At 32.1% G+C, this 72,089-nt stretch overlaps 3 protein-coding genes and 1 long non-coding RNA gene across 4 annotated transcripts in view; 3 read left to right on the top strand and 1 right to left on the bottom strand.

The window, feature by feature from the left end:
* Positions 1 to 2,363, top strand: part of LOC131847878 (uncharacterized) — a 6,272-nt gene extending 3,909 nt beyond the window's left edge. Inside the window, exon 3 of the long non-coding RNA XR_009357738.1 lies at positions 1,935 to 2,363. This is a non-coding gene — a long non-coding RNA (uncharacterized LOC131847878). The remainder of the gene's footprint in view (positions 1 to 1,934) is intronic.
* Positions 2,364 to 22,924: 20,561 nt separating this feature from the next.
* Positions 22,925 to 25,385, top strand: LOC131847960 (uncharacterized). Its single transcript, XM_059197691.1, has 3 exons — positions 22,925 to 23,872; positions 24,587 to 24,874; positions 25,164 to 25,385. The coding sequence occupies exons 1-3, from the start codon at positions 22,925 to 22,927 to the stop codon at positions 25,383 to 25,385; spliced, it is 1,458 nt and encodes a 485-aa protein (XP_059053674.1).
* Positions 25,386 to 31,151: 5,766 nt separating this feature from the next.
* Positions 31,152 to 44,946, top strand: LOC131847815 (protein wings apart-like). Its single transcript, XM_059197470.1, has 14 exons — positions 31,152 to 31,727; positions 31,970 to 33,849; positions 34,201 to 34,389; positions 34,887 to 34,991; positions 35,769 to 35,912; positions 36,051 to 36,172; positions 36,646 to 36,772; positions 37,819 to 38,043; positions 38,443 to 38,638; positions 39,426 to 39,544; positions 39,741 to 39,904; positions 40,009 to 40,115; positions 40,878 to 41,062; positions 42,535 to 44,946. Exons 1-14 carry the CDS (start codon positions 31,568 to 31,570, stop codon positions 42,802 to 42,804), a joined length of 3,993 nt encoding a protein of 1,330 aa, XP_059053453.1. The 5' UTR covers positions 31,152 to 31,567; the 3' UTR covers positions 42,805 to 44,946.
* A 32-nt stretch (positions 44,947 to 44,978) lies between these two features.
* LOC131847816 (IQ and ubiquitin-like domain-containing protein) lies at positions 44,979 to 50,364 on the bottom strand. The gene is made up of 5 exons (XM_059197471.1): positions 49,330 to 50,364; positions 49,124 to 49,236; positions 47,807 to 48,015; positions 46,591 to 46,720; positions 44,979 to 46,512 (listed from the first exon to the last, which is right to left on the bottom strand). The coding sequence occupies exons 1-5, from the start codon at positions 50,252 to 50,254 to the stop codon at positions 45,382 to 45,384; spliced, it is 2,508 nt and encodes an 835-aa protein (XP_059053454.1). The 5' UTR covers positions 50,255 to 50,364; the 3' UTR covers positions 44,979 to 45,381.
* Positions 50,365 to 72,089: the final 21,725 nt, after the last annotated feature.

Raw genomic sequence — 72,089 nt, 5'->3', positions numbered from 1 at the left:
GTTTCTTTCTCATTCTTTTTGTGATGAGTCTGCGTTCCAAAACGAGTTGCAGAATAAAAAAATATAGTCTTATTTTTTTTATTCTACCACTCTCTTCGGTAATAAACTTAATATTGCTTATATTAAGTTTATTCTCGAAGTTTTAAATTGGAATTTGCTAGCAATTTATATAAAAAAAATATATCAAATACATGACATTTATTTTATAAGTAGTCATGTGCATCAATCTCGCCGACTTTAACTGTCTTGTTATGAAAAAAGTACTATAACATACAGCTGTTCTCGCGATACAACCTCTCGTCATATCAAAATTCATTAACATCCGTGTAGTTATAATAGTTTAGAGGTGAGAAAGTGACAAATTAAAATGAATCGTTTAGATAGGTATATAAAATATCGCATATGGCAATACAAGTAGATCCTCGCGTCTATAAATGCTCTCTAGTTTTAGCTAGAATAGCCCTACCTGAAAAATGATATTTTTATTTGATTCATGTTAAAAACATACTTATGTTATCTACATATTAATAATTTATTTATCTACATATTAATAGGTGCTTATTTACAGTGTGGGTTTATAAATAAGCGAATAAGTATCGTTCAATTTTATTTTCATATAACACAATAAACAGTACAATCAAGAAAATTTATGGAAAAACAGTTAATGGTATTACCCCCCTACCACATACAGGGAAATTGATTAAAAACGTGCCCAAGCATTTCAATAAAGGAGAGTGGATATACCTTCATTGGGGTGTTACAGTGGGGTCTTTGATCCGTTAACAATTTACAGGGCCTGCAATTGCTTTGCCTATGTGATTGTTATTTTGTGTTAATATTATGTATCTATATATACAAAGACTCTAAAACAGGTTTATGATGTGGTTTGTTGTAAGTCTATCTTATTTTGGCTATAGGTGAGTAAAATAAATAAACTTAGGTACTGTATATAAGTTACTATGAGAAGAAAAAGCACCTAATATACATTAGGTTACTTTTGACATATTTGTTTATTATTCACTTATATTAATAAGTATGAAGCAAGGCCAGTGGTAAATATCTAGATATTATAAAATCCACATTGGTTAAAATACATTTGATTAGAATACAAAGGCGTCTGAATAAACAATTAGTCTATCTTATCTATTTACGCTCTAAAATAGTAATAATACAATCTCTACTGTTTATACAATTTTTATATAAAATTACATATCTATACGATATTACAAAAATAAAAGGTTTTGTAGACATAAAGATTTAAACATTACTTATGCAGTAAAACATTTTTTCCGAAATATTAAACTCCCCATAAATTTAGCAAGCAGTAAATTAAAATCTTATGTAGTAGGTACTTTAAGAGTAGTGGCCATACACCCCTCTAATGCGATCAAATAACGAAAAGTAACGACGCCAATAACGAGACCAATAAACTTTGTGTCAACTCGACTTGCTGGAAATCACACTTGAGTGATTTTTACCGCGGAGTGTTTATTACTGATAAACTATTATTTTCATCATGAACTTGTATTAACGATATTTAAAATAAGTAAATCACTTTAAAAAATTACTAACTTTCGGCAGAATCTACCTACTATATGTAATCCGTACGAGTCGATACGTAGTACGTAATGTGAACATCTCCTAATTTTCCATTTTTATAATAACTATTAATATTAAATATTTTTAAAGTATTTATAAATAATATTAATAGTTACATAAAAATCTGTCCTAGAAATCTCACGGTATAGATATAAGTACCAACTTGTCGTTTACTAAATTAAACTTATTAGCATAAGCATTTGCAAATCTACATACATTTACAATGAATAATACTCATTTAGGTAACTTTCCATGCAACACAGAACGAGTTGGAGTATCTATTTGGTTAAATGAATTCTATAATATCTTATTAATATTTTTTATTCTCTTTTCAGGTTTCATTGACCTCGACAGTCGATATAACGACGGAATTGTCAACTCAGCTCCTAACTAAAGCAGAATGGCTTTCCCTATTCTTTGTCCTTATTTCACATTCACCCAACACAATTCCTGCCTTCCACATCACGCGCAATATTACCTCTCTTTCATACTAGTAAAAATACATTTTCTATTCCGCTCCCCCGGTCGTAAATATGGATGCTGCGTAGGGAATGCGGGATCGCAGGGGCGAAAGGATGGGGACGCCGCGTGTTTCCGGAGGGTGAAATGGGGTGCTTAGTAAGTTTAAATTGTGCGGAAGTTTTGGTAAATTTCAGGAGGATCGATATACAGAGTATTAACTTTTGCTTTTAAATTAAACAACCGAAAAGTTGAAGATTAGTTTTAATTATGTAGACAGATGTCCTTACTACCATTACTTTATTACCCATTTATATGAATTTAATATTTAATGAATCACCGCGGCATAAGATAGTAGATACAGGTTATATATTTTATACTAAACTGACATTGTTTGACTGCATTTAGAGGTTTTTAATTTTTTCTATTGTTGATAATGTCCCTAATATTTGTTATGTATAATGAAGATGATACATGAGCAATAACCTTACCTATGTGTTGTATAGGTAATGGAAAAACTCCAAATAACAATGTCGGTACAGAAAACAGAAAACTTGAAGTATGTAGTTGTTGAATTACGAATCCTTATAAAGTAATATATAAAATAGAGAGTGGACTGCATTTATTGAAAAGAAAATAATTAATGGAAAAGGAAGTAGATATACGATTTCGACCTGGAAGAACATCTTCCTCACTCCGAACACACCAAAGTAAGCAATGTAACACCAAATTTACTCACCTTCGCTCAGAAACGTCCCGATGTGTAGTACTGTTTAGTGGCCACGCACTCTAGAGTGTATATTTTCATAAAAAACAATTATATCATATTAAATAAGTCATTAATTATCTTGTTTTATATAGTTAAAAATACGAAGAGTCCTTTTTATTCCAGTTCTTATTTTCAATTGTTTTTTTTTATTCTAAATTAGAAATTTAAGTGCCCACATGTATTTATTTGTGGCCAGTATTACCAAGCGTCCTTTGCTTCAGTAAGCAAGCCAGTGATACACAACCTGCTTAGATTAATGAGGTTCTGAATACAGAATAATAGTGCTCATGAGTTCAGGTCCATGACGCTGTGAGTTAGACAAAATTCCATTACAATATTTCGGTATCGTGATAATCTATCCCTTCAAGTAAATTAGGCTTTATTAAGATTTACCTAGTGTAAAAAAAGAGAAAACAGTTAAAAACATTTGTGGTTATACATATCTATATTGATTACTAATATATGGGCTATGTTTATACAATTTTATAATAAATATAATATCTATATATATACATTGTGTAATATATTTATTTAAAAAAACAATGAAGTCTCTATTATTCTATTTTCCTAGGACACCATCCTATACGTACATCTCTATTCTAGTATTCGGGAGGTATCTACAGAATCCTTTAATTTTATAGTGGGAGCACACAGAGGCCCGCATTTCCTCTGCCATTACGGCTTGATTAGCGACCGCCGGGGGATTTAATGATTACTTTCAGCTAGTAATTATACCGACCACTCCACGCCCAAGTTATGGGCTCAGTAATAGGTAACCCGTAATGAGTCTTGAGCTGCTGTTTGTTTATGGTCCAACAACGAACGAAGTAAGTAGAATAGATTGTAGGTACAATACACTAGTCTTTATTAAACTATCCGACTAAGTTTGTAATGTATACATTTATAATAAAAACCAGTAGTTATTTGTTAGTTTATACTTCCGTCTCATCTATTATACTGGCAACTTGCTTATAAGATGTTTTGATTTAAATATCAGTGACATAAATGATTAATGAAATCAACGAAATTCGATTAATAATATTTTAGTAATTTAACAAGTCAACATATAAACATTAAAAAAAATATATAGTTTTTTAGTTCAATAGTATAAAAATATTATTCTTAATATTAACAAAAAAATTATAAGTATTTGTTTGAAGTAGGTTCATTCATAGATTCTTATTATTAGGTGTCAAATAGGTATAACTATTGGTATAGATTGTATACTTGCATCTGTTTGAAAGGTGAAAATATCATAATGTCTTGGTAAAGTACCTACCAAGTATTACGAAACAAATAACTAGTTCTTAATTTGATTGAAATAGTTCCATAAATGATTGATAACTTTACCAAATTTTGAACTGGTTTTGGTCCATTTAAATAGTTTTCTTCTATATAAAACCTGATGGTAAATGGTAACTTACGTATAGAGTATAAGACGATTACCGAGCAGATCTTATTTTCATCATGTGATACCAATTTGTTATTCTTCTCATCACACACACATTTTACGATGCAAGTTGCCTGGCTTCTAAAGTAGATAATACAGAAAATTCTTAAAATTCAACAGTAGTATCTAGTACCGATAACATAATATTGCATAGTAATAGTATGTAATATACATAATATTACATACTATTACTATGCAATATTGTATATAATCTGTGGTAATAGGTATATCAATAGTAGACGTCTGTATAAATGCCTAACTATATCTATCTACTTAAGTTAGGTACCCAATTTCTTATTTAAATGAGATTTGTCTTAATGGGGTTCTAAAATTGATGCACCCTCACCCTTCCGGTGACCATAACTTGACCCGCTATTTCTGTGCGCAAGCAAATGGGGAAGTGGGCCCCCTTTGATACTGTGCAAGGACCGGAAATCACGTTCTATGCACCCCCGTGATTTATTTTAAGGGTACGTTATCGCGTACGTTCCCATATTAAATTAAGTACAAACTGTATTTGTCTGATAAGCAAAATAATGTGTATGCAAATACACATTATTTTGCTAATCTGACAAATGTTAGTGTGTATGTATCCGTATACATTAGGAATAAATGCCTGAAGTGATGCTGATTATACTGTAATTAAATATTTTATATATATATATCTACCTACTCGTCAATTAGTTATAATGCAGTTATTTATTGAACTGAATTGCATTATTGTTCAGAAAGTATTCGTCTATTATTACTATGCCCGTATGAAAGTCTGTCCCTAGAATAGTTTTGAAATATCAATTAGTATGCGGCGACTACTTTCAAGGACTAGGTAGGTACCTACTGTCTATTTTATAATATAGATAAAAGAATTAAGCATTGATTTATCAATATAATTGTAAAGGCAAATATTCTGATGCTTCATCTCATATACTTGGCATAGGTGCCTTCCGATAGTACCTACCTACTAAGTGCCAACCACCGCAAATGAACAGCAATTATGTTATCACGTAACTCCTCATTCTAGAAGATTAAGTGTTCCGTGCACTAATTTCACTGACATAGGTAGATATGTATATATATACCTACCTCACTCTACAGCCAAAGACTCTTGATGGCAAAAAAGGATGCTGTAGCCCATATACCCACGCAGAGAACTTTGTACAAACTTTGCGTAGGTAAAAATATTATTGTTACCTAAATACTGCTGTTAATAACTACTTAGGTACCCAACTAGACGTCGAGTTGTTATAAAAAAATGAGAATTATAGTAAATACCTACTTGATATAATATTGATAACTGTACCTACTAATTATGGTTATTTTATGTTTATTTATTTCCCTTAAAGGTTTGCTGCTATGTAATTATGTCTCTAACTCAAATAAATATCTATATAATATCTAAAGGTCTTTTTTATAATGCCAATAATTAATATCGTCTAAATACATTAGGTACGCTACAAACTAAATGCTTTAGTTATTCTTCTTACGTCGGATCTGAGCAAGGAAACCAAAAGGAGTGCATCAATAAAAGTATGTAGGTAGGTAGACATATATAACAGGATGTAGGGATCACTTGATGACACTTATTTTGGGACCTGCCTGCTTACTTACCTATTTTAAAAATACTTATATTACATCCTCTTACCATATTTTAATGAAAATAAAAATTAAGACATGCTAATAATGTTTGCCATAAAATAGCTTCTAATATTTTAGGAACCTACATTAATAAAATCTCATATTAATTGATACTTGCCAAATAAATAAATATAATAAAAATACTGATAAATTACTGGCAAGGAGGGATAGCAAAACTATGTAACACAAATAAATAAACAGATTGGTTGGTATACCTATACGTAAATCAGTTAACAAATAAATATATTCATTTGACTGCATATCTAATTTTTTTTTTTTCGGACTACACTATTACTGTTGGCCGCAGCTGGCCTTTACAGCTTCACCGGACGTTGTGCATATGTAATGTGTGTGGTATATTATATACTATTCACCACAAGGGTATATTATTAAAATGGACAAAGCGCCATCTGTTACAAAACTAATGAACAAATACAAAAACTCTTCGAAATAAAGCAAGCTAAAAGATACAAAGGTCAAGCACATACTTCTCTAACAAAAGCAATCAAACAAATAAATTTCTGATTTCATTCCTGCTTTTTATTATTTTAAAATGGGAAAGCGAACCCAAAATAAGTAACTTAAGTGCATGTTTCCAATACTTGTTTATTACATATGTACAACGGGAGCAATTATTACGGAGGAAACATTCGTAGAATATTTTAGTTTATTTATCTGTTAGTTTATCGCTTAAAATAAAGTAATACATAAATGAAACCTATAACATCTTTAAGATGTAAAGAATATATGCCACCAAAATCTTATCTTATTACAATGATCAAGATTAGAGGATCAAAATATTTATGAAAACAACATTTAAAAATCAAAATGTATTTCGGATTTAACTATGCCATTTTCTTTTATTTCTGGCAATAAAATTAAATAATTGGGCAATATTAATATTGTATAATTTGTTTATAGAGACATCTGTATTCTAAGTTCTACACTTTTAAATTAATTTTTAGAGCAAGGAAAATTTTCTTTAATGACTATTATCTATATAGTAAATAACATCAAGCGCACAATATATTAATTACAATCAGTTTTATTATAAATAATAATACTGTATAAATAATAATATATACCTTAAAGAAAAATATTTGAGATACTAATCAGTGTCTAGTAGTAACGCCATCTAGTGGATATTAGATTCCATCTACAAACGCCACTGCTTTCATTGCTGTGAACACGAGTTTTGCCTTTAGCATAGAGCTCGTTATTAAAGCATAGCAATGTAATTACCAATTTATTGCTCTACATTCCGTTCATTTTGGGTTATTTAAAAAGCAATCAACCATTTATAGTATATCCACTTGATTTAAGTTAGTGTAATGTATATTATTGAAACATAATTGAACAGGCATTATTTTGTATTAATTACAATGTGCACAAATATATAATAGTAGCATTAAATATTACGAAAATTTTTCTTTAATAGTACAAATTTTATGTTCAGATCATTTCATCATTTTCACCTAGTATATGTTATATAATATATTAGATTTAAAAATGTAACATCACGCGATTGAAAATATTTCCAACCCGTAGTCACACAAATGAGAAGGGAATTGTTAGTAGTGGGAACTAGTAACACCCATTGCTAGCAATGTACCCACCATGTTAGGTCGACCTCCACGTGATTCCCCCGGAAACCATCGTGACAAATTCACCAAGAATTTATAACGATGGTTTCCAGGGGGAACTGAGCTGACCTCATGCTCATCTTATCATCCTCCACTGGTGCCCGCCAGCGTAAACCGTTAATGCAGGCGTGTGCACCAATCCGTTATCATACACAAAAAAAAAGACTCTCTCCGCCAGCCTAAACCCCTTAACGTGTGACGTAGTTTTTGTTATAAAAGTAAGAGCTACATTTGTAACAAAATCTATAGTGTAGTCTATACTACAGTGTGATAGTGAACTGTAGGTATACCTACACTGTTATGCTATAAACGTAATAATAACTACTATTCTTTATATAATATATATCTATTTATATTACCTGTGCTTGTAATTCATCTTTTTAACAATTTTCATTAGTTTTTATTTTACTCTCATTGGTATGCACCAAAGGTGTGTCCAAACCAAGTCTTTTATGCCTAAATAATTTTATTTGTATCATAAATTAAAATAACAAAGAGATTCCGATTATGGTTTCAATTGTTTGTATGTTAGGAGACTCTTATTGATTGTGTTCAATGGTATAGAAGCCAAAAGGGTTACACAAAAAAATGTAACAGGGACGGTTTCAGTCAGGTAATTTACTCAATAAAGAAGTAAGAATTTGATGTTATTATAAATTGTAAGAAAACTGTCTACCTATTAGATATCTATCTGCTAAGAGTAACTAAGTACCTAAGCTTTTATAACAATTATACAGTGTATCTATTTTTTTATTGAATATTTTAGTCTACAAACCTTTGTCAAATGTTTAGAATTTTAATTAAAATTGAAAAATATAATTCAATGATGTATATTTTTCATTTGATGAATTATCGCAACACACAATAAGCGATAATGTTAATTTAATTTTTAATTATTTACTAATTATTCTATAATATTTGTTTTTTTTTTATTTATCCAAGAGAGAACCGTAAAATATTACAAACATGAAGTAATAAAATCCTAAGAACCCATGGTTCTTACTAGAAAATGTAGTAATTATTTATATAAATTCTAAGTACGATCCTGTTCATCACAACTGTTTTTTTTATTCTTAACTGGATGTAATAAAACCTTAGGCATGATTCTGGTTTTATTTACTATCTTACTTTACCCAAATGTATGCTATTCTTTAAATTTGCACATTCATGAAAAATGAACTGCAATTCAGTTACTACTTAGACACGATGCCGTGATGTGTAATAAACGTGCGTAATATTTCTATTTGGACGTATTCAATTAATTCTCTGTATAATAATAATTTATATAAGTGATATTTTCCAATTGTATAAATGTGTAGGTACATAACATGCTATATAGATATTAAAAAGTCTTGCAATTCACTTCTAAAATACTCTCTTAGTGGATACTGCGTGATAGGTTGCGTATTTAAGACCACGAAATGTTTAAAACAGGTATGTATAAATTTTCCTAAATTCTTCAGTATAGGTACGGTTATATTTAGGTACTACCATGGTTTCTTAAAAATATACTTTATCAAGTAGATAATAGATATCATCGGCTTTTTCGAGATTAAAGATAGCCTGATAAGATGTTTTTCCTCGAAATGTATCTAATGTACCTATCTTCAAACTTCATTCAGATCCGTTCAGCTTTTTAATCGTGAAAAGGTGAAATACACAGACAGATACACTTTCGAATTCAATATAAGTAAATGGTATTGATCACATCGTAATAATACTTATATTTGATAAGCAAGGTAGAGTCACATACTCTACTTGTATATTATAGTCGTGAATCCTATACATATTTTATTACTTTAGTTTTACTGTGTACCTACAATGTAGATATCTTTTCTTTAGAATTATATATCTTTTCTTTTTTCTTTAGGATTTATTCGATCCTTTTTATAATTTTCACAAGATATTGTTTTTGTTATTAGGGACAGTAGTAGAGCGCATTTACTGTGATGTACTTCAGACTGGAATTATTTTCTTCTTTCACATTAATTACATTTCATTCTTTATAATGAAACCTAGTCACACCTAAATTGATAAAATATTTTTATTATCTATTATATTTTGGGAATTCACTTTAATTCAAACAATAATTATACTCACCTATAAACTTGATCTATCTACAACCGGTATCAATTTATACCATGAAGTTCTATCAATGTCGTGTAGTTTCATCGTTCCACAATTCAGGTTTAAAATAGGAATACTATTTTTAAAATAATATATTTCCAACCAATCAGATATAAACATATATGAAACTGTCGCTGAGAATAGCTTACGAATCTTTAAAAATTGGTCAGCCATTTTGAATAAAACTTTCCACAGTGGCGCATGTGCTCTCACAGCCGCAGATAAAAGAAAGCGCGTGGATATCTGGCCAATCAGAAGAGAGTGCGTGAGCTACCATTGTAGTATAGGCGGGACCAAATGTCACAGCAATCCGTTAGAAATTCGTATCGATTACATGATGGGTTCGTCGCTATATGGGGATACTATTAGAAACATGCTTGCGTCAGAGTCATGACTATATACATCTGTAAATAACATTTAACAAACTATATCCAAACAATTGTTTATATGTATTAATTTTGATGATTCTGGTCTTATTTCCAAGTCCGCCTTACTTATAATAAAATATTTTTTATGAATATTTGTGTAAAAGGTTATATTTATTAATGCCTATGACTCTACCTTGTATATCACTATAGTCATGAATATATTTATTATTTTATTTATACTAGGTAGGTACCTAGTAGTATATGGTACCGATAGATATTTTATCATAGTATTCAATACAGCGACAAATTAATTTTCTTTTTCAAATAAATAGCCTTTTAGTGGTTACATAAAATGTAACCATTTATTATTACATAGAGTTCCATTATTTTTGAAGAAATTTATGTAAGTAGGTATATGTTATATCAACTCGATCTGTTTTATAGTTTCCACTAGATATTATTTCCGTTATTAGGTGCTGTAGTAGGTAGATCAGATAGGCCGTGATTTATGTACTTCAGACCTGAGATTTTTATACTTAGATTTTGTTTTATTTTCATTCTCATAAGAGAAGTGCCAACTCTTACCCATAAAACATTGTATTGTCAATAACTAGATCTATGAGTCTTATAAAGTATGGTTAAATTTGAGATTTAGTTTTAAGTATGGATTACTATAATCTCATCATATATATCATAACCAATACTTACGAACCATTCTCTCTCCGTATCTCTTGTATTAGGTAGGTACAGATATATAATAAACCTAAATACAAATAAGTAAGTATCTACCTACTAAGTAATAAGTTTGTTCAAATATTCATCAACAGTAAATCTCATAGAAGGAGAGTTCCAGTAGATAGTAGGTACAAGAGGTAGAGAACGCAATTAATAACTTGCCTAATTTCTCTTAATAGATTTCTCGAAACATCACATTGATCTCTTTTTCTAGAAGGTATGTTCTATATATCTACAATTTAAGCTTACTTAATATTTAATACCTACAATTCTTTTACCAATTGTAATTATATTAGATTTATTATTAGAGTACTTCCTTCATAAATATTAGAAGTAATAAGTAATGGTAGATATATTTTTTCCATTTTCAATCATCTCGAAAACTCTGTATATTTTTTTCATACAGTAAATGAAGTCAGCAAAATAAATAAACATATTTTTAATCTTAGTTAATATAGTTAACAATTTATAAAAGAGGTGAAACCCTTCCATCTCTACCTCCGCCTTGGCCAAGAAGCGAGTTGCCTTTCTTGAAGGCACTAGGTATAGAAAATACATAAAAAAATATTACTTATCGTTACTAGACGGTAATCATAGAGGTAATCATTTCTTTTCCTTATTTAGTAATAAAGAGTAGACATACACTCTATGTGCAAGCATATCACTAAATTATAAGTATAGTAGTTACTTATGTTACTAATATTATAAACGCGGAAGTTTGTGAGTGTGGTTGATTACATGGATGGATGCATGGATATTTGTTTGTTGATTAATGTATTTTCGGCGGAAAACAACTCAACGAATTTTGATATTTTATACATTCGTAGTTTACTAAGAAGGAATGAAAAATGGTATTTTTTTTATATTATGCATAAATAATATATTACTTAAATGAATAAAGTAATAATTTCTTCTTTGTGCCGTTAACAAGCAATAAGTAGGTATACCTATATTGACACGTGAAAGAAATCTTTGACAATAGAACCTTAATAATGTTCAAGCTTATTAAGCTTCAAATGAATCGTGGATGAATTTCGAACACTGGGCGACCACTTGTAGGTATCTATAATTAAATGCATTGTGTTTTAGCGGTTCAGCGTTACTTTAATCTAATTAATTATATAATACAGAAAAATAATATAGTACGAACTGTAGCTACTCTATTACATATAAGCTAATTCAATGTCTGTCTTCTTATTTGTCGTAGAGAATTTCAAACTGAAAATAATGATGTCAATTTGTTGTTGTCCCTCTCTTGTCAGTTATAATAGCTAATAAATGTGTAATACCTACTTTTACATTATTATATACAATAAGTAATCTACTAAGAACTAAATAGTTACCTACTACCTCTTAGTTCCTGCTGAACTATTTTTGAGTCTAATCTCAATATCGACTTAAAACCAATCTATTTTTATATTATTCTTTTGAAACAGTAATCAAATTTAAACCAATTTATTACTTATTTATTATTATAATTTGGAAGAGCGTCTGTGAGACCTTCAGCCCTATTAGATAAAAATATCATCAGCTAGTTTACCGTTCCAGTTACCTATATAATATGTTATTTACCTCTTATTTTAACAATGGAAGTACTTCAGTATTTCTTATAGAATAGAATAGAATAGGAATAAATACCCAAGAATAGCACAGTATTAATTATTTTATTTGCTGATATATATGTTAAATATAAATATATATTATATATAAGATATCCAATAATTTTTTATTGACTATATAGTATATATATCTACCTAATTGTTTAAAAATATAACGTTTTTTTCCAATGCAGAAATTTATTATACAGTTTAATTTTAAGTTACCCTTACTTTATCTACTAATATCTAAATGGATAGGCTTATAATTACTATCTATGTAGGTATAATGAACTCATTATATCTTTAATAGTATTTGGTAATAAATAAAATAACATGAACACGAAGAAGTAGGTAGATAGGTACTTGGATATTTTATGTGCATGGGCGTTCTTTTTATCGCGGTCGCTCGTATTACTTTTTTATTTTTATGGCAAACGTGGCCCGACCGCTACCGTCTACAACTTCAATTTATTTATATGTAGGTACACCATAAAACCGGACAATATCCTCTCTGACATACCTAAGTATATAGTAGTGAATAATCCTAATCCGTTTTTTTTTATATAATTGAAATGAAAAACAAGCTACCTACCCGATATACATACCTACATATGTATTAACAGAACCATAACATCACGTTATCCTGTGATGCACGCGATCATGATATCCCTTTTACGTTGCCCATACGGGGGAATATATTCCCTACTACCAAAATCACTCTTTTTACAGTGTAATTGGAGAATTACAGGATGACAATTAAACCAATAAGTCTGATAATCTATCGTGGTTAAATCTCCAGACATTCATCAATATGGTTTCTATATAGTACTCTATCTTTTAGTAATCAGTAATAATAATTTAAATCGATTCAAGTTTTTCTTTTATCATTCAGAGAGGAGAAAAATTTCAGATGCTTAGGTATTGCGTTAACATATGGGCATGAATACCTCTACCACTCATACCCAGCAAACTACCTAGACAAATAGTTAATATTAATTAATTTTTTAAAACCTATTTTGTGACTAATATTTACCTATTTTAAGTTACCTATTGTTCCTATACTATGCATAGAAAAATTACAATTAATACTGAACATACACACAAAAACACTACACCATACACATTCATCTCCTTAATTTCTAGAAGATAATACCTAAGTACCTATAATAAAAATATACTGCACCTAAGTACCTATAATAAAAATATAATTTATTTTGCATATTGTGTTCACCTATAAGTAATTGTAGGTATATAGGTACATTCAGACAATAAACCACTCACATGTAAATTCATAAAATAAATTTGTATTTATATAATAGTTGTTGGTAATCCTAAATAAAATAAAAAATCATTTATACACAAATAAAATAATGCTGACGTATTTCTTAGTCTAGCTAGCTTCATTTCATAGTGTAATGTCTTATTATTATTTAATATTATAAATGCGAAAGTTTGTACCTAAGTATGGTTTTGTTACTTTTACACGCAAAAACTACTGAACTGATTTCGATGAAATTTTACAGTATTATATTTTATATATTTTAGTAGCTTATACATCAGAATAACACAGGCTATATTTTTAATTGAAATTTAACGCGGGTGAAACAGTGGACACAGCTAGTAGGTATATAATATGTTAGCAGACTAATCAAATCAAATCATCATCAAATCAAGACAAATCAAATGGACTTAATTGGGCACTATGGTGCGGTATAGTATTCCCTAGTATTTTTAAAAATGTTAGCTGCCTTTACATTACACATTCTTTCACGCGCGATCAGGAGCGCGTGCATTTTAGTGTGGGAAAACCAACGCACGTAATCGTGAGGATTGCATTTAATTTTTTTTTTTTGTTCTCTCTTTAGCACATGTTTATACTTATGATATATGCATTAATATGCATATCATTTCACTGTCTTTTAAAATTTCATTATTTATTTCTTATATTTAATTTTCCAGGGTCCTGTTTAATATTTATAAATTATAATATACGAACTCTATAATTATGTTTTTGCTCCATTGTTAGATGTAGGTACGCCATTTTGCATTAATAATTAAAAAAAAACGTGCTAAAGCATGGGCGAGCTGGGGACGTGAACGGTCTTTGTCGTTCTCCTTACCTAAATTTATACGCCCCTTCTTTCCTGCCTGAAAACCTGTTCTGTGCGTGAAAGGCAGCTTTGTTAAACATCTCTGTAGCATCTATTTTAGCCTCCGAAAAGTTTGCTTGCTTAATCTGTGTTCTGGTCTGAACGCTAAGATATGGTAGTGAAATTAGAGTGTACCTACAGACAAATGACATCTGAGTGCATGAGAACTAAGATCTCCTGGCATTGCCTAAGATAGGTATGTAGAAACCTACCTCATACAAGTCTGGTAACGTATGATGGGTACCGTATTACCTACATCCTAATGTGAGGACGTGATGTAAGATGCCTATCTATAGGCGTGGTTCATCTAGGGGCACGTCAGTTAGTTTACCATCCTTTGCAGTTACATAAAATAATGAAACTACATGTTTAACATTTACAATTTAAAATAACGTCCAGTGTTTAATTTAAGTATATGTATAATTTAGTCAATAGGTAGAATGACATCTTCCATTACTATCAGACCAACTCAATTGCATTATTACAGAATAGGATATCAGCAAATAGTTACAAATAAATGTTAAATTTAAAAAAATATACCTAATTGTTTTTAATGCGTCGTCTGCGTAGTCGTCTGGTAAAAAGTCGTCTGTTTGATTGAAGACTTTAGTTAACTATCACGGATATTACATGATAACGTGATGTCCTTGTTTCTGTTTACATTTATAGGCGACGGTTATCACTTACCATCAAACGAACCAAAATCATGTTTATTATTTCAATTAAATAAAAAAACAATTAAAATTCTAACCAGACCATCATACTAATTTACCTACTCACCTTCACATAACTAAAGGTTTTGTACAGAAAAAATTGTTGCATTGACAAATGCAGTAGTTTATATACACTTGGGACGCTCTTGTATTAGATAATGCAATATTCCATTATCCCACCCCATTTCTCATCTAAAAATTTATTATCCGCACATACCTACAAATGTACATAAAAACAACGAGGGGTGTTCGCGAGATGGGAAAATATCGATCTACACAACTGATTAGTTCTGGTTTACGCTATATGCCGTAAAAGGAGAGTAAAACCCTAATTTGAGATTTACGATAATCGTAAATCAAGATTGTTTGATCTCAATGGGACAATCTACCTTCTTGTACTTTACGTAGATATAGATTGACAAAAGCTGATGTTAGTTACAATGACTTTTTAGTTTAACATTCATAATAATAGGTAGGCATTTAGCTAACTCCAACTCTGACAATGAAAACAGGAGTAGTCAATATATAAACAGTACTTTTCATCCTACATAGATACCTATTGTTTGAGAGCATCGAATCTAGTACTATGTTACTCGACTTACAAGTGTACATCAGCTAAAATCTAGGCGCTATCAAAAAACTTATATTAATTAGTATTTCTAACTGACTCGTTAAAAGAAATACCGATATCAAAACAGAAATTAGTCCGAGTCTACCGCTCGCCCCTTATCAATTTGGATTCAAAGATAACCAGCAAAATATGGGCATATCAGGTGTTGTATTCACCATGATGCCGACAGTTAATAATGGTGTTATGACTACTCAGAGACTGTCCCATCTGGGATAAAATTCATAACGCTATATTTTTATTATTTTCATCCTCCGGACATCATCAGAGTGTCAACTAAATCGAAACGATTAAAAAATAAAATGTTCCTGCCTGTATCCCCGCCTGATGCTACAGTACATTGGGAGTTTAACAATGGGGAGTGTATCTCTATTGATAGCGTTTGCGAAATTACCATAATCACGTCTATCACTCTCTCCTCCTCATCGGGGTTAATTCCAAGTGAATATTACCTGAATTCATGGTCATCCATATCATCCTAAACTGATTCTCCGTCTGGATGAATAGCATTACTGACGTTACAAAATGCATAAACTATTACGCTCAGTTTGATGATCTCAAAACCCAGATTTTTATTGATGATATGATCTTAAATGTAATCATCTACGTAAAAAAAGATATAGGTACCTATTAGATATACTTACATGAAGCTAAATTAGATATCTTTTTATAGGCAGAAAACTACCTACACAGAAGAGAAACATCTCATAATTTTAATAATATTATAAACGCGAAAGTTTGTAATAGATGTTTGTTATTTTAATACGCAAAAACTACTGAACGGATTTTGATGAAACTTTACAGTAAAATGGCTTATGCATCAGAATAACATATAGGCTACATTTTTTATTAAAATTTAACGCCGGTGAAACCGCGGGTAACAGGTGTTTTTTATAAATATTGTTATATTATTTGATACCACTTTTTTTATGTCTGTCACATTACTTTTCTGTGAATCCTCTTGGGAATTATACACACGTAATATAATACAATAATTACCGATTTTTAATAAACAGTAGTTATGTTCCTGTTCCAGTCACACCAACTATTATATAAAAATCTTGGTACCTTGGTATATTTTCATATTTAGGTAAGAAAGTAAATTTTAAAAGTGCAAAGAAATAAAATGAATGTCATAGAGTTCTTGCTCATTGTACAAAATCAGTTGTTTTCTGTACAATAAATTCCGTATATAGCACGAGGTTCGTAAACTTCCATCTTTTATTTATAGTCATAAATAATTCCAACAAATAAAAACACATTTCGGCTTAGCGTAAAATTTACGACCACAGGCTACACCGTAGGCACGGTACATTGCGGCATTATGCAAGCCATGCAATTTTCTTCCCAAACTTTATGATCTTTTTATGTCCGTCTACTTGAGTAATGAAAAACTATTAAAGTAGTCGTGTGGGGATAAGCCGGGGGTCGTTGGGACCTTCCGCCAGTTTTATTGCGGCTCTGCGAATGGCGCATCGCTATTTTTACAACCCCGCCAATTTCATGAGCCAGGCTAAAAGATGGCAGATAGCGTCGAATAAATGAACATAGGTAATACCTACATCAGATACTCGTTCAATTTCACATATTAAAGATATGTCTCGTAAACACAATAATTGGACAATCTGCCTTATTGATACAAACACATTTTTAATTCAGAATATTTCTCTACAATTATAATTATTTATAGGTATAGGACTTTTTATAACCTAACGCTTGATCATTCTTCAAATTTTTCAACTAGATATTTTCATAAGAAAAAAGGACTTGCATAAATCCCTAAATTGTTGGGCATATTGTTATGTTTTACGTAAAAAAAGCCACTGTTCCTATATATAAAACGTCAGCCAGCTAGATTGTAACTATTCATTAAACTGATCAATTCTTATAATTCTGTGCTTTTCTGCGCCGTTTTTCAATGACTTTCTATCAGTTACAAAAGTACGTAACTAATTTGATTTTGGCAATCAGTTAAAAATTAGTATAGATATAAGTGGACATAGTTTAAGTAACATACTTAGGTATAGAAAATAAATTGAACTATGGCTGGCAAATAAACCCTGCTACTTGTTTATTTGCTAGCCACAGTTCAATTTATATTATATATGTTACTATACCAATTTTTAACTGATTGCCAAATCAAAGTACCTAGTTATTTTTGTAACGGATAAAGTAGCTGCTTCGTTTTTGGGTACAATATTAATTAAACTAACATTTTGGAACAATAACTAAATATATATATATACATATATATTACTATGTTCTCGGAAGACATTGTTAGAAAAAGTATTTTATTAAATTTAATAGTTATATATATCAGTAAAATATATTCGGTTAATAATTAGCCTTATTCGGATTAATCCATGGCAAATATTTGATTGAACATTATTTATTGTAACTATGTAATAATAGATTATACAGTAGCTAACTTTCCTATAACATATAGTACAGTATACAGAATTGAAATCGTCGATTAATATTAGTTTTTCAATTACTTTTCCAAAGCTTAACGTCATCGTCTAAAAATACTAAATTGGTGTAGAAACGTAAAAGCACAGATATGTCAGTATTGCCTACATAGTAAATGTAAAACCCTGTAAATTAACTCAGCTTCGCAATAAAAATAGCACATCGCTTTACTTCCGTTGGTCTCAAGTTCGATTTCTCTCACGATACAAATATAATTATTTGTAGATATAGGTCTGAGTCTTTTTTGTGTATATCTACTGTTGAATTAGGAATCCGTACATAGAATAAATAAAAATAGAGAGTGGACTGTATTTATTGAAAAGAAAATATATTGGAAAAGGAAGTTCAAATACCTTCTTTAGTCTTCCACACTCTAAAGTAAGCAATGTAGGTAACACCAAACTTATTCCCCTTGGCCAGGAACGTCTCTATGTGTAGTATGTACAGTTTAATGGCCACACACTATAGAGTGTATATTTTAATAAAAAGAATTATATTAACTAAATCAATAATTTTCTTTTTTTTAAATAATTAAAATACCGAGCGTCCGTTTTCTTCCAGTTCTTATTTTCAATTCACTTTTTATTCTATATCTATTCGAAATATAAGTGGCCACGTGTTTTTATTTATGGCCAGTATTTCCAAGTGCATTTTTCTCCAGTAAGCAAGCCAGTGATACCTACAACCTGCTTAGACTAAGGAAGTTCGGAATACAAACATATCCTCGGACGAAACCGTATTGACGGTTTCATGATAGTTAAAATAAAAAAAAATATTAGAACAGAAAGTAATATATAAGGAACTGTATAATATAATATATTTAATAGGGATGTTTATTATAGTTTATCGGTTTATTAACTGGTCTCTTAAGGTTTGTTTGTGTACGGATTGAACACATCTAATAATTCCCTCATCTCTAGTACGAAATAATTTAATACGAACTAAAGGCCAGTTGTTATCGGTTTTAACTAAAACAATATTTCGTATTTTAATATTAGTATTCGTTTTGAACCATTTTCCCCATTGCAAAGTATTTAAATCTTTCCATCTTTCTCTGAAATATTTCCAACGAGACAATATGTTAATTGTAACAACTAAACAATAAAATACTTACATACTCTGAGATAACAAAACTTTTGACTACAGGGAAATGACTCACGGTTAGAATATTATGATCGTCTGGAACATCATTCGCTGGTAGCGGATATAGCGGCCTGGAATTTAAGATAGCCTCTATTTTACAAATATTGTGGAAAAATCCTCAAATGCTAAAGATTTCTATCCTATAGTTCTAACAAGATGATATTTTACTGATTTAAACCAGCTTCAGTTAACCCATTAATATGTGCTGCACTAGACAAATTAAACTTCCAAATTAAAGATCGATTAGAGCAGCTCTATATAAGTTTATTTTGAGTTTGACAGTCAGACACAAATCTGAATTTCATTTAAATGTTTACTACCAGCTAAATTTGGTGCTACTGTCGGAATAAATAATAGAACATAAACGTTTACGAGAGACAGAACGATCTAACACAGCTAAGAAACATTCCGCTGATAATAAAGATATATTAGGCACACCGATTTAAGAAGAAAAAGTATAATCCATCACATTTAAAATAAGTAATAATGTTGCTAAGTAACAGTTGATATGTAACGTGCAACTGAATCTGATCGAGAAGAAATTATATTTGCTGCTGTATATAATCCACTGAATATCTCCATCTAGATAGAGTTCCACGTGTGGACGCAGTCGACATGGTCGACACATGCGTAGCATCCTTGTGTAATAAGAAGTGATATGGTGACGCACACACACACCACAATTCATTGTACTTTTACAAGACAAATTATCATGGTTTGTCTTTAGACAATTAGTAGATACATAACAATTAGCATTGGCACGGTCAGTTCTGGAATCCGGTGATAGTTTACAAAACTGCTCACTCCTATAAAGCATATCTATGGTTTTGATTACAATGAAAACAAATAAGTTTATAGTAAATAATAAATATTATTCGACAGCACTGATGAAACCATAATTACTTTCCCGGTAAAGATCGCGGCTTATACTTATATTATATTTCGTTTCATTTTTTGTTACGGTATTGCGTTCCAGTACCTATCACGAGACTGGAGGACGGATTAGAAAATGTATGATCAAGTGTCTTAATTTGATTGTACGCGAAAATCATTAATTCACCAAATGACGAAAGTAACACTTGGTCGCAACTATCTTCTAGTGGTTGTATCTAATCCACGTAACGCTAAATGACAAATAAAATAATTACCTAAATTATCCACTTTTAAGGCCTCTAATGTCTACATAAATTATCGAAGATCTCTATGATTGAACTTAAATTTGCCGCAGAGTTCTTTCCTGTCGGAGTTATCTAAGTATATACCTAGGTAGGTAGATACTAACAAGTATCATGACCACAGAATATTGGTAGATAATTAAATATTAATATTCTGTGGTCATGATACTTGTTTACTAAACATTGCCAAACATGTGGCAGTAATAGGAATTTTCTTAATTACCTATCTATGTCAAGTCGTGGACCTTTTATACAAGATAACACAAAATGAAATTCATCAAAATATTCAAAATTATCTTCATGAACCAGTGATAAGAAAGTATCATGAAACGGTAGTTCAGTTTTCTACTCTTACAAGTAGAAACTTACGCAATAAAAATAAGCTAATTTTACCTAAATGCCGTCTACACAAAGTTAGTAATTCATTTTATGGTAATTGCGTAAGATTCTATAATAAACTGCCAGAGTCTACGCTAAATCTTACAGAGAGGCAATTCAAATCTTATATTAAACAAATGTTATGTAAAAAAGCCTATTATAAGATAGATGAATTTATAGATGATAGCAATATATAGCAAGAATAAGTTTATTTGCGGACAACGTTATAATTTTAATTTTCATACTGCTTTCTTGATATATGATAGCGTAAAAATTATATATATATGATTGCCGCATGCATCCTTATGTAAAGTGCGAATACTGTAACTAAAATATAGTAAAAGCTGTGACGTGGTCGTGTGGAATGAGTCATGCTCACTAAAATGTCCAGACATGTGGCGGCGTGGTGGGCCGGGTCAATGGGCTCCCTAAAATATGGTCGAGCGCAGTGATGGCTAGAATAAATAATTATCCGTCATACTCGTGAACGAGGGCTGCTTATGGGGACTGGTCTGCTCTTATCACTACGACTGATTTAATCTTATTGCATGATTATATTTGACCCAAAAATTAGTGCTTGTTGGTAGTTTGTATTCACACGTTTCGACTTGTAAATGTAAACTTACAAGGATTATTTAAAAGAGCAACACACAAGTTTCTTGCTCGTTCTTCTTGTGATGAGACAGCTTTCCGAACGAGTGGTAGATAAAAAACAAATTGTTATGACTATTCAAAAGTGCTTAAATTAAGTTTATTTGAATAAATGATTTTCTATTCTATTCTATTCTATTCTATTCTATTCTATTCTAATTCGCTGTCAAACCCCAGTAACTTTAGTTTGTGTAAAGACGGCCGAACCTGCTCATTATTTTGATTAGTTGAGATAGTCTCTAAAGTATAATGTATCAAATGAATCCAATTTCCTAGTAAAGTATTTAGCATCAGGATTTAACTGAATTTCGATTTGCAATATTTCCATAATTTACTCTTTAAACCGTGTTCAAACATTATCTAAATCCGAAATTTCAGCTAAATATAATTGAATATTACTTTTAGTCACGGACTTTGACAAATCATGAACCTTTTGTAAACTGGAATATAAATATTCCTTTCGAAAATATTAAATCTTTTTTTTAGAATCCATTTCAGAATTGGTCGTCATTTGTTTTATTGATATTAACTACCTATGGTAAAAATTATATATATATATATATATATATTGGTATATATGCGTCCTTGCAATTTCAGCTATTATTGAATGAAATGACATGTTATAAAAATAGGAAAAACACGATAATATGATATCCGAATTTACTGGAAAAATCAATATTATAACTAATAGGATATAGATAGGTATCTAATTTATCCGGTTCGATTGGGCCAAATAACTTTGGATTACGAATCCGTATATCGAATAAATAATTATTCCGTATATAGAATTTTTTGAAACGAAAATAATTATAATGAAGAATGTTAATAGGTATGCCAAATGGGTTAAAAGTTTGGTATAATAAAGCTTGTATGTATACAAATATATTAGTTTTTGTTTTAGTCAAAAATATCCATTAGTTTTGATTTTATAGGCATATAAACTTACGATAAATTTTGAGTCCCGCTAATAGTCACGTGACATGAGACGTCATTTTACAAGGCTCCGCTCCGCATAGAAGCGAGTCGTCGAGTTTGTGCAGTATTTTGTTTTGTTTTTGTTATGTATTAATATTGATGGTAGTAGATAAATATATTTTTTCTGTACACCGTCACATACAGTTCTTTGTATCGGCCATTAATAAACCTCATTCCGTGATCGTCTGTCTTTCATTGAATACATTACATTGGCGCAGTCGGGTATTTTTAATAACCATACGTTTATTTTACATTCAAAATGCCGATAGGAAAAATTGAGACTTTTGAAATTGGTGTTCATAACTGGGATGCATATTGTCGTCGTGTGAAACAGTTTATAACCCTAAATAGTATACCAGTGAATCTACATGTGGCTACTTTGGTGACCCACGTGGGTGTAACCTGTTACGAGTTAATGTGCGATCTCTGCGCACCGGAACTACCGGAAAACAAAAGTTTCGATGAATTGGTGAGAGTAGTGAGAAAACACTTAGAACCACAGCGGTCGGAGATTGCGGAACGACATATCTTTCGGCAAAGAAAGCAAAAGCAAGATGAGACAGTGTGTGATTATTTGCAAAATTTAAAGCGTCTGGCTAAAACTTGCAATTTCACGGAGACCGTTATGAACCCACTGGAGGTTAACTTGCGGGATCAATTCGTATCTGGTCTTTACAATGAGGACATGAGGTCCAGGCTGTTTGCCGAAAAGGATTTAAGTTACAATCGCGCCGTGGAACTGGCGCTTTCTCTGGAGGCAGCGGACAGGCACGCTATACAGGCGGGGTCCGGCGGCGGCGAAAGCAGAGGCGCAGCTGAGTCACTGCACAGCATAGCGGCGAGACGAGAGCGGCGCAGCGCGGTGTCGCCGGCATCGGGGCAGCCAGCGGTAGTACATCAGGCAGCCCGATGCTGGCGTTGCGGCCGCAACGGTCATTCAGCAGCGAGATGTCGTTACAAAAATTATTCTTGTGATCAGTGCGGTCAAAAAGGACATTTAAAAGTGGTGTGCCGTAAAAATACGCGTAAAAGTGACGGAAGTGACCCAAAGGAAATTAAGGAGCAACATTTTTTAGATGATTCAGGTGACAGCGAACTAGATTTTTATAATATAATTTGTAGCAATAATGACAGTCCTTATTACATTGATTTAAAGATTAATGATATAACAGTCAAGTTTGAAATAGACACGGGCAGTAAAATCTCTGTAATATCAAAAAATAATTATAATGAATTATTTTCTCACATCCCACAATAATGGACTGGGCGCCGTGCTTACTCACCGCTTCGCGGACGGCTCGGAGCGGTTAGTCAGCTGTGCATCGCGTACGCTCAATGCGGCCGAATCTAATTACTCACAGCTAGATAAAGAAGCCCTCGCTATCGTGTTCGGAGTCACTAAACATCATCAGTATCTTTACGGAAGACATTTTATATTACGTAGTGATAAAGTTTGTTTTGTTTGTTTGTAACATAAGGCGTTAAGTTATATTTTCGGAAAAAATAAGGGTATTCCACAAACGGCCGCTAGCCGATTACAGAGGTATGCGGTAAAGCTTGCCGCTTACAACTTTAATATAGAATTTGTGACTTCTACAAAAAATATTTTTGCTGACTGTTTGTCAAGACTGCCATTAAAATTGATAAAAGAAAAACATATTAACAAATTAATAATCAAAAGAATAATTGTTACTTTTATTTTATTGAAGATCAATTACCTATTATATTCATGAAATAAAAGAGGCAACAAAAAAGGATTTTTTGTTAAACAAAATAATCGGCTATATTAAATTCGGGTGGCAATCGACTACAAAATGAAAACGAAAAACCATATTTTAATCGTAAAGAAAATTTATTTGTCGAACACGATTGTCTCGTTTGGGGTTATCGGGTAGTGATACCAGTCACTCTCCAATCACAGATGTTACAAGAGTCGCACAGCGGGCATATAGGCGTAGTTAAAATGAAACAATTATCACGTAATTACTTATGGTGGGATGGAATAGATGCTCACATAGAAAGCACCTGTCGCGACTGTGCCGCTTGTGCCGCACACCGCGACGCGCCGCCGGCACATGCTCCTTTACATTGTTGGAACTGGCCTGATCAACCGTGGGTTCGTCTTAATCTGGATTTCTTAGGTCCATATCGTAACAGTCACTACTTAGTCATAGTAGATGCTCACTCCAAGTGGATCGAAGTAGAAAAGGTAACGACTACTTCCGCACCAGTAGTAATATCAGTTTTGAGAAGACTATTTGCACGCTTCGGAATACCAAAATGCTTGGTCAGTGACAACGGCCCCCGTTTTCTTCTGCGGAGTACCTAAATTATCTACAAAAAAACTGTATCAAACGTATTCTAGTAGCGCCATATCACCCATCCAGCAATGGAGCGGCAGAAAATGCGGTTCGTTCGGTTAAGAGAGTGCTCAAAAAAGCGACAGTAGAAAACAAAGATTATGACAGGGCATTGTCTGAATTTCTATTTACATACAGAAATACCGAACACTGTACCACAAAAAAAGAGCCGTCGGTGGCGCTCTTCGGGCGCATGTTACGCGGCCGCCTGGACTTGCTGCGCCCCGACACGGGCGCCCTCGTGCGCGCCGCGCAGCACACATAACAGAACGCCGCGGCGGCACCGCGCGGGAAGCCAGCCATGGCGACGCCGTCTACGTCAGGGACTACTCCACGCCGAGCGTCAAAAGGAGGGGTTAAATACGGAGCGAACGGAAGGTGTCATATGTAGTCAAAACGAACAACAACGATCGTCCTATCAGGAGACATATAGATCAGATCATAAATAAACAACCTTTAAGAAAATCACGACATTCTTTAGGCGCAGCGTCGGACATGTCGAGACCGCAGGTAACGAAGGGAAACGAAGACACCGCTAACGAGTGTCGAAACGATTCGTTCGCGACGGGAATGGACACCGAGCAGGTCATTAGGTCAGACGATAAGTCGCAATGTTCGCAGTCGGCAGCGACGTGTATGGATACCCGGTCGGCAGACATCGGCAATGGCAAAGAGCGTATCGGTAATCAAAACGATAAAAACAATGTTATAAATAATGTCACTAAGCCCAATACTCCCTATGCCATGAAATTGAGACCCCGTAAATAACGAATAACTTTATATTGTTTGTTATTCAGTGTACTTATACTTTATAGTTTTTATTAGTAACTTTTACACAGTGTAGTTAGCAGTAATAAGTCATTTGTAATAAAAGTACATCTTTATAATTGTTCTATATGTATTATATGCAACCGGGTTTTGTATAATATCCACCTTTCATTTATTTTATATAATTATTTAATGTTGCACATGTCCGCCATATTTGTCATGAGTCATCAGTGTGTAGGTATGTGCACTAATATTTAAATTATTATAAAAGAATTATGCCCGTAAAAAGTTGTGCATGCATGGTATGTTTTCACACCTAGTTAAGTTAAGTATACAGTGACAAGGTTGTATTTATGTGTTTATCAGCAGATCTTTCTTTTTATTTATCGTATTGTTCTAGTATTAGGCGAGGAAAGTGTTATGTATTAATATTGATGGTAGTAGATAAATATATTTTTTCTGTACACCGTCACATACAGTTCTTTGTATCGGCCATTAATAAACCTCATTCCGTGATCGTCTGTCTTTCATTGAATACATTACAGTTTTCATCCGCATTACGTTAATATTCTATTAATGAAATGGATGAAGGAATCGAAAAAGGCCAATCGGATGATCTGCCTAAAATATTAAATCCGCATCGCACGTTTAGGTACTTCTATAAATCAGAAACTAATTGACGTATTGAAGTAATTCTTTCACTTATATTTTTTATTTTTGACAGAGAATATGGAGAGCTAACATTCAAAATTAGTTAAGATTCTTCATTATTGGAAAAAAATGGCGAAATACGATTTCGCTTCCTCACTTCGAACACTCCAAAGACTTAAGCAATGTAGGTAGATAACACCAAAATTACTCACCTTTACTCAGGAACGTCCCGAAGTAGATAGATATAGTACCTTGATAGATACAGATTAGAGGCCACGAATTCTAGAGTGTATATATTTTAATAAAAACAATTATATTACATTAATTAAATCAATAATGTTCTTGTTTTAGAACAGTTAAAATACAGAGTGTCCTTTTTCTTCTAGTTCTTATTTTCAATTCACTTTTTATTCCATTTTCGAAATTTATATGGCCACGTATTTTTATTTCTGGTCAGTATTAGGTAGACTCAATAACGGTCGGAATTTGATCACCATTAGAGAAGATAGTATATATCTAACGGTAATCAAGTTTCCGCACTAAATATTTGTCATCTCACACATGTTAATTGTAACGGAATTTTAAAAAGTAGGTAATATAAATACATTAAGTAGTGACATGGACTTCCGCAAAATAAAACCTAATTTTAAAAATAAATCATTGTTATCATTAAAAACTTCAATTATGAACTTCTATAAACTTTTTACATTTAGAAAAAAAAAAATTGCCTGCTTAACAGACACCAGATATATATATATTTGCTATTACATTTATGTTAACTTTTTCAAAATCATATGTACCTAATATAAAACTAACTGCTGCGGCAATTGAGTCGTGAAATCTGAAATAGCGGACGACTTGTACTTTTCCCCAATAAAACAACCTCACAATAAAAGAATTACCTACCTACTACATGTACCTTTAAATAATAGATAGATACCTAATAGTTCTAAACCAAATGTAGTTTTTTTTTCTTTTGTCGAATTCATATGCATGGGATGATGAATTCTAATTACTTTTACAGTAGCTACTTGCTTAGATACCTATAGGCTGGCGCAGCACCAGTGGATAACAGAATGCAGATGAAGTCAGGTCAGTTAGCCTACTTACTATGCAGAGAGGACTGCGTGGATGTCAACGTCACATTACTAACAAATTTCTTACTTACCTAAACATCACTGTAAAGCGCCTGCACTAATCTTAGGTAGATTTGGGCAAATTCTTTTACATTAAGTATGTGATTGTCAAGACAATATACTACTATTAGATATACTCCCTATAGTATAGCGAGGTAGAATAACGCTTACCGAGTAATGGCACTCACCTCTGTAACTCTATCAACATGGAATGTAGCAACATGCTTAAAGAACGAGGATAGGTAGCCTCGAAAAAACAGCAATACAAACAGACAGTAGCTCGCGTCTTGTGATCGTGAATTACGGATTTTCGTTTGCGGCCATACTGATCTAATTTTTGCATATCTACGTGTTTTATGGCGGTAGGTCTAAAATTTTAATGCTTATTTAATTATTAAGTATACTTTTCTGATAATCAAACTATTCTATTTTATAGTAATGTAAACAATTTTTAACAATTGCGCATGATTTTTTAAATTTCTAATTAATTACAAAACGACCGGTTGGGGGTTAGGTATACCGCTCACCTGGGCGCCATTACCACTTTGTGACTTATTTTTTTATTGTTGTAGATATGCTAAGAAAACGTCAAAGGTTCGCCGCTAAAGTGGTTAGACCAAAGTTTGTCCAAAATAAAAAAATAAAAACATGATACAAAAATCTTAAATGAAAAATTTAGATGAAAATTCTTCCGATAGTGAAGATAAAGAGCACCTTTGCGACGATGACAGTAACGACAAAATGAATGTGGATGATAGAAATTATAACAAATGTATTACTTAACAGGAATTTGGAAAAAAATATGAATTCTGGTATCGCTGCACCATCTGCGGACTGTGGGCTCATGCTACATGTTCAGGGTGGGATTCACAGATAGATACATATCTATGTGATTTATGTATCCAAGGATAATTTATTTTTATTTCTAATTTCTCTTACCTCTAATACCTAATTATTATTATTTTATATTCCTATATTACAATAATTGAAGTTGATTTGACATCTAAGCCTGTGCTATATTTATTCAATTGAAAAAGGCTAATTTTACGTAGAAATGGGGATAATTGGGGATTGTAGATTTTACTTTTATTATACTTATAAGATTGATCTGATGGATATTTCTTTAATTAATATATTTTACTGGTTATTAGACATTACCCCGTACCCTGAGCGGCATTACCCATAGTCAGGGGCAATGCCGCTCAAACATGTGTTTTTAAATAATGTCTACCTACTATTAGTAGAATAAAGTTATACGCTTTTGTTGTTAAATTGTTGGTTACTCGATAATTAAAGATTTTGTTACTTTTCTCCATGTTTTCCTTAAGTGAACGCCATTCACCCTTCTTCCCCTACTATATTAGGATAGAAAAACTGAGATAAATTTAGAAATATTGGGATAAAATTTTTCTCCAAATTAAAAAAAATAATAAAAAATTGTTTGAAAAAATATTCAAACTTCTGGTTTTCATAGGTTTTTTAAACTAATTAGTTACTCCCTGCAACATTTATTCAACCACTCCCCTCCTCTCTTTACGTGTGACAAAATTGAGAATGGTCTCATATGGCGAATTCACTTGGAGTTTAATACGACAATTTCAGATAGGGCCACGGGGAAGTAGATCTGATATCGTACCTAAACATGTACCTAGTATAGATATAGTTAAGTACATACTTAGGTACCATAGTCTAGTTCCCCGTTCCCCATCTACTTATTTTTAATAGATGAATTTGAAAGGATGAGAATAGGATAAAGATAAATTAAGGTCTGTTTGCCTATCGTGGAGACTTCACCAATAATTAAGCACCACGGTTTCCAGAAACAAGGGTGACCGCGTGGATTATACCTAATGGAATGATGCACCCGCTTGAGCTAACGGTTTATGCTGGCGGGCACCAGTGGAGGATGGTAAGATGAATACGAGGCCAGGTCAGTAAGCCCATCGTGATAAATTCACCCCAAAACGCAACGTCCATTGCTAGTCATGGTTATTAGTCTACATTACTAACAATCTCCTAATTTACATGGAATGTTCACAGTATTTACTCATTTTTTGAAACCGACATTATTACAGATGTAAGTAAAAACAACGTTGCTATCTTTACCATAAGATAAACAAAAAAAAAGACGTTGTCTTTATCTTCATAGTGTTGTAGAATAAAACAGTAATCGACACGCTGTACATCGATTATAAATTTGTGTCGATTACAATATATTTTTACTTATCAAATAATAAATTTAAACAACTTATAATAAAATTGTTGTAGTAATTAAGTATTATATTTACGGCAATACAAACCAAGAATAAATAAATAATATTAAAATGTTAAGAAAGTATTTCACAGCATTCTGTTCTGAATATTAATTAATACTAAGTGAAAAACGAAATTGGTGCTGGTGTTTTTAAGACTCTAAGTTTTACATTGCGTTTTGAAGTATTTAGTAAATACTATATACGGTTATATATATATATATATATATATATATATATATATGTAAAAGCGGGTATTGATTGCGATATCACATATATACGTATTAAAATTTTAAACGCATTGCATGATTTCCAAGTAAAATACATTAAATCGCTATCTAAATAAATTATTGTTGCTATTACCCCTTTGAGTATTTAGTCAAAGCTGTTACCAAATAGATATGAAGTTAAGCGACAGGTTTTGAACAAAGTATACAAAGAAAGTTAGCGAAATTAGTTGGTTATTGCATACCGACAGAGAGCGATTTGAAATAAAATTAAGACATTAAATCTAAACATCCCATTTTTGCGACCATAGTATTAAACATGCGACATGTAAAGCAATAGTTATTTTATAAAAGGATTACACATTCCCTATCAATATGCGAAACCATACTCCAATGAAATTTAATTCAAAGTTGGCTATTGGCATAGTGTACTAAATGATTGTATGAATATTATGTAAAAAATTGTAGATTGATTTCTATTACACGTACTTGTCTACATTTTAGTCAATATAGGTATTTAGCTACATTCCAAAAATAAAGAATAACTCAAAGAACTTTAGTAATCGACATCTCAAATGTCAGGTTTATTTAAAAAAATATGCTCTCATGAATTTTGAATTTTGATCTACCTACCTCAATCCCAGAGTATAATATTTTTCATTTTAGGACGAGAATTTGGTTATTTTTTAAAATAATATGGGAGCCATTGTTCTTTCGATATTATAATTGATAGAAATAATTAACGTTTGGAACACTTTTACTGATTGCCAAACGGTTCTAAAGAAAATTTTGTTGTACTATATGTCTTTTAAGTTTATTAAATCCACAGTATTATTGTTTTTCTTAAAAATATATTACTAAAATAATAAGTGTTTTTATGTTGTTTATTTTCTTTCGTTTCTAAAATAATACAAATAATGATATGATATATATTTGTCCCCATTTACTACAGTTAAAATGTTTTAAATGTTAATCGATTATAAGTCTTTCGGAAACTGTGACGCACTACACTAGTTATTGTCTATGGTAGATTTACGCATTCGGTCATTCCTATTGGCTATTAAATTTATATCTCCTTGTTTTGCCAATATGGCGACTCTTGTGTTATGAGATGACAACATCGCAGTTTGTGCCCTAATTGTCATTTTAGTATTAATATCAATATTAAATAACTACCTCATAAGTTCAAAGAGAAACAAAAATTATAATGAATAACTATTTATTGTGACAAGTGCATTATAAGCTCAAAACTAAAGTGTGTGCGTCTTTGGGAAAGTACTTAGCTCCCGTAAAAATGGCGGGTGTGTTATCTTTCTCGGTTGTGTTTTCGTTCCAATCGGAGAAAGTCTGAGTATCATTTATAAGTGTTTATTAAAAGAAAGTATCTTGTAAATAACGTGGTTATCGCATATAGCAACGGTATGACTTATATGCTAATTTGACATTAGAAGAGGTGATTGATCTGGCAGAACGGTGCAGGTGTCATCGTTTTTAATGAAATTATCAGTATGTCGCGCTGGGGCAGAGGCCGAGCCGGCAGCGTGGCCGTGCCGCTGGATAGTGCCCTTTTTAGAGAAAACAGCAATTGTCCGTCAGCAGCTCGTTCGGCGGGCACTGTTGGCAAGTGGGGAATTACGAGTTTTACTTCGATCAGGAGTGCGCCCTATGGTAAGAATATACTCTTAATACATTATTATTACTTAAACAACCGCATAATAATTTAGTTCAATTTTCTCGCAACAACTAAGGTGGGAAGGTCTTTTTTAACTTAGTGAAAGTCCGTTAATTCGTAATAAACATAAGTTTTTACATTACTTGATCATTATAACTTTAATTAAATATATTTGTAATTGAAATGAAACATTTTTCATTGAATTTTAATTAATATTTTATTTTTGTATTAATTTCAGCATATGCAAATAATGTTATTAAAAAGCCAGTACAAGACCAAAATAGTCCACTGACAGTACCTGCAGTTGAAACTGAGCAGCCACCCCCAAAACCTAAGAAGTTTTTTAAATCTCGGAATGCTGAACCTTTCCCACCAGTTCCACAAATTACTTATGCCCCTCCAGTGCCAGCTGCTCCACTTTCACCTGAACATCCCTCAAACAGTAAGAAAACAAATAAGAGAAGCCGAGTTTATAATAGAGACTCATCATCACCAGAATTACCTAGGCGGAATTCTGAGAAGGGAAAAGCTAAGAAAAATTCACTGGCCACCAAGGCCTCCAGAAAAGAGGAATCAACATCACAGAATACTCAGCCACCTAATAAACGTTATTTGGTTAGAAATCGTAATAAGGTGATAAATTATGCAGAAGATGGTAGCAACAGTCCTATTCCAGACTTCAGTCACTATGAACCACCACCACCACCGCCTAAAGTAGCTTCTCCAAAGGTCCCATCTCCTAAATCAAGCCCTTCAGTTAGAAGTCCTACTCCTGTGAAATTGGACATAGCGAGCCCATCAACTAGTAAAGATGGTGCAGAAGAACGAAAACCACCACCTATAGTTTTACGAATATCTAAAGGCACATCAAGAATTGTAAGTACTGATTCCAATGAAGGTTTCACTTCACCCAGTTCTGACCGACATTCATCTATGGATGCACATTCTGATTTTGGGTCTGATCATAAAAAAAGTCCTTCAGTGGAAACAATTTGTTCTCCTAAGCATGAGGGTCTGAAAATTACTATAAAATGTGCAGGTCTTAATCAAGAAATTAAAAAAGAGAAGAAGAAGGATAAAAAGGATCATAAATCCCATAAACGTCACCATAAATATGCTGACGATGAATCTGCAAAACCAACAAACTCCCCAGTACCAGGGTCTGATACATATGATCTTTATAAAACTTTGGCATCACCAGGACAAGATGATGAGATAGAATCACGAAATACAGTAATAGCTGATGATATTGAATCTCAGTTAGCCAAGTTAGACTCTGTTGGTTCTAAAATTAAATCTCCAAGGTTAGAAGTTCAACCTAAGGAACTCCCACCAGAACCTAAGCCACCTGAACTTTCATCTGGAAGGGCCAGACGAAACAGGCCTAATATAAATTATAGTGAAAATGATGATTTTTTGGATGCCTTAACATCAGATTATTCCAACAAACATGGAACAAAAACAGTGAATGATATAAAGAAGGAAGGTCGGAAAGTTAAGAAAAAACATGAGTCTGTAGTTGAGAGTCCAGTAGTTACGTCACCTGAGTTAAATGAGGGAATTGACAAAGAATCTGAGAGTCACAAGAGTAATTTAATAGACATACTTTCAGCAGATGCTGACAGTAATAAGGGACAGTCAGGAAATGATACTCATAAAGTGAAAAGTTATAAAAAGCAAAAACAAAAACTCACAAAGCACTCTAGTCCTGATTATAATTCAGATGTTCAAGAAAATATTCAGGATGACCTAGAACCAAATGAACCAGAATTACCTCAGGATGAAGAAAATGCAGATGATTTTTCACAAATAAATAATGCTGAATTGGAAAGTCAACAGAATTCACAGCCAACACAATCATCTGATTCCGCCTATAATAGTTGTCCTAATGAAAATTCAGAAGAAGAATCACAAAAAACACAATCTGACGATGTATTTAAATCACCTCAAAGAATATCCGAGACTGAGGAACTTACAGAAGACAAACCAAGTGTGAAATTAGTTATAACGAAAAAGAAAGGATCTATATTCAAAAGTAAATCTTTGATGAATGATAATCCATCTCCTTTACCAGCAAGAAAAAGGCGTCATCTTTATAGACATGAGTGGGCAAATGATGTGAGTAATAAAACAATGTTGTTTTTTTTATCTTTATAGCTATCTAGCCACACTATGTCAATGTATGTTATATGTATTCATCAACTTATGGGAAAGGGAAATGGGCAGTTGCTAAAATATATGAATCTATACATATTGTAATATAATTTTATTTAAATAATGAAATTATTAAGAAATCCGAAAATTGGGTATTGTAATTAATAATGACTACAACAATTATCTCAGAGGTAACATATAATATGAGAATAAATCATAATGTTATTTTTATCTTATTTTGAGTGTTAATCCAAATATATTAATCTGTGTATAAAATAAAATAAATTGCCATAGATAGATTTTTTTTATTTATAGAAAGGAAATGAAACTCCAAGACCTGAGCCACCAGAGAACCCAGAAGTCAGAAATCCAGTGAACAAAGTGCCAGAGGAACTGACAAGGGTAACACGGTATAAACCTCCAGATCCAATAGTGGACAGTATTGACTCTACTGAAGCTGTAAAACCATACACTAGCGTAAAATGTGCAAAGGAAGCTAAAGAGGTAAATACTATATTATGTTTTACACTATTTAACATATCTATCAATATTAGGTACTTTAAATGTATTTTATAAAAACTTCCTTAGAATTAAAATTATAATATACAACAGAATGATATTGACCTAAAATCCATTTTATTCCATTTATTATATAAACCATTATACCCATAAAAAGATGTTAACACATATAACTGTGGTATTTTAGACAAATAGACAATATTCAAAATCAAACAATATAAAATTTTTTCTCATAAATGTGTACCATATACTACAATGTAGATTTTGCAAAGAAGGATAATAATAATAAATTGGAATTTGTAAAGAGTATTAATTCCAATTTCGTTATATCTATTTAGATGACAAAATATTCCATAATCATTTACAAATATTTTTTAAATTATAATAAAGATTGATCAATATCATACTTTACAATTACATTACAATATTTCATTTATTTATTATATATACATATTAGTAATCATTTCAATTTCCTTTTACAGTTCTATACAGTTGTTAGAAATGTGAAGAAAGCACATCAAATACAAGAAATTGGTGAATTCCAAGAGTTGAACGATGATGTGGAATATATTTTGGATGCATTACAGGTATGTTAATTAACAAACATAATAGTGGTGCTTGTTAATTACAAATATTAACTGTTTAACAATATTCCTTTTTATCTTAAGATATTCATTATTTAGAATATAATAAGATTTACTTAGGAATAATATGCATATAGTATGCAGTATAATAGAACGAAAACTTGACAATGATTAAACTGTTATATGCAGAAAACCTTCTAGCAACCATGGTAATGACAGGCAAAATCATTCTCTTGAGATGAGTTTTATTAATAACAGCAGTGTTACAAAAAGTGATTTTTTGATGATATTATATAATTAGAAATGTATAATTGCGATTTATTACTTATTTTCCTTATCACTTATCAGTCTGATATTTATTCACGTCAAGGATGCCTTTTCGAATTCAGACCATATTAAATAATTTTCATTACAAGCGATAACTAGCCTGTAGAAAATACAATACTTGTATTTTAATTTTTTCATTTAGAATGTTTGTCTCGCACTTTCACTGCAGTAAACGCAATAATTACGAGCAAAGCACAGTAGGAGATGGTACCCTATTTTTTTAATTTACACTAAATCCGCTAGATGGCGCTATTTCCACAATAGGTAAATATTTAAATTTATTCTGTTTTCTCTCCTTTTTCTTATAATTAAAATAATGTATTTAGAGTCACACTTACAGCTGCAGATGGTCAAATAATATCTAAAAATGAATAATTGTACAGAAGGGCTATAATAGGAGTTCATGGGTATGAATATAATTACATAATCTCCATATGTTTGTTTAATATTTAGGACAACAACCCAATGTCGACGAGATGCCTGTCGGCTATCACGTTGGCCAGCAAATGTACTGCACCCGCGTTTCGGATGCACTTGCGGGCCCATGGCATTGTGCAGAAATTCTTCCGCGCTCTGCATGATGCCACCAATGACCAGGTATATTAAACAACCAATATTATTGTTGAAAATATTTAATTAAAATACATTTCAAATGCTAATTTTGACAATACCAGTAAAATAATTACATAGCAATTGAATGATTAAATCTAAGCTTATTTGAAATAACAATTTCAGAGTTTGGGGCTGTGCACAGCAACTGTCATGTTTGTATTGTCACAAGATCGTCTTAATATGGATGTGGACAGAGATTCACTTGAACTCATGTTGAATTTGCTTGAATCTGATGTTTCACACAAGTAAGTATCAAAACAGGATAAAGTAATATTAAGCCCATTGTATTCTTTACCTACTATACATACAATTACTTACTTTGTATACGCCATTGTTTTCTTATTAACAAGTAATATATTATATATAACATATTAACTTGTACAGAATGTTTGTATTAGCTGGTAGAGAAATCCATATGGCATTGAACAAGACATAAGGTACTTATTAGTTTGTCATAAGAGTCAAATTAATATATCAAAACATAATCTCTCAGATCTAGGTATAAGAAGATATAAGTAGAGCACTTATAGTATTTGTTAGCTTTATAATTATAGCTGTATGCTTATTATGACTTTAGTGTTCATAATATTGAAGTATATGACAATTAATTTTATACAAATCACTATCTTTTTGTTGTACTTTTTATATTACATGGTGGGTAATTATAAAACATAGAAAAGCAGGCAAAATAAATTGTGTATATACAATTTTTTTTTAGAAATGCTCTTGATGACTGTGGCCTGACATCAGCTCAGTTGGCAAAGACACAGGAGAGAGTTCGTGAATTGTGCGCTGAAATCAAAAGTCAAGGAAAAGCTCAGCATCTAGATTTAGACAATATTACTGTAAGTAGAAAAGAATAATATTAATAATATATTTTATTTTCAATTGTACGTCATTAATATGATGTTTACAAATTCCTTGTTGACTTTGTACATTACCTCATGAGAGGTGTGTTGTGTTAGGTAAGTATCTCTTTATTAGGTCATTATATTTGTGGTCAATTTGTTTATATGTGTAATAACTTCTAATTGTTAGTATAAATCGATACAAACTTATATAATGCTGTTTAAAACAGTGAACAAATTTTAGTGCACAAAAACATACACAGTGGGCATTTGAATATTAATATAGCGTAGGTTATTAATTCTGTATTGTGTCCAATATTCAGAGTTTATTTCCATTACATGATATTTCCCGGGAACAGGATACAATACATAACAAATATGGGTATATTTTATTATATCTGTATTATTGACCCTGTATATAGGCGAAAATTATTATAATATACATACTATCACTTTTCAAGATGTGAAGGTAAGTAAATATCTATAATATCTGTATTACTCACACATCGCCTACATTAAGTCCAAAAGCTTACTTTTTTTTGTAAATACACCCAAACCTGTACAAAAGACGTCATCTGCTTCATCCTTATCTCATTCATTTGGGGTTCTCATTATGTTTTTCTCTTACATTCATCCTTGTTCGCAGTAATCTTGTTATGTACTACTTCCTTTCTTCACACATCAGACACAAATGTTAATATTGTAAATCATACCTGCAACCACAGATCATGAGGCCATAGGTTAAATAGTTAGATAATCATCGTAGTAATGTTGAAATGTGTAATAAGAAGAAGATAAGAAGTAAATTAAACCTGCGACCATGGGATGAGATGTAAAATGTTAGAACACTTGACGGCACGGTGGTAACATAAAAGGACAGATGGGGTGGGGAAAACCAGGGCATTAAAAACAAAATGGGAGTCGTGTCGTATCAATATTTAAAGAGCATCATGGAAGAACGCGGAAAGAAGCGATAGCTCCACCGACAAGAACATAGCTCTTAAACTATGAATGAATGAGCGTTACTATGGTATAATGTGCAGGTGGGACATTTGGCGATGGAGACGCTACTGTCGTTGACGTCGAAGCGCGCTGGCGAGTGGTTCAAGGAGGAGCTGCGCGTGCTGGGCGGCATCGAGCACATCGTGCGCACCATCCAGGAGTGCGCGGCGCGGCTGCCCGCAGCGCCCGCCGCCGCCGACGACTGGCAGCCGCTGCACATACACGAGCTCAGGAAGGCCGACCGCTGCATGCGCGTACTGGAAAATGTGAGTACATACCGTGCACTCCACTACTACTCTGTTCTTACCTACTGCGAAACCTCGTGTGACTGGTGCGGGTACTCTACGATTATTTATTTAATTATTAAAAAACGGTAATGAATATATATATAACATACAAATATTGGACAAGGTGTTTAAAGATCAAATTGTTCCCTGAACAATTATAAAAAAAGTAATGGACATCAAAAAAAATATTTTTAGTTTATATAATATAGAAACTAATGCTTAACAAACAAACTCCCTTACGCCTTAATGGAATATCATGAATTTAACATGATAGACTTTACATCTTCTTTAAGTACCTCCCGAAAGTTATATAATCAACCATTTTTGTTTATTATTGCAATAGAATGAGTGTTTAATGTTTATATATATTATTTATAGGTGACCCAGCAAAATGAGGACAATCAGCTGTACCTGTTGAACTCGCAGCTAGGTGCTGCTAAGACTCTAGCGGCGCTGCTCAGGCGGTTCACGATGGAGGCACGCTCAGAGTCGGAACTGAGGCAACCTTTACTCGACGCCTTATTGCCAGCAATCAAAGTGCTGATCAACTTGTCACATTCATTTGGGAACAATAGTATGTATTTATCTTATAAGGCTTCATTAATGGTCTGTAAACCCACTAGAACTATTTAATTCAGGGATGTGAAAAACGCATAACAGATTTAAACTAATAAAATATAAAAAATAAGAAGCTATATAGTGAAACTTGGTAGCATGTTGGTATAGTGTAATAACTTACTTATGGTTATTTTGACCATGTTATGCTAAAGCACCATCACAAACTGACGAGCACTGGTATCGCGACTCTGCTCGCGTGGCAGATTTTTGTATGTGCATTTATATATGGTATTAAAAAAGTTAAAACAGTGTAGAAATCTCTGGACATAGTGTTTTACATTTGTAATTATTGAGTCTACAAAGATAGCTTATCTCGTCTTCATAAATAATGGCCCATATGAGAAATGTGAAAAATAGACTCCAACATATGTTAAAACCTACCTACCGTAAACAACAACAACAATTTACATTATAGGCGACTAAAAAGTTGTCTATATGGTCAGTCACAGTCTGAACCAATTTCACCAAGCAGCAAAATAGAGTGCAGATTATGCAGTGAAATTAGAGGATAAGAGACATATCATTTTAGTCTTCTAGAAGGGCAACACATAAGTGATATCAGGGGTAGAACATAATAACGTGATTTTAAATATTTAGGAGACAGATACCGTTGCTATTGGCAAACTGTAATTTCGCAAATCCTTATAACTGAAAACTGGATAATTCTGTCTTTACTGTAATGTATACTTAGATATCATGTCTGTATTAATGAAATAATTTTTATTATTACTATTTCGATTTAGTCTCACCAGGAGCTCAAGTGGTTGCTGAACAGCCATCGGTAATGGAGATGTGCCTGATTATAGTGAATAATCAAGGAAACTTCATACCTGATGACAGAAATTTCGACTTCAGTGTTTGTGTAAGTTGTTTTAATTTTAAACATAATGTTTTTACCATAAAGCAAGAAAGTACACTGTGAAATTAAAACAGTAGCTTTACACAAAACTGCCCTTATATTGAATACCAGATTAATACATGACATTTTCTTTATAATTTTTCTTGTTGCTTATTACAATATTTCCATATTAAATATATAAAATATTTCCTTCCGCCAGGTTTTATTACTCCTAATAAACCTCGTGCAAAACAACGAAGCAGTCACACTACAGTTGTTAAACGTCCGCATTCGTGTAGACAATGAGGACGACATTATATCACGGAGTGTCTCAGCGATCGATCTCATTGTTGATCTCTTCTATGCGCGGGAGGATCTGGCGAGGTGCGTATTTAATATTTTTATTCTTTAATTGAACAGTGTCCATCCAAAGCCCGCAAGAAATCAACTGCAAACAACATATTTAATTGAATTCTAATTTTACACAGACGAGCCGAAGAAAATACTGACGCGCTATTAGATGGTGAAAAGGATACAGAAGTTGATAACAAAAAGAAGCAATCTCAAGACGATATTGAGGAAACTGTAGCTAAATGTGAGTAACATTCTAATTTTATAAATGCAAATCAGTTAATTCCTCTTTTAAAATAATAATATTTTTCATCAAAACTGCTGTTTAAAGATTTCTATAGTTTCAGTGTAATTTTTCTAAAGATTTCGTAGTAATTGGAGATCAGAAATCTTGTTTCACATATAATTTGGTGACTGAAAAAGGAAAGACGGAAGAACATGTAAAAAAGCAACCAATACAACATTGTTTATTTCTTTCTATGATGTGTATTATGGAACTGGAATGGCAAACAATCTAACGGATCACCTGATAGTAAATGGTACCCATCTTCTAAACACATAACGACCACCGTCATCATGTCGCCTAGTGATAGCCGTGCCACCACATGCATTGCCGCCGTATTTTATTATTAAAACTTTAAATACACATTTATTCACTGCCCGATAAGACCGTTGTTATGTACAGTGCCGGCGCCGATGGGTTACCGCCGTGCCTTATTGAGTGATTCAAAAATGAATCTGTATTTTTGTAAACATCTACAAGTACATTTGAAAATAATAAGAGCTAAGTTTCATCTCAGTTCTTAGCTTTAATGCTCTCCGAACTGACTGTAGTTTTTGACATATCATAGAGTGTGTAATAGACATAAATGAATAAAGATATTTGATTTGATTTGACTGCCTGATACACGGATGCGTCGCCGCCGTTCTTATCGAGTGCCCGATCGCACCATTGTCGCGTGGCAGTGCAGGTATAGACCGTTGTTAGTGAGTGGGTGATGTACAGTGCTGGCGCGCGCGGGCACGCACATGGAGCACACGATGGTGGGCGCGTACATCGCGCTGGTGCTGGGGCACGCGGCCGGCGCCGCGCCCGCCGCCGCCGCCGCGCTGCGCCGCCGCCTGCCCGCGTACGCGCCGCTGCTGCCCACGCTCAACAAGTACTACACCTTCCTCGCGCTCACAGCCAGCGTAAGTATAACTGCACGCTCGTGATACGCTACCGCCACACGCACATGGAGCGGTTACTCTAGCGGACGTCGCGTAATTAACGTACCGTCTAATATATGTAGTTCTAATAACTAGTATATGTTAGAGAATCAAAAACACAGGTTCCGACCCTACTGTGTGTGTGTTTACACTGACAGCCAATCCTGTCATCACACTGTTACTTTGTAGACTGAACACACGCGCCGTTATTATTTCACCCTTAGTGGGCGACCGTTAATCACATGAAGCTGTGAAGTGGGGGGTTCGGCAAAAATCATGAAATATCACAAAGAGAAAGGGAATGTATTACGTGAATTTATTTTATATATTATACGTGAATTTATTATATATTATACATGTCACGTGAATTTATTTTTCGCATTAGTACACCATTCCTTTCATATTATTTGTCAGTCAAAAACAAACTGCTTTCAGTCTGACCATTTTTATCATGGTCCTTAATTTTCTAGAATAATATTAGATTATACTTTTTACCTGTGTAAAAAAATCTTAAAAGTTTTCGAAAAACTTTTATAATATTAAGATTTTTTATAATTACTAGAAATTAAGAGTAAGGAAATTCTACTAGACTTTCCTCATTTTAATAAGAAAATTAAACTTTCTACTAACTACTACCCGAAACAGAAAAATATTTCGAATTTTCACTACGGGATATTAAAATATGATTGTACTTGAGTCATAGCAGGATTCATTTATAATAGAATGTTTTTAATATATTAACTGGTACAATATAAAAAATAAAACCCTATCATCACCAGGAAACAACTTTTTTGCAACATATGAAATTCTTTATATTTATTTTTAATCCGTTTTAGTATAAATGTCGAGTAATCCGTTATATTTGTTAATGAATAAATTCCTTATAAACCCCAAGTAGATTAATAAAATATATCAGTTGTGAGAAAAAAGTAAATATTGCACGATGAGTTTGAACATAGCGCGCGATATGACATCGATCTGTAGTTTTAGACATGCGCATTTTATTGCGCGATGTCGGGGATCGCATAGACTTAATATAGACTCATTAAATTCTCTCCCTTCTACCTACTCTTTTTCGAAACATGCTTCTATAACTATCTTCTGGTTTAATAGACAGTTTATTATTCTGTAAGATGGATTAATATGTTAGTCCTCAGGAATGGCAAAGCAAGGCATTATGTCGATGATGACTAGATGGTTCTATCTATAAGTGGTTCTTAAATTGAACTGAGGGGATTCTCAGATTTATAAATAAAACTCATGAAAACTTAGACGTTTTTCAGGAAAATTGTTCTTGTACGATAAGTAATCGTTCAGGACCTAAAATAATAACATTGAACCTGGGTAATCTACATATATTATAAGTTCTGACTACTATTGTACACTTGTTGCATACATTCTTCTACCTAATTTACTATTCTTAAATACAAATTCGCTAACATTTTATTTTCCAGGCTGAAGCAGCAATCGTGGCACACGTTAAAGCTACAAAGCGTATCATTGATTTTATGGAAGCGAGTGACAGAGAGAACTCTGAGGAAGGTCCCTCGCAACCGCCCGCGGCGCCGTATACCGCCAATAGTTATCCTAGTAATTACTATCAAACCTCTCCCTCCGACGTCCCTCAAGACATGTCCCTCAGTAACCTCAACTACAGTATGAACTACAGTACCTCAAGCTCGGATAGAATGTCCTCGTCGATGGAAGTCGATGGCTATCATTGAAACTCGAATATACACTAGTGAACACTATTACATATTGATATGTTTTGTTAATCATAGTGAAATTTTATTGACACGATAACATTGACTGTGCTGTGTTTCTGATCGTATTGAGAGTTGTAAATTGCGATGACCGTTTTTTGGTTGTCATATCAATACTGAATTCTACTTTGATTTTGTTTAGTAACGGTTCCATTTATTTTCATTTGTGAAAAGTAAAATGAAGGGCATTTTAAGTAGTTTAAAATAGGACTATAATAGATTATTATATATACATACAAAACAGAGCAATGAATATAAGCCAACAATTGTGAAAATACTTGTAAATATAAATGAAATCACTAATATAAACCTTGTATATTGTGAATCCTCTAGTAATACAGTACTCGCCATTATCTGACCTATTAATGACCATCCGTTTGTAGACAGTGGATGTATGAATGTATACAGCTACTAGTAACCTCTTTTTGTAATAATATCTCTTCCTTCTCTATAATAAATATGTAAATATATATCACACAGACTGTTAATGAATAGTTGCGTTAATAATGGAAATGGGTTATGAATACTTGATTAAATTGAGATATTCCGAGTTTAAGCCACAGAACTGGCAATATAAAAGTGCAAAACTAGTTGTGTAAGTGTATAATAGATATTGTATTCTTTTATGTGAATATTGTGTCTGCACTTTTTGTATTATACCGCTACGAGAGGTTTACAAATTATTAGAATATCGTTCTGATGAGGCACAATCGTTTATTGTAAATAAATTTTAGCTAGTAACATTATAGTTCGGTCTTTGTTGGGTAAATTATAGAGTAGGCACGATTTATTTTGTTTGATCGTATGTGGTCGTAGATGCGATACGCATTCGCCCTACAGTGAAAACACCGCTACGAGGCGATATAAAATGTACAAACACTAACGTCGTTAGTTGCTCGCAAAAGAGAGAATGATATATGATTAGTTATAAATAAATAGGACTATCTATGATGTTGGAGTTTTAACCAATAGTTATAGCGATTAGACAGCGAATGAATGATAATTATTTTGTTTTCATGTATCTTAATTTCAGGACTTCTGTTCGTAACCTGACTGATTGTCCGTTATGATAATACGATTTATTGATCGGTATCACGTCTAGGTTAATTAAAAGTAAAAGATCTTTAAGGCACACGAACTACTTAATCTTGAATAAGATTGGCACATTAGGTATATTTTTATTACAATGAAAAAAATTAAGTTAATATATATATTTAATTTTAATTATTGAACAGGCAAATATATATTTTATATTCGTTTTTAATTGAGTAACTTCTTCATTCCTGAAAAGAGTTGTTAAATTTCGTGTGATGTAGCGTGGATCGCTAATTAATTACCCATGAATCGACTCCATTGCCACTGCATGTGGACACTACTTTTAAATAAAACGTCACATTCTTTAGAATATTAGATTATTATCGATTAAGCAATATCATCAAAAGTAAATTTAAAATTGTTTTCGAAATTAGAATAAAGAACCTATTGATATTTCATATTTTCATACGAAATTAATAAAAGTTCTATCAGTGAGTTTGGGAATGGCGAAAATGTCATGTGGAATTTGAATTGAACCCGAATATAGCGTAACAACAAATTAAATAGGGTATACAAAAGTTTTAGGGTATATTGAACAGTTCGACATATTTCATGCCACAATGTAATTTTACCGAAGAGCGTAAAAAAAAACAAATATATTTTCACAGCTTTACTTATTTATAAGACTATGTGGGATTAGTAAACCGTTGTAGATTTATTTTGTGGAATTTATCAAATGAAATCATGACTATTGGATGTTATTACTACCAAGAGTAAAAGGGTTTCCTTCATATTCGTTGTACAGCTATATCGATTCTTATTGCCTAAATTTTAATTACGTAATTTATTGACTTATATGTTGTAGTAACTACGAGTAGTTCTAAAATGCATTTCGTTATAAAATTTTACCGTTTTATCACACTTGTGTTTTTTAATATTATATGTTGTTTTAGACTATCGCGAGAGTTTGATATCTTGAGAAATTATTATTGTACATGTACGATGTAATTATGTTATAAAGTATTACGTGTAATTATTAAAAGAAGACAATTTAAATATTTTTGACTTGTCATTTTACTATTTCTACCTTCCAAATTAAACATACCGTCAAAATATACATAATATTTCGAAATATAGAATTTTTTTAACAATATTTAAGGTGTTTATCCAAGACTATGGGAAATCCATCAGTAGTTATCATAGTCGAGGCCTAGTTGAAAGAATTGTATACAGAGAAAACAAGTTACATAACATAGTACACAAATTCAATAGTCATAATCAATATATTTTGGCATATGTAAGAAATAAGATGTTTCATGTCGTGCCTCAATGTTTTGTACATTATTTGATTATTCTGATTCTAAAAATAGATTAATGGTGCGTAACCTGGATCTACATTGGAATACTAATTAAGACATTATATAAAACACAAAACTATGAAAAATTCATAATATAATTATTGATTGTTAATAAATAATCCTAAACATTTCTAAAAAAACATTCTTAAATTTGATCTACGGCATCTATGTGTGATATAGCTGGAGCGCGAACACCTTGCCAGCCTCCTGTTTCTGTGAAACGTTTGTTCACGGTTATCAATGGTTCAAAGTTGGCCTTAGCCAATTTATGTTTATTGCGCACCTTCTGAACCAATTCCTCATCGTACACCTCTTCTGGTACTTCTAGTTTCAGGTGTGCTTTCATTTCTTGGACAGTAACTAAAAAGCAATTCCATGGAGACCAATCTTCATTGACATGCCATCTACACAATCTAAGTTCAGTTACATCGTTACACTCGCTTATCGCAGAGTGAGAGTGCCACAGTTTTTCCACAATAAAAAATATATCCTTATCTTGCAACACAAATGCTAGCGAACCCCAACATTTACGTCTTCGCTCGTCACGCTGCACGGCACGTAGAATGAATCTATATGGAGTCATTTCAACCCAAGAACGTTCAGTTACATCTTTCCACGAACACGAAGTGCAAACTAAGTAACCATTCATCTTGGCGTTCAAAGGGAAATCTGTGTATGATTTCACTTGATGGCACAACTCGCAAAAATGTAATCGACTGTTTTCCATTTTCCTGTAGTCTCTAATATCTTTACATTTAGTCACTCCAGCATTCAATTCTGAGGTTTTTATTAATTGGAACAAGCTTGCTGCAATTCTCCGTCTCAAAAATTCAAGCTGATACTCGTCACATCTTCTGACAAGAAGATCACATTCTCTATCTAGAAGTATTATTATTTCTTCAGCTAACGGGTAACGAAATTCTTGGAGGGCGAACTTCATATCAACTAGAAGTTCCATGCGTTCTCTCACTGTCATATCGTCACGGATGAAGGAGTTGTATAATTCTTTGAGTTTCCGTGCCTTTTGTATTTCTACTGTGTCCATTGTTATTAATTTACCATCCCTTCCAAACCAGGCAACGGGTTTGGATATTTCTTCTAAAAATTTTTTTTCTTTAATTTTCTTGCTGTCTTCTTTCACTTTTACTCTGTACGCTTCAATACAACGAAGTAATTCCACTTCCTTATCGAGAAGCAATGTAAATTCAGCAATCTTGGGACCTTTAGAATGTAATTGCGATATCCGAGCTATTTCTGCATGTTTCCATCGATCAACCTAAAACATGAGAAAATAAATTTGATTAATTAAACGAGATCAACAAACTATACCTGTAATACTTAGTAGTTTTCTAACCATAGAATATAGTTGATCAAAATCTTCACGAGTTTTCGGAAATGTCTTAGTTATTAGATCCCGACGTAGACGCCGTTCCATAGCTTCTCGCTCCAGTCTATCTTCCTCTTTTATTCTGTCTATCCTCTCCCTAAAAAAAAGACAAGTTTATTTATTGTCACCATAGTAAAAACTAAGTAGGACCAACATGGAAGGAGAGGGCATTATTAATAACGGCGATTAGTTTTGTCTTTGCTCGTACCTACTTCTTGGCTCGAACTATTTTCAGAACTGATAAGGATAATAATTATAACCATGTATAATACATACAGTTCTATCTAGTCACAAGCTGAGCAGAGCTTGTGTTATGGGTAGATACTAGACAACTGATAGAAATTCATGTTTCAATATTTTTTTTGTAATTGTACAAAATATATAGAAAACATCCAAACAAACATGATAAAAACAATCATACCTACACATGATTTAAATGTTTGCATTGTGCAAGGAACCGAACCCACGTCTATCTAAAGTAAAATGGACTAAACCGTTAAACCAGCGAGATCATCATACCTAATAGATGTGATTTAAGTATCATAGATAAGTGTGCAATTAGACCTACGTGAATATAGATCTTTTATTTGGTTTTGATTGCTAACATTACATTCTTATGTCTACCTACATGTCAGGTCTACCTCCACGTGGTAGTATCAAAAAATGTATATATATATATAAAAAAAACTATATACCAACACAACATAAATACTTAATAAATAATAATAATAAAAAAAAGGATACATAATCCGGTAATCACGAATAATTTATAATCACACGAAAAAAAAAATAACAATACCTAAAATAAAAAAAAACATACCAAGAACCGCAAATATTTCATCAGTGTACGAGTAAATAATCCATCTCCAAATCCAATCACTCATCCTCAAATAAAACATTTCACATACTCTGCTAAAGCGAGCGTCACCCGAAAGCGCAAACGCAGAAGCATTAAACGCAACAGACATTAAAAAGAAATGCTCAATCAAAAAAAAAACCTCCACGTGGTCCTCCTTGAAATTATGGTTGTGTAATTCCTAATGTACTCGCCACGTTGGGTTAACAGATGGAATTCATGTTCATTCTATCATCCTCCACTGGTGTCCCGCCAGTGTATAGGTACAGTTAGTTTAGCACAGTCAGTGTAAGTAGCATTATCACCTAATAAAAAAATTACACCCACATGCATTCATGAATCCATCGCCGACATTTTTCTCTGAACTGATATCGCCGAAATGCTCGTTGTATAATTGCAGCGTAATGATTATGTTTCAAACGAAAAATCATTTGTTCATAAGTCTCATATGGTTTGGGTATAATTATTGTGTCCGTTACATTTGGGATGTAAGCTTGTGCGGTATTCATCTGTGTAGAGCGGCTGTATGGTGTGTCCTGAAATATTTTACATAAATTCATCATTGACACAATGAATACAATATTTACAGAAATATCAGCACTTTCAGAAGCATGTAAGTATATCTTAAACTCATTTACAGTTGCAATACGATTTATAGGTTATTCGAGCCTGACTTAAAACTTCTTAACAACTCCTGTAACACCGTGTGATAAGTAATAGTTTTATATACACAGTTTAGAGGTGAAATCGAAATAACTAGCCTGTTAAAAATGAAATTAAATAAAGCTCTTCGCGTAATTTCGGGTAGAAAATATTCGTCGTTAATCTAGGATATGATCTATCTGTGCACCGAATTTCTTGTATTACATTCTGACAAACTTTAATAATATCTTTGATAGATTTATTTCAATAACTGTTTACAATTGCATTATCTGAGAAAACCAACACAAAAACGAGACAAAAAAATGCTCAAAAAAAATGTCTCTTAAAATTTGATAGAGTTGTAGTCACGCAATAATGTTAAGGGTTATATTAAACTTATCTACATTGATTGAGTACTCCCTATCAGTTAAAATATAGTAGATGTCTATTGTTTTATAATAACCAATTTTTCAAAGTAAATCAGGTAAGTACAGGTAGTACCAATACCAATGTAGAAGCCGGGGTGGAAAGCACATGCGAAACTTTCATATCGGCCATAGGCGCTTGCAGGTGCATCGTTTGGTTTTTAGTGGTTAAAAATCCCACACACCAACCCGCCATTCCAGAGGCGGGGTGACGGTCTTTTGAAGATTTTAACACGTTAACAAATAATTACCAATGTATAAAACACCAAAACCTTGCACTCATAAGTTTATACAGGAGGAAAGGTGGCCGTGTTACTTTGTATTATATCTAAGTAGGTGTATCTATCTATATTATAGCAACACGACAATTGGCGTATCGGGTGTTGCCAAAGTTTCTATTAAATTCAAGGTATAATTTATTAATAACAAGATTATTCTTGTCATTTTTAGTAGAAATAACAGTAGCTAAATATCAAGTAGATAAGTATCTATAACAAATTGTATTTTACGTTGTTACAAATTACAGGGTGCTGTAGGTTATTACTTAGAAAATAAGTTATAATTATTTTTATCTTACATATATTTTTTCCCTTTCTTCAGCTGTTTGTGTGTCCCTACAGTTTTTTTTCTCTGGAGGTAGTTTCTCCGGTTTCTGTGGTGTTTGTGTATATGCGTGATGATAGACAGTACCTGAAAATTTGTGAATAACTTTTAGACACTTCTATTTTATGGGTGAGGTTAGTTGCCTTTTGTAATAACATAGTATTTAAGTATTACAATTACCTGTGTAGACATTTCTATATCCGCCCAAGTAAGGCTTTTCTATTAGTTCCGAAAATATTTCTACATTTATTTGTTTTAAAGTACTACCAAAAGGTATCATGACACTTAGAACATCGTTAACAGGCATCTCTTTGTACAATTTATCCAAATTTAATTTCTCGTTATTTTTCGTCAACAATTCTACTTCCACTATTCCATATTTATCATAATCAAGGTCTAATAGAGCCATGCGATCTTTTAATGGATTTTCTCCCCGTAAAAGTACTAAATTATCAGGGTCTACTAGGAAGAGCCCTGCTAAATTCTTTTTAATTTCATGGACTTTCATTATAGAATGATATGAACGAGTAAATATGCCATTTTGATTGCGGACTCTGAACTTGATTGCTATAAAAGGCATCGTCTTTTTTTTAGGAATAACAGCATGAAGAAGTTCATGAACGTAAGATTCTTTCGGTATAGACGATAAGAAGAATTCGTCAGAATCTTTTGTAAACACGTCAATAATTAAATTGCCCAGTGCATCAGTCTTTAGATCAGATAGTACACTAGTTTCTTTTAGTACAGTTCTGTTTTTCGTCAATAGAAGATTGTTATTTGACACCGAGAGTAATTTGGCTAATTTGCGTTTGACGAATTTAATTGGCGTAGTCGCTGGGAAGACCTTGTTGAACACTTCGTTGGGATGTAGGGGCGATTTGAAGGTGACCAATATATGGCTGATGGGGCATTTGTATTGTTCGAGGTCCCTCGCACATGGTGCTGTCAAGTACCTCGACTTCGACTCATCACAGGGCGGCGAAGCTGCCCGTTTGTAGGGTGGAGCAGTCAGTAACTTCTCTCGACCTAGTTCACATTGACACGCAACCACTCCTTTTAAACACTCAGGATTTGGGGCGATTCCTACTGTTCTACTCACATCCATTTTTACACACTAAATACGTATCTATTATTTAAAACAAAACACGAGATCACAACAAATAATAAAATCGTGTAGTATACACGAAATAAAAATAAAATAGTACTATTTTTATAACATGATTGCAAATTGATAGATTTGTTTATTTTAGTGACTGTTGCTAGGTTACAGAATTGCAACTTGGTTACAGAAATAACCACTGTACGAGTTTATAATTCTTTCCATTTTAGTTACCTTAAACACCTACTTGACAAAATTATGTCTGTTATATTAGTAGGTACCTAGATAAGCATATGAACAGTCATAGTAGCGTCCATAGTGACAAGTGTATTTTTCTATAGCATATGCAGTATAGCAATGCTCATGACAGAATAATGGAATTCTGAGTAACAAGAACTGTTGGCCTCTTTGCTAGCAATGTACTCTATCCAGCAGACGTCCACGCGTTCACCCCCTGGAAAATTATTTCAATGGATACTAACGATATATGCTGGCAGGATACCTGAGAAGATTATGTACGATAATAATAAAATCAAGTTAATAAGTCCACTCTGGCGTAGGTTGGTACTGGCCAGAAATTAATAATCAATATTATTTAGGGGAAACGTCTAGGTCTATCTCATAGCAATAAGGCACCTAATCCTCATTATTAGTAATCCCATCCCGTTTTCATAATAATCTATTAGTCTCGTTGGTGAGCACGAGCCTCTGCTAGTGCTTCGGATTTAGCCTTTATTGTCTTGTCCAAGAGAGTTGGTATACGATTTCATTTCGATTTTTCCTTCTCTTACGTGTATTCATAAGTGAAATGTATTCATAAATAGGGAGGAAGTAGAAAATACTAGCTATTTGAACGAAGGTAGTTTTTATAATAGAAAATGTTTTCCACAAAATAAATTACCCACAAAGCTTTAAAAATTGTAAACGTCTTTGAAAAAGTGCATAAAGGAAGAGTGTAGTTAACGTTTCTTATTAAGTTAATAATTTACTAACGTGGATTTCTTGAGCATTTAAGTATCTACCTGTTTTCCTTTGTAAGTGCAAATATGAGAACGATTGAACTACGAATAAGTATAGAATATTAAGTTGATATAAAATTTATAGTGTTACTGTTTTTTACGTACCGAAGTTAAAACTTATTGATCTGCTATAACACAAACGTAAGTAGGTGGTTGATAGTTAATAAAAATTGAGAAAACAATAAAATTACAGCGCAATAAAAGAGCGAATGTGCCGAGCATAGCTAGCGTGATATTAAATTCCTCCGAAAACATAAAAATGATTTTCGATCGTAAAAGAATAATTTACAGACGTAAAAATGCGCTGAGTTATGTTACGCGAAGTTGAAATACGATCTGATATATCTATTGATACGATTTCTTGTTTAGCTAATAAATTTATCAAATTTGAATAACTGCGATAGTGCGAGATACGGAAAGAATAATATGCGCCTCAAATAGTAGAAGTGCAAAACCATATATACTATACTTTTATCTGATACTAGTAATACCTTATCTAATAAATTATTCAAAATATCAAGTATACCAAGCAGCCTTTGATAATAAAATCAGCTTGGACTTAGGATTGAAGATGATTTGCTATTTACAAATAGGTTTTACGTACTTAGTATGAAACTGTAAATATGATAAAATAAGTATTAAGTCCTATTAGCTATTCCACTATGTCTTTAGTGCTGGTTAAACGACGGTTATAGACGACGATTATCACTACAAAAAATAAAAACTAATAAACAAGTAAAATAATATAACTTGAAAATTTAAATAAAATGTGATAAAACATCATCATCATCAGAATCAATGTATTTAATACACAATAGTCATGTACCGGCAAACATAGTATCGACCGCGACTACTATAAAGTAACGTTAAAAATATCACATTGAAATTATGTCCAGTCGTAAGTATGCCGGGAAGAATTACTTTCAACAGTCAATAATTAATAGATAAAAATGTTTAGAAAATTCAAATACCTGTTTACAAAAATATCTACTTTTTAATTCTTATCTCCTAGTTATCAAGCGCTTTGCTACATATTAATTGTCACTACTAGTCGTTTGAAGATATAGAAGAATTCGAGTAGAGTATTGGACATGTTAACTACTCCTGCCGTGTTATTGCGTTTGTCCAGAGAGGTCGTGCGTTCTGTAAACACATGTTTTAATCAAGCCTGTTGCTTGGCTTCCGTTTGCTGCGGCCGTCCAGCCGCCCAACCGCCCAGCCGCCCGCTCTCCTGTCGCCCGCTGCCAGCCGTATTCCTCCCACCGCCCGCCTCACGGCTTCGGCGTCGGCTCTCGGCAAAGAAAAACTTTGCATGTGTTTTATTACGACGGAAACGAACTGGCCGCAGGGCGTAATTTTGATGCCGATGTGTCCAAGTTTAAATACTTTTATTTTGATATAGTGATCGCTTATATTTAATTTTCTTCTATACATTTAACTTGTAATTATATTTATATTATAAATATAATATATTATTTTATTATTACCTAACTGCGAGTAATACCCATACACATCTGTCATATAAAAAAAGACATTCAGTATTGCGCTGTAGTTCTTCTAGCTCCCTAAATAATTTTTGTTTATAATGTTTAATTAATCTGAGCGTTTTATATCTCTGTCCGTACTAATTTGATTAAGAGATCTCAAATATTAATTAGGTAAACATTACCGATAAGGCCGACCTCTTGTTATACACATTAATATAATATCTTCTTTTTCTACATGTGCAACAATTCTGTTATTACCTAGATATATTTGTTAACAAAATAAATCTTTATAGAAATATCGGAAAAGTTATTTTGTATGGTATTTTCAGCTACCTAAGTCTTTAACACCTGCATTGTGCACTGTAGTCATGGAGAACCTACTATTTTATTGTGGAGAGTGGAGACCGGCGCGGCCCGAGGGGGCGCGGGTTCATTCGATTAAATCCCGTTGTACACGGAAATTATCAAACGAAACGCACCGACAACTCAGCGGCCCGTGAGAGCGTCTACATTAATAGTTTTTGTTCCCCAACTCACTCGTTTCGTCGCAGAAAGGTAAGTTTCGATTTTTTTCATTGCTAAAGCTATACGTTGATATTTTCAAACACGTCGCATTTGGAAACTCTGTGTTGCATGTGCACAATTAAATTTCGTGCTTGTTTTGTTTATAACCAGAATTTTAAGTAGTCTATGTATATATAGATACATGTAGTTATTTAGACACTTAATTAAAATCTCAAAATATTTATTTAACAAATGTAGACAAACATAAAATAAGTTATTTTACGTAAATAGAGGATAACTAAATTGATTTTGAAATAAACGAAAACACAGCTATTATCATCAGACCTTCTTATAAGAAATGTTCCGAAAAGAACATCATCTACTCTGAAATCGGTCACATAAATAGGCCTTACTCTGAGGTTTATTTTACGGGAACTCTCCTCGTTTCTCCGAGTTGTATGAAAGGCGTTCTATCGCATAGTACATTCATAAAAAAATTGTCAGTTTAACTATACTTAATAAGTAATAATCATAAGTCTAAAACAATTACAAATAATTCTACCAACACATTAGTAATATGTGTTGGTTTAATTCAAATGTATTTAGGTACCTACATTGAAATTGGTTATGGTATTTGCTTCGTTAATTAAGCATCATTTGAGCGATTGAAATCAGCGTAAGCACCTACTCGTACAAGCACTTAGTTAGGAATTGAAAATATAGTTAGATAGGTATCTATGTTAATTTAATAAGAAATTATTACATTATTATTTGATATAATATCTATGACTTTTCAATAACATAATTAATAATATGTTATTGAAAAGTCATATATATATATATATATATATATATGGAAGGAACATTTGGGATGGACTTTTTTTGTTTATGCTTTGCGTAAATGGTAGAGGAACCTTGTTCCAATACATCAGTATAAACCACATATGTATAATCGATCAAGCTCTTTTCTGAAATACAATATAGTAATATAATCTAAAAAAAACCATGTTTAGTCTTCAGTCGTGTAATTGTAGTGTATATATATTGTTTATTTGAAAATATTCAGTATATAGATACTTTTATATCAGTGCTGGATTAGCCTCGAAGCAAGAGCAGCGAATGTGACCCGCACATTGAGGAGATCCACGCACCCTTATATCTGAAAATAATAAATAAAGAAATAATTACAAAAAAGTTTTCAAAAGTATTTTGTTAGTTTGTACAAAACCAAACCGGGAAAAAGATCATTTTGAAATTTAGATATATTTTAACTAAAATTTTAGATACGAAACCAAGCCGAGACTCTCATGAAATCATTTGCTACGCCGCTGGCTTAATCCACCACTATGGTCTATTATAATTAACTAGATATATTATAACGCTTATTATTCCATCTTAAAATTATGTCTCCAGACCCTGTAATTTCACTGCAAACCGAAATACAGTCTGCAAGTATATTCATTAAAATAAAACCAAATAGATAACTTCAATGTAACGTCTATAAAAGAAGAAAAAGTAGTTTGGTCCTTTCATTTTCTTTTATAATGTGGAATGAAGCATTGTCACTACTTTAAGTACTTTCAGTTTAGAAAATTAAATCCCAACTATTTTGAAATGAGTAGGTACGAAATAGAAAATAAATTAGATATAGGTAGACATTGATGTTTATCTAAATAAATATCGATACATCAAATCCTGTTTAGTGTTTGTTCAGACTTTTCAATAGCACGTTAATTTGTTTGTACAAATATGAAACGGCCCGCAAACGATTTGATTAAAATTTAAATCTGCTCCATCCTGATATTTGTATTCGGTAGTCGTTCAGTTGTAATATGATACAATAATGATATTTCAGTTCATTATGAGTTCACTTATGTAGGTGTGTGTTAGTTATCACGTTACAATATTCAGTTACCAGTTGGAATATATATATATACCTACTATATGCATACTTGTAACTGAATTTAGTTTTGTTTGTAATTATGATAATAAAATAAGAGAATCTTCTTTTCTTAGGTACTAAGGCAACTTATTGAACTCTAGTACCTACTAAGGCATACTTTAACCAAAGAGGCAACGGCTGTTTTTAAATTAAGTAAATCAGACTACCTGCATTTATTAAATATATTTATTTGGTATGGTGGTAAAATGATCGTAATCTAGACATATGGCAAAAGTAAATGCAAATAAAATGGTAGCTTCAATATTTATAAATAAATAACTGTTATGAAGGCGATGGGGTAAAAAGCTCATTATCACCTGTCAATATTCGTGGTTAATGCAATGATTCTAAAAGTAACAGGTGCAATTTTTTTGTATGGATAATGTAAACTCTCAATCATTCTAAGTAATAAACCATTGGCGATAACGCTTTCTGAAGTTTTTAATGATTTATACCGTGATATCTTCGCCAATTCTCAGCGATTTTTATTGTTTATTTTTCTACCGCTAGCACATACTACATCTATACTTCCGTATGTCAAAAGGTATATTGTAATTTTATTTAATGATGAATGAAAGGAGAATATTCAGATATACTTTTCTAAAAAAAGTTTAGTTGCCAGATTATCAGTAAATGCAAACAACAACTATAATTTGTAGAGTTGATTAGTGTTCGCCATGTGCTGATTAGGTATGTACCTAGTGCGGTTTAATTGAATGGCTGTTACTAATGAATATAGCTGCGGTCGAATTTGTTTCCGTATTAATTTACAAAGTCCATTTAGATGTCTGTATGACTAAATATATTCCTTAGTTCAAGTGAATTTCACCACAACAAGCTTATAAAACAATATTAATATTATTTTATATGCATAAAAAGAAAATGAAAGAAAAAACACGGCGACGAGTGGTCGTATAATATCAATTGGCATACAGCATTCGCAATATCATTAGCAGGTATTTAGCCTTTTCCCGAATGCGGTTTGCAGTCAATTTGTCGAGTGCATTTCCATCTGTGTGCACTCAGCCGTCCAAATATGTCATATTAATTATTTATGAAATTAATGCCATCGGTGAAAACGATCAGCGGTATCGGTCGAGAGTGGACTCTATCTTTATTAGATTACCAAATCACACACAGAAATTGTATAGTATTACTTCAGCATCTGGATTGGGAATAGGCAGCTGCTTGTATACTGTACCTGAGTAACTTAAGGAACCAGCGTACGTTACGAACAGCCTGTAGGTATATCAAATAAATGGTTTGAATTGTAATCATCAAGAACCTATAGGTACAGTGCAATAGATACTGAATTGGTTTCGGTTATCGTGTTTGGTCATTTACTTTTTTTTAGTTTTGTCATTTACTAAAGTTAAGTCTTTTTAACGATAAACATTGCTTATAAATATAAATTGATCAACAGAAATAAAGTCACGATATATTTATTATATATGATATAAAAAACTTCTATTTATTCATAAGATATCTATTATAATAATATTTAATTCTTTGAATAACATTTTAATTAAATTTGATATTCAAATAGATAATACCTACCTACCTACCTAATTTGTGGTGGCAAATATCCGCAGAAATATACCTATGTAGTCAGTGCGTTCTAAACAGTGCTGGAAATTTCCCGGCGATCTCAAGTAGTTATAGTATACAAACTTATTATGATACTTATGGAGTAGGTATATACATTCAAACTACAGGGTCAATATTCTCGAGGTTTGTGTTTACATTGAAATAGTTCACATGATATTAAAAATGTTACGTTCAAAATCTAAATCAGTAATAATCATTATATCTATCTTTTACAATTTTATCAGTTTTTTTTATCTGCTAGCTATTGGTTCATATCGATGGCATCTATATTAAACAATATACTTACAGTCTGTGTCATTTGAAATAATGTCCTTTTCAATTAAGATTTTTATTAAGTATTTATAAAATATTGAGAACATCCTTCTCATAAAAATATTTATGTTAAAGCAGATTTATAACCAAAAATAAAGTAAGATAATTTATGTATAATTTATAATTATTTGCACTGACACTGCTATTTATACTCAATACGGACCATGGTTGTCTCATAATAACACCACAAGTTGAATCAACTTTTATGTTCTGTCTACTAAACAAAAATATTATCTATTAAGTACTCCGATCCCCGCAATGAAACTGTCATGTAGAAACTCAAATAGGTATTCCGAGTTAGTTTTGTGTAAACACCCATCATACTCTCATATGAGCATGCATATTATGATATAACTAGACAGGTTTTATTACGGCACGGACAGACGTGGCCAAGGATCTCGCATTTCACGCGAAGTCGTCTCTCAAATATTATTACCAGTATGCCTAAGCAAGTACTTTAATATGGCACCTTTATGACACTCCTGTACCGCAAGTGGGTGACGTTAATTTCGCATTTGCTATATAGATATGAGAATTGGAATATTTTCCTTGTGAGTTAAATATTTGAGTCACGTTATAAGTAGGCACGTGTATATGTGTATATTATAATTTTGTTATCTTTTGTTTAATATTTATTAAAAACAACTATTAGTTCAAGAAAAAAATTATTTAAACCAAGATATGACAATTTTTGGCTCAATATATAAAAATAAGTCCGCAAATACACGAATAATAACATTTAGAAAGAAATTTTGATTTAAGTTGACGGGAAAGTGATGAAAAAAATTAAAAAAGGACTTAAAAACCCCTTTTTTCAATATATCTCATTATCTATATATATAAGAAATATGACAAAATGTTTCAAATAAAAGTTGTAGAGGAAAACAATCTGCACAAAACAGGTTTTTTCATTTTTTCTTTATCTGGTGTTGGTTAGCCACAAAAATTAAAAACTATTTTGGCTTGTTGTCAACTGGAAAAACTAGTAAAAAGTAAATAAAAGCCCTGTATAACGCAGCGTGCGCATCACACAGATAATGGAGCAAGAGCCTACGACGGCCAGACCAGTATTATTAGTAAATGTGAAAGTTCTTCTATGTGTGTCCCCAACACAGGTAAGAACGATCCCCACACATGAAACCTGGATCGTGGTTCGGCAGGTAATAAGTAACAAAGGTGTAAAAATTTTCATTTCATATTCGTTAAATTCTGAAACTAAATTTTTTCACATATCTATTGTTCGTAACAGTATTATAACTTGCGCTGCTCATTGCCAGACACTTAGCATGGTTACAACCCCCCGCCGGACACTCCCAAACTATAATATTTCACAATTATACTTACGTTATATTATGAAAGCTGAATTTTATATTAAACTATTAAACTGAGTTTCCTTAATTGCCAAACAGTTTTTTTGGTTCTATCATCCTACCTATCCTACTAAAAATTTTAATGCCAGTTTATTTCTTTTATAATACAACAAAATAATGATTGCTATTCACATAGGTATTCTGAAAAAAACTTCATGACAAAGAGAACCGATTAAAAATTTGTCACAATACAGTGTTAGATTTTGCAACAAGAAATTAGCTGCCAATCGCACTGAACACACTATTATAAGTTCATGCATTGTTTTACTGTTTTTAAAACTCGTATGGAGTTGCATTAGCTATTGTAGAATGTGTACAATCAGCCACAAAGCTTTCTTTATCGAGTCAAACTTGTATGCAGATTAATTGTGTGACGTACCGATACTATCATGTTTGTATACAATACTTATAAATCATTCGTACCTTTTTAACAGATGTGTTCATTAGTGTATGATTTGGTTATCAAACTGTTAATTAGATTTGTTACAAATAATTATCTAAACCTAACCAGAATTATCTAATAGTTATTCTAATAGAATTACCTATAATTCTATTAGAATAACTTATTAATCGTAATTTAACAAGATCTTATTTAAAGTTAATCAAAAGTTGACAACAGTAGAGTTACTTTTGACTGATGTCAACTGAATAACTACTCCTATCTAGTTTTAATTAATGACAACCAAGTTCAGTCGACTGATATAATAGTTTTCTATTCGCTATCAGACAAGATCATCACATGATCGGATAAGAAAATGATAGAGTAAGATAGTCGATGAATAAAATTATGATCAGCATTCAATCTGAGAACATCTTGTTTTGTCCTCGGGATAACACCCCAGAGATAACCAGAGAGAAACATCTGTCTCAAGTAGCTCCGATCTCCGCTTCGTATAATGCATTTAATGTTTACAAACCGACATTCAATTTTAAAGTTGATACCTCATGGTGTTTATATGTTTTTATAACCATATAAATCTTTTACAACATGTTTTCATTTCTCATTTAATATTTTTTTTTACAAAAATAATTTTCATTAATAACATTTGAGTATTTCCTTACATGAGATATCATATTTCAATTTCACCTTCTCTCAGTTCACCTCCCCTGGTAAATTAAGCGCGATTGGGTGATATTCCGATCTAAATTAATTATTATACCCCTATGCCTATATTAACGAAATAGTATCTTATTAAAAATAATAATCGAATTTTCTATTCTCCAATACATGTATATACATTTAAAAAAATTCAAGATTCTAATACATTTTAATACTATCATTATATTATTATCATTAATTGCGGAAAATCTTATTTCAGGAACCTTCACAAACAAAATTACGATTAGGTAACTACATAGCTATGTATTAGATATTTAAAACAGTTATATTAAAAAAAACCACAGAATCTCGTGGCTACCTATTTACAATAGATAATCTAAATACCAGTTTCCATGTCTCAAACTTAAAAGCTTTTGAATACATTTGCTTTGTCTATTTACCTGCTGTTTTGTTGTTTACTAAAGCTTTACAAAGCTTCCTTCTATTTTAGAGCCTTACGTATATTTCAAATATTCCGTCTCTATTTTTCCCTAGTATGATACAAAATAAATATTTTTAATGTTTCGTTATGTAAGAACTATATGTACTTATTACCTGTTCTATATAGGTTATACATGCCCAATTATACATAATAATACTTACAGGATATTTCTTTTTATATTAATTTTTGTTTCCTAAAAATGCATTTGACTGTACCACCTACGTGTACGTGTATGTTGTTTAATTTCGTAGTGAACTGTTAAAACTCTTATTCATACTAATTAAAATTAAGTCTGTCTGTCTGTCTTATTATATTTATATTTAACTTTTCACGAATATATGTATACCTACCATAAAATAAATTATATCATGACAACGGGACAAGATACATTTATATTTTATTTATAAAAAAAAACAGATGCTGTCACTGATGTCAGTTCATTTCAAATATGTATTATTAATGTGAATAATATAATCTAATACGAGTAATTTGAGATAACGATAACCTATATCCGTCCCCTTAATACAATTTATCCACATCAAAATAGTTTGAAACATCTAAAAGAACTAAATATTGTATAATCTATATCAACCCTTAGCATTAATATCGTCCTTCGTGTGTTGATATATCCAGGAAAAGCGCACAAACATATTAGTATACGTGGGTAAACCTTGGTCAAACTATCGCAGGGTCGTGCGTGATCGTACCGGGGTTGGCAGGATCTCGAGCTCACGCAACGTGACAACTGGAGGGTCACAGATACATAGCTACAACATCATAAATCTACACAGACTATGCAAACAAACGCCGTAGATAGTCGTAATAAGATTGAATGTAATTGTAATCTTTCTATCATGATTTTCATCTACTGATATTAATAACGTAAAGACAATTAGACATTTATAGGAAGTAGATACTTTTTAATAAATTTAATTTGATATGTTAAACATGTTAATCACATCCCGGATTTCAGTTTTTGTGTATGTTACATATTGAACAACAGTACGTGTTTTTATTAATATTTCGATAGTTTCGCAATTATCTTTATAGAGCACGTTTTACATTAATGTACTAGTTTTTATTCTGTCGCGTATATTTTTTCTTGTAAAAACATATGGTTCAATACGATAGGTATAAGATACCTCCCGTTATTCTTCTATGCATCCAGAAGTTCGTTTGTGAGTTGGAGATGATCCAACTTACCAGCTACGTGTCTTTCACTCTATGTATGTTACCTAGTTCGTCCAATGCATTTGCCTGTGGTTGATTTATCTCAATCAAGAAACTGAACGGATAATGGTAAAATATTTCACTCACTTCAAAAGTATATGTAATAATGACACAATCATTACTACAAGTATTATAAAGTGCATACACAAATACGCAAACTAATACAAAACAAGTAATTAAATTCGTGTTTAATTATGTAGCATATAATGATTAGGTAACAATCGACAATTACAGCAATTCACATAAAGTATATACAATTTATTAGATAAATATAATTTCAAGTCATAATACGATTTTTATGTAATTGTTTAAAAGATTGAATAATCAAATCATAAATTTTTATAATTGTCCATATTTTATTTTATGTTTAACGTTGTCATAACCAAAACCTTGAGAGGTAGAACTAACAGGAGATTACTGATGTAGGTAAACACAAAATATGGCTCTGCCCTTTTTCTGAAATCGATAAATAATAAACAGATATTAATTCACATCAATTTGTATTTTTTGAACCGTAGATCCATAAGATCATAGTCGGAAGTAAACGGACAATCTAGAGAAGTGCACGTCGGGGTATCTACGAATCGCAGTAATTGTGAACGTACATAAAAATCCACGTGTTTACGGACCCCACAGGCCAATATCCAACAGACTGATTGCTTCTTTATTGTTACACGATAAAAATGTTTATTGGATGCTCGTAAAATGTACTCTGGCGACTCGCGAGACCCAGTAGCCAATATATTTTAAACAACCCTGTAACTAAACTTTTATAAAGTTTAGACTTTAAACAGTAAGTAAATTTACTAATAGCAATAACAAATTACATTTGCATGTAATACGTTTAATACCTCGCAATGGTTCCTTATTGTTACTAAGTCTGTGATACATCTGCCCAGTGACTTAGTAAATATACGATGTACCGCTCCTTTTCATTCTGGATGTCGTACAAACATATACATACAGCACAAATACATTGATGAAAGAGAAAACTTGAAATAAATCGCCGAGATCTCTCCCTACGCAGTCCAAGGGCGGGACGACGTATCAATAACACTACCAGCCGCTCTACACTAAAAACGAATTCGCCTATACCTTATACTCTTGAATTATACAGTTATAAGTTATTAACTTTTTAATTTCATATTTCGCAGTGATTGAAATAACTAACTGACATTGTTATACATTTATTCAGTTTAATCGTGATTACGTTTCAACAGAAGAGTACAAAAATTGATTAGATTGAAATCGATATAGACCTTGGACTCCAGAATTGACCTGCTGATATAATATTCACAGACTTATACTTTTCGCAGTTTATCCAATACCCGACGCGAGTTGCGAACAAATTCACCTTCCATAATAACTATAATTGTAGATAAATAAACAAGTATACATACAATAGACCTTCAAGTTTGTAATCCCTGATGGCATTGTCAGAGACTATGTCAACTGTTCAAGTTAGGGTGACCGCATCACTTAGCATGCCCACCGTGATTTGAACTTGTGCCTGTCGACCTGAGTAGGGGTTGTAATGACTAGATTACGACGCACTTATTGCAGATAGATATGAGTAGATTTTAGTACTTAGTCTAGACTTGGATCTAAATCTTTTTTTAATTTTTATTCATCGCTCTCTTACCATCCATAGAACTGTGTGGAATTACTAAAAAAAATAAGCGCTCCGGTACCCAAATCGTCGAACCGTTCAAATCGTTTAGTAAACACCGAATAGGTTGTGTATAAGTGAGGTACAACTGTTTTAATCGAATGGAAACGGAACAAAGTGAAAATGTACACCTCAATTATTCGAACAGTCGGTTGCTGGACAAATAACCACGTGTCAACGAGAAATACTGTAATATTAAATTGTTAGGAAACATTGTTTCCAGTTTTATCGTCCTAAATGTAATAATAACTGGACCATAGTATCTACTTTACATGTGAAAACATTGTTGAGAGCGTATTTTATTACCTGTAGGTAAATACATTTAAAATTTTGCTTCTTTCACATTACCTATTTAATAATAAATACTTGTATATTTTTAGTAGTCGAATCCTAGAAAGAAATGTGCACACATTTGATAGGCACAGCTACAGCGAGTACTTGAAAATCTTTAAAATATCTCATATTAATCTATGTTACAGTTTATTTATTCTTTAGATAAAAGTTTACATTGTAAGACTTAGAATACATAAAGTAAATGTAAAGTACCTTATTAATCAAATAGGCTTCTGCACTTTTTTACATTTTTAATAAAACGAACTCCATGGAAAAAACGAATACTATAGAGTGGGCTTTTGTAAATTACACTCGACGCTATAGGTAGCAATTAAATTAAACCGGTCCTGTAGAATTGAAAAACTTAATGGAGTTTTTATACCTAGTGCATCTAAATGCGTAGACAATGCTTTTTAATGGTAAATAAAAATCACTTTCTAAATTTTCCATTGAGTAAGTACCTTAAATACACACGTTCGTTCTGATATAGATATGTAGTATTAAATAAATGTCTACATTACTCACATTATTTAGTCAGTTTATAAGATAGGTAATACTATAGCTGACGACATGACATATCCGAAACGTAGTTCGACCCTAAAACATTTTATCAGTTTGGGAACTGTTATTTACTATCGAAAATATCTAACTTTATTACAGCATTTCACAAACAAGTTTTTAAAACAACAGCGTTCCAAAATAAATAGCTATGACAGAAGATTCAAAGCACAATAGAATATATTGGAATACATATTAATATTTAGGACCACATTTAGTTATTATAGTACAGTTAAGTTTATTCCTATCTACTTATTTTATTTGTAGAATTATATTCTGTTATAAGGTATTCATTTAGAGTTTCACATTTCATTACAATTTTTGTATTAAATATTATATATGTTTATTATATTATATATGTATGGAAATTCTACAAATTTTAAAATAAGGCACTCGGAACTATAATTACTGCACCTCTATTCATCAGAACAACTGAATTGAATGAGAACGGTCATAGAACAAGTAGAACAGAGATCAAGAGCATATACATAGATATCGTATAGGGGCGCATACTAATATCCTTGCAAAACACTACGTGAGCTAATGCACTACAGAAAGCTTAAAAGACATCTTGTGTGGGATTTTAATTACTGATGAGGAAAACATTTGATATAAATTGACACAGTTTCGTCACTAGAGGTACAGTTCTCTTTCGTTAAGAAATTCCCGCAACAAATCTGCTAAGGGATTGGTGAACCTAATATAGAATATGAAAAATATATAGTTTTAGGTTTTGAATTTCCTACAGTAATGGCCAGAGACAATATTATTATTTTTTATCCGGATTCTCCTATCTCTTCAAAATTCCTCTTTACAATTGAATTGAAGGAATTGTATGTGTTAATGTATTATCTTACTACAGGATTCAATGCTCACTGCAATACACTTAATAGGCATTGTAGGTCATCCAAACGCCACATATATATAGGTATATGACAATTCTAGTAGATACTAGGTACTGCAAGTAAAGGGAACTGTATGCCAACGTGCTAAAGTGTTTTATAATATAACAGATTTGGCAATCAAGCGATTGTGGTAAGCCAAGCATGTCTGCAACTCCAGGGCTATCATGTCTCATAAGATTCTCTAGCTTGCCTGAATTACTCACTGAGATCAAAACCTCAGGACACAAGTATATGCTAAATATTTAATAAAAAATTGAAACAATATTTTTTAAGTTGAATGAAGTTTGCTAGTTGTCCATAACTCTAGCATTCTATTTTCATGCTTTACCTTATTTTCAAAAATATAGTTTTGTCAATAGTTTTTAATTAGAAATATCCTATGTTATCAATAATAATTGTATGCAATTCACACAACGTCATCTCGTCCTACGTAACTACAAACATAATGTAGGTACATAGAAATTACCCAGACAATAATCAATAATTAATACAAACAATCATACTCATGAATACAAATCTTTGTAAGGCGCGAGGAATCAAACCAGCGATCTTCGGAAATAAAGCGGCATACTATATCGCTAGACCAACGAGGCCATCATAATAAAATCATCTGAATACAGGTACTTATGAATACATCGCTCATATAAGGTAGTTAAAATTGTTGTAATAAAATGTTTGAGTGTATAAAATTGTATGTAGTATGATTGTAATATGTTATGAAATGTTATTAGGTGGTTTATAATAAGGTTTCATACAACGCACACTCCTCTGGTGTTCCAGGTTACGTAATCACTACTATTGCTACTACGGTATATAAAGAATATATGGTATTTTTAACATACCTATACCCGAAATATATGATATTTACTTTCTCTTCACCAAAGGTAAATAAAGCTAGTTCGGGGAAAATATAAATTCTAATATAGATACATGTAAATATATCAATTTATAGATAACCACGGTGATATTGTGATAGATCTTTAGAGAAAGATAATGGAAGATTCAGATGTGGGTGATAATGGAATGACTTCGCTAGGACTTTAGAATATAATTATAATAATTAAATAAAAACTTATTGAGTATACTATTGTATATTTTTTATTACTCCTTACTCCCGACTTGATTTCTGAAAACAAGATATATGAATTAACCGAGATACATATATGTATAGCTGACTTAATAAATATTGAGGAAGGTGGATTAAAATATACTTGATTACCTGAGGCTGGATTAAATATACATTATGATCATACTGGCAGATATCATAAAGAATATATATATATAAAATGTCCTTATAACAATGGCACTTTTCTTTAAATAAATGGAAACAATCCTACAGTCCACCTTATGACAAGTAGTAACAGTTATCTATACACATGAACAGCACCACGTACATCATTCATTCATCATCATTTCATTACGTGACGTCTTTGGCACCATTCATACGTTGCCATTCAAAACTTATGTCATTCAGTACTTATGTCATTCTTACATTATGCCTCAGTCATCATACATCATATAGTTTTACTGCTGTATCTTAACCTTCAACTGAAACACAATTTACAAAAGAAACTGCCAGGCAGCTGAAATAGTTGAGACGGAGGTATGCACGTAGATGACTTCTCATAAAGTGTACCTCGGTGGATACTGTATATAGTGAAATTAATAGATAATATAGAAGAATATTTATTATTACTGATGTCATTCCTTCATCATCCCTCCGTCATCACACATCCTGTAATTTTAACGACGTGTCTTACCTTTTAACTGAAACATAATGTATAAAACAAGCTGCATGACAGCTGAAATTGGTGAGACGGAAGTACATAAATGACTTTTTATAAAATCTCTGTGGATACTGTATATAGTGAAGTATTTATACATTATCTAATTAAACAATAGCATCCGTTAATATCGCAGCTTCCTATTGGGCAAGCCTCATAAAAAGCAGTCAATAAAACATAAAGCTTTAGTCCGTCCGCTTGGTCTCGAGTCGTCTCCAATAAAATACAAATAGAGTCGATTGAAATGCAGGACGAACCTGGCTGTTTACTTGATGCCGTCCGAGTCAACTATAACCAAGATTGCTTTTTCAGTTTCAATCACTTGTAAATTGTTATTGCGTAAATTAAAAAAATACGACTACTGTATTCGATAGTCACTGACTGAACTGGAATAAATTTATTGTACTGTAACATACAGCTACTTAATAGGTAGATGTAAAAAAATAATTAAATAGCCAAAATATTTTCAAAAGTAACATTTGAGTTTCTTGCCAGTTCTTCTCAACTAAAGTAGATTGAAGTAATAAAAAATTATGACTTGCAGGAGCGGCCGAAATCCTATGATAAATATTAATTTTAACTTTGACCATTGTACGCGCCATAATCTTTTTTTTTACAAGCTCACTATTTTTTATTACAGTAAGTATAGTTTAGTATATGCTTCAGCATTTCAGGTGATGAACATAGAAATTATCTGTGCCAAGATTTATATGATTGAAATAAATTTAAATTGATTACGTTATTTTTTTATTGATTGATACACATACTAAATATATTACGATTTCCAAGCACATTCAAATCTACATGTAAAACATCTATGCTGCAGAACCGACTGTTGGCATGGCGATGGCATCGCCACGTCATGCGTTACCATGCTACATAAAACTTCTAATACGATATAGTGATACGTCGCGATCGCCATGAAGAAATGACCGTATGAGCACATACACACATACATATTTCTTTTAAATGTAGTCGCCATCAAGTGAGAAAACCCAGTGAATGTAGAGCTAACAACTAATTAGGCACAATACACGCTTAAAAATGGTTATAATCAGCATTTTTAATTAAGCTAATGAAAAGGTCTTAATGTCGGAAGATAATTAATAACAGTTCAATAATCGCGTACAAGAAATATTAAACTTCATTACCAATTCTGACGTGCACACAATCATAATGGAAAAACTATATATATGTAAGACAATGAGATTTAAATATTTTTGTACAAACATGTACACAAATTTATATATACTTGTAATGTTTCAGGTTATTTTGTAATAACAGCTGCAGCTATTGTTATTTCCAAAAAAGTGCCAGAAAAATCCGATGGAATTAATAAGATATTAGATCATTTGATTAAACAAACAGAAAACGGAACACAAACAATTGAAAAGAATGAGAAATCAGGTAATGATTCGAGAATAATATTTCTAAAGCCTAATTTGAAGGATAAAAGTAAAATTACGAATGGTAAGAATGAAATGCCCAAAACAAGTGTACGAAAAGGTACTAGACCATTAGAACGTATTGATCAACATAATGACAACTCTGAAGAAAATAAGATAAATTTGAACAATGACATATTTATAAGAAAGCATTTATTTGAAAATGACAATAGTGCTAGTATAAAAGATGATGTGATATCCTTATTTAATCCAGACATATTATCGAAACTTGATTCAGATAAATTAACCAGAATAGGTTCAAAAGAACTCTCAAGTTTGATTGATACTAAAGCAAGAACTGGTGCTTCTGAAGAGGATTACCTTAACAATTTTAATAAAATTTTAAATTTACAATCTGATAATAAAAGTTCTGATGTATCAGAAAGTGATACGGCTGATTATAATAAAGACGGAGATAATTTTGATCCCGTAATGGGTAATATTGATGAAAAATTATTAGCCGAATTGCTTAGGAAAGAAAAAGAACCATCTTCATTAAAGGAACGAGTTAGATCCGATAATCTTATGTGGGATATAGTACGTTCGGTTCAACATAATGATAAACCTTCATTTGATATAACTAATGGTCCTAATATTTACAAACCATATTCAAGTATTACCAAAAAAAGTTTCTGTTGTGGAAATAATTGGAGTAACCTATTATCTAGTGTATGGAAAATGCAAAAATATAATCGGATGAATTATTTAATTAATAGAATGGTGACAGGAATCATTTATCGGCCTTTATATAATAGTTTTGTATATAAGTAATAAATAATTTAGCAAATATTATTTTAATCACTCAATGAGATTAATATTAGAATTTAAACACTACTACTAAATATTACGTAGCTACTGTCAAGAATTCGTGGATACATTTCATCGCTGTATTTGATACTACAGGTAGTCACCGACAGCTAGTTAGCGAAGTTGTGAATGGGAACACAAAGAACCAACCCACAATTCGTAGTCTAACTAGTGAGCAACCAAACACGATCAACCCCATCTAAACTAAGCTCAAAGATCTAGTTAGCTGCAGATGATTCTCTCGTTCATTGTCATGTTTGCTGTTGTCATGTTACCTACAGACGCAAACGCGCTCGTAAAGGTATACAGGTACAAAACCGATTGTTAGAAACAAAATTCACTCGTGCCGTAGTTACAAATTAATTAAATTGCTTTGACCGACTATTTCGGAGTTTTTAATCTCTAAAGAATAATCTATACCGAAAGTCGCTGTTTTCGTCTGTCTTTTTTCCTCTGAAAAATAACAGTTTTCAGTAACATTTAAAAAAATCTTGCGGAAGGTTGATATTTGTGTTCCTATTTATATTATTACTCATTATTTATTTACAATAATTGTATAATTAAGGTAGATAATTTTTTATTTTACCAAATGATTGCGTTTTGTTGTACCTCATTTGTTTCAAAATACAAGAAAATGATGTAGTTGTGGATACCTAATTGAATTCAGCAATTTATTTGGGGAATAAATTAATTAAAAACATTTGTCGGTAAAGTAGTACGAATGTGGTTGATTGTGGCGTACCTACAAGACGAATTTAATCTTTCTCTAAGAAAATTACTGCGGCATGAATCTCTAGTATAATTGATTTCTTTATTCAGAAAAACTGCAAGTCCGTTCGTTGTAGCTCTGGCTAAAGAAATATCAAAGAGTTAATTTGCATATAAGATAAACATCGTTATAAATAAGCATTATCTAAATATAAATCGTATAAAAAATAATTTTACAATTTCTATCGAAAGTCCATAACAACATAGATTAAAAAAATAAAACCAATTTTTAAATATACCTACAGGTACAAATGAATCTCATTTATCCATACCATAAGTCACTTGAGTTAAAAGTAGGCCTATTTGTAAATTTCGACCCTCTCCTAATACTACATTTCCAATTTTAAGATGGTGGTAACGGCTAAGTTTTTAAAAATCTTAGTCTTCTCAAATTTTAAGTTGATAGATTTTCATTTTAAATAGAACCTCTAAAATGGGTTTTAATCGTATTCTTCTGAAGTATAATGCTTGTTTAGTTTCATACAAAAAAACAGCTCTTATCGCAACAAATTAATAAAACTGTCATGTGAAATAGGTAAAGACAATTGGATTTTTAAGTCCTATAATAATAACAAATTTCGACTACTGTTATTCCAGATGATGTTGTCAGTCAATTGTCGACCCAGCACTTATGATACGCCCACAACGTGGAAGTGGTACAATCTTCCACCTTTAATTGACAGTGTATCCGTCACGAGAGTCAGTCGGAAATATAAATCAACAAATTTGATTTGATTTGATTTGAATCCATGATTTTTCGGTCTAAGTCTAAATAATAGGCTATGATGCATTACAAATTTTACACGTCCTGCCTGGTTAACTTCAGCAACTCTAACTTAGATGGACGTAGGTAATGTACCGTACCGTAACTACTGTGATTGAGCAGGATATCAAATTGCGCTGTCTATGGAAGTGCACTTCCTTCTTGTTTGGTATGTAGATACACCTGTGAAGTATTTTGCTCTGACTCACCTACCTACTCGTATGTGATATTTCACAGCGCTTTGAGGTTTTGGTAGATAAAGGAGTAATTGATTAACTATCTGTATTGCATGTCGATCCTTTGTAAGAGAAATTTGCATTAATTGATTCAGCCAAACTTATAACAGGTGTATATAATATTAGGTACATTTTTTATTAAAAATAAGTCGTTATAGGAAAACGTATTTAAAAGTATACGGCGTATTATAAAAGTTCCATTAAAATGCCACTACCCTCAATGATAAATTATTTTTGGCCTAGATGCTGTCAATACACTTATTTCAGATCAGTGTATAATAATTAAAAATAATTTGAGAAATGAATATTAAATGCATCCATGTTGTTAATTTGTAAGGTATTATCACACTTTGTCTCACTCTAGACGACAGGTCGTCGTCGTTTTATTTTTCAATGTTAGCGAAGCGCATTATAACAAGACAACTTCATATTCGCACTGTGAGTAATCCTTGAACGTGTATTTTCACGGCATGCTTTAATCTCTGAGAGCTTTCAATAGCGTTTCACACATATAGAAAAGTTGGGTGGAAATGTTTGAAACTCCTCACCGGAACGTCGGATGAAGTTACTATAATAATGTGTTTCCCCTTTATATCCGAAGTGTGTTGTTAAATGCCTAAGTGTTTAAACCGATTTAAACAAAATAAGTACATCAATATTTAAAAACAACAAATACTACTATGTATGAAGTAAACTATAGATATCAAAACAATAATCGATACAGTTGCGAAATCAGCGAAAATATCGCTTAATATGGAGACAATCAATACTATTTAATGGTACTCAAAAATTTTTTTTTTGTAGCTGTTATCATAAGCTTGACATAAACAACTAAAACTATTACTTACACGTCTACATAACAATATTGTTGAGAATTATTGTTATTAAGCTAAGAAAACTTCTCATCAGTTTGACCGGTGACCTCAAATATGTTACAATTGATTTGTTTAAGAGCGAACTGCTCTTATTGTTATATCTAACAATATGTGGTAGATGTCTATGATCCTACTTACGTAATTACATACATGAATAATTTATATAATCAGTGTTTTTTGTGATCTAAGAATGAAATTATTAGGTAAATTTAAGTTAAACAACAACAAGCATTCAGATTAATAACGTAAATACTATCTTGATATCTACAGCTTTTAAGAAAGTTATATAAATCCAATTTATATTCCATTTCCGCACTTCATGAAAACTTAAATATGTTCACAAGGTAAACCACTTTCAGTGCAATCCTTTGATAGAGCTTATCTGTTTATGCAAACTGTATCAAAATTTGATACCATAGACCTCTTTATTTTCCTAGTGGTATATATTTTCTAGATTACTCTAAGAGAAAAATATGAGATCACCTATAATGTTCATTCAATTTTCGAAGCAACATTAATCGCACAACAATTAAGTGTATGAGCATGTAGGTTTCTATCAACATCTTATAATGTGTAGTGATTAGTTGATGCTATAAATGTAAAAAAAAGCATTTATGAATATAAATACAAAAAAATAGATTTACATTATTCCTTTTATTTTCCATGGTTCTTTTCCAAACAAAAT

This window comes from Achroia grisella, unplaced genomic scaffold (assembly GCF_030625045.1).
Source record: "Achroia grisella isolate CSIRO2021 unplaced genomic scaffold, CSIRO_AGI_Agris_v1 utg544, whole genome shotgun sequence".
Classification (NCBI taxonomy): Eukaryota; Metazoa; Arthropoda; class Insecta; order Lepidoptera; family Pyralidae; genus Achroia; species Achroia grisella.
The sequence above is the reverse complement of the archived record's forward strand: the minus strand, read 5'-3'. Positions and strand labels throughout refer to the sequence as shown.

Bases quoted from the DNA above. Each gene is read 5' to 3' on its own strand.
- LOC131847960 (XM_059197691.1), top strand. From the start codon at position 22,925: ATGCCGATAGGAAAAATTGAGACTTTTGAAATTGGTGTTCATAACTGG. The intron at 23,873-24,586 runs GTAATATCAAAA...CTCCAATCACAG, and splicing joins ACACGGGCAGTAAAATCTCT to ATGTTACAAGAGTCGCACAG. The intron at 24,875-25,163 runs GTAACGACTACT...ATTTACATACAG, and splicing joins AGTGGATCGAAGTAGAAAAG to AAATACCGAACACTGTACCA.
- LOC131847815 (XM_059197470.1), top strand. From the start codon at position 31,568: ATGTCGCGCTGGGGCAGAGGCCGAGCCGGCAGCGTGGCCGTGCCGCTG. The intron at 36,773-37,818 runs GTAAGTAGAAAA...TATAATGTGCAG, and splicing joins TAGATTTAGACAATATTACT to GTGGGACATTTGGCGATGGA. The intron at 39,545-39,740 runs GTAAGTTGTTTT...TCCTTCCGCCAG, and splicing joins ATTTCGACTTCAGTGTTTGT to GTTTTATTACTCCTAATAAA.
- LOC131847816 (XM_059197471.1), bottom strand. From the start codon at position 50,254: ATGGATGTGAGTAGAACAGTAGGAATCGCCCCAAATCCTGAGTGTTTA. The intron at 49,237-49,329 runs GTAATTGTAATA...ACAAATTTTCAG, and splicing joins ATATAGAAATGTCTACACAG to GTACTGTCTATCATCACGCA. The intron at 48,016-49,123 runs GTAAGATAAAAA...AAAATATTTCAG, and splicing joins AAGAAAGGGAAAAAATATAT to GACACACCATACAGCCGCTC.